General features: G+C 39.8%; 5 protein-coding genes across 9 annotated transcripts; 3 read left to right on the forward strand and 2 right to left on the reverse strand.

Annotated features, from left to right (window-relative positions):
* Positions 1–4643: 4643 nt before the first annotated feature.
* On the reverse strand, positions 4644–14584 carry LOC138617819 (NLR family CARD domain-containing protein 3-like). 2 transcript variants are annotated; one of them, XM_069693122.1, is made up of 9 exons: positions 14521–14584; positions 13368–13842; positions 12622–12791; positions 10720–12517; positions 10007–10180; positions 9002–9169; positions 8163–8336; positions 7218–7391; positions 4644–5788 (listed from the first exon to the last, which is right to left on the reverse strand). In XM_069693122.1, the coding sequence occupies exons 2-9, from the start codon at positions 13829–13831 to the stop codon at positions 5779–5781; spliced, it is 3132 nt and encodes a 1043-aa protein (XP_069549223.1). In that variant the 5' UTR covers positions 13832–13842; positions 14521–14584; the 3' UTR covers positions 4644–5778. The 2 variants fall into 2 exon arrangements, with proteins under 2 accessions (XP_069549223.1, XP_069549222.1); XM_069693121.1 differs by lacking the exon at positions 4644–5788 and having other exon boundaries at positions 7202–7391.
* A 13179-nt stretch (positions 14585–27763) lies between these two features.
* ncoa7a (nuclear receptor coactivator 7a) lies at positions 27764–32073 on the forward strand. Of its 2 annotated transcripts, XM_069693123.1 has the most exons (7): positions 27764–27858; positions 28727–28919; positions 29763–29915; positions 30056–30208; positions 30314–30409; positions 30664–30737; positions 30957–32073. In XM_069693123.1, the coding sequence occupies exons 1-7, from the start codon at positions 27833–27835 to the stop codon at positions 31120–31122; spliced, it is 861 nt and encodes a 286-aa protein (XP_069549224.1). In that variant the 5' UTR covers positions 27764–27832; the 3' UTR covers positions 31123–32073. The 2 variants fall into 2 exon arrangements, with proteins under 2 accessions (XP_069549224.1, XP_069549225.1); XM_069693124.1 differs by lacking the exons at positions 27764–27858; positions 28727–28919 and adding an exon at positions 29137–29442.
* Positions 32074–33557: 1484 nt separating this feature from the next.
* hint3 (histidine triad nucleotide binding protein 3) lies at positions 33558–36547 on the forward strand. 2 transcript variants are annotated; one of them, XM_069693125.1, is made up of 6 exons: positions 33558–33717; positions 34097–34214; positions 34478–34547; positions 34851–34977; positions 35189–35215; positions 35536–36547. In XM_069693125.1, the coding sequence occupies exons 1-6, from the start codon at positions 33589–33591 to the stop codon at positions 35581–35583; spliced, it is 519 nt and encodes a 172-aa protein (XP_069549226.1). In that variant the 5' UTR covers positions 33558–33588; the 3' UTR covers positions 35584–36547. The 2 variants fall into 2 exon arrangements, with proteins under 2 accessions (XP_069549226.1, XP_069549227.1); XM_069693126.1 differs by lacking the exon at positions 35189–35215.
* Positions 36548–36786: 239 nt separating this feature from the next.
* Positions 36787–38706, reverse strand: LOC138617756 (actin-binding Rho-activating protein). The gene is made up of 2 exons (XM_069693009.1): positions 38655–38706; positions 36787–38270 (listed from the first exon to the last, which is right to left on the reverse strand). Exon 2 carries the CDS (start codon positions 38260–38262, stop codon positions 37738–37740), a length of 525 nt encoding a protein of 174 aa, XP_069549110.1. The 5' UTR covers positions 38263–38270; positions 38655–38706; the 3' UTR covers positions 36787–37737.
* Positions 38707–39309: 603 nt separating this feature from the next.
* On the forward strand, positions 39310–49671 carry trmt11 (tRNA methyltransferase 11 homolog). Of its 2 annotated transcripts, none has more exons than XM_069693127.1 (13): positions 39310–39403; positions 39886–39951; positions 40101–40174; positions 40625–40706; positions 40842–40934; positions 41012–41146; positions 41229–41385; positions 41588–41668; positions 41845–42009; positions 42892–42964; positions 43257–43391; positions 47077–47197; positions 49228–49671. In XM_069693127.1, the coding sequence occupies exons 1-13, from the start codon at positions 39326–39328 to the stop codon at positions 49375–49377; spliced, it is 1410 nt and encodes a 469-aa protein (XP_069549228.1). In that variant the 5' UTR covers positions 39310–39325; the 3' UTR covers positions 49378–49671. The 2 variants fall into 2 exon arrangements, with proteins under 2 accessions (XP_069549228.1, XP_069549230.1); XM_069693129.1 differs by having other exon boundaries at positions 39327–39396.
* Positions 49672–70793: the final 21122 nt, after the last annotated feature.

Genomic DNA, 70793 nt, shown 5'->3' on the forward strand with positions numbered 1-70793 from the left:
TTTTTTTAAATTGCTTTGACTTGGAGTACATGAGTTCATTTTTCAGTGTAGGTTAAAGTATGATTTAAAGATAGGCTATTAAAATGTAACAACACTTCATATGATTGCTTTCATGTTTTTCTCATCTCTTCTCTGAGTTCTTTGTATTTCTGACCACACTGTGTTATGCAGCAATCAGTTCCCCAAGGTATTGGGTCTGGGAAACCACAGAAGAAGAACAGTAGTGTCATTGCCTCCTCTTTTATTACAACATCGTTCAGATTTTATGTGTCAAAAGAAGTGCAGCCAGTGGTCAACTCCTTTGTGCTAAGTTTCAGTGCATCTTTCTGCTAATGTGGAAAAATAAAATAACACTGAATTGGACATTAAGTATAAATAATCTTTGTATGGTGTAGTTTTTCTTCTTGTCTTCTTTGTGCTTTTTATAGTTTGGCAACGGCGACAGCCAGAGGGATTATGTTTATGTGTTGTTTGTCTGAATGCACACCCATCCCATTATTGTGAATGCGATATCTCAAAAACGCCTTGAAGGAATTTCTTCAGACTTACTATAAACGTTCAATTGGTCCAATGTGTAAACTGATTCAATTTTAGGGGTCAAAAGTCACTGTCACAAGTTATCCAAGTCTGTTAAGCAAGATATCTCACAAATACCTCAAGGGAATTTCTTCGAATTTGTCACAAACGCTCACGTGGACTAAAGAATGAACTGATTGGATTTTGGTGGTCAACCATCAGAGATCACTGTGAACTAGCAAAACACGTTTATAGCCATAACTCAAGAATTGATGCACTAATGACAACATTTCATACAAAATGTTGCAGAATAACGTGAAGTGTCGACATTTGACTTTCAAAAGGTAAAAGGTCAACTTCATGTGGCATCCACATGTTCAGCAAAAATACCTTTCTGTCCGTTATTCAACACCATGAGTCAAAAAATGTGGAGGGGAATTTGACCATATTTTACATTTGGTTATCAGTGACACCAGTCTTGGGTGTCCACCTTAAAAAAGTTGGGATTGTATACATTTTCTGTGCTGTTGGGTCGAAGATGTGTGTGAAGCATCCATGTTTTAGAAACTGTAGCTTCCTTGCAGTAATATCCATATTTAAATAATTGTTTACTGTCATTTAGCTTCATTGACCAAATATGTCAACACATACAAGGATTCCTTCAAAGTCTTCACTACATACAGTACATGATATGAGTCAGGACAGATATGGATGTAAATTGCAACTTGACCTGTTGGTGGAGGCATACAACTGCAAGGTGGTAATTATAGTTCTTCATTACCTCCAACCAATTTGCTTTTATTTTTCGTTATATCAGTCTCGCATATTTGCCAAAAGATCTAAAGGTCAAAAACCACAGTAGTATGTTGCATGCTGAAAATCTTTACATGGCTCACACTGAACATTATACACATTTCTCCTTCGACCATAAAGTAATGTACAACATATGAATAAAAATGTGATCATTTGTGTAATCTGTTGTTATTCTTGCAGGTAGCATTCCTGCAAACAAGTGAATTCTTAAAAAGAGTAATACATCACTGCTTTTGCTCCTTCACTGTTACAAAATGGTTTTAATTGAGGCCTCTTAATTTGATACATAACACTAACCGAGTTACAAACAGAATTTATCTTAGACAATCACTATAAAGTCTTTTCATTTGGAATAAACTAGAGTATTGATTACACGCTAACATCCGTACTGTTGCTTTGCTCCTGGTAGACCATTCCCCAGTGAGCTGCCAGTGAAGTAATCCCATTGCCATTGTGGCGGCCGCTCAATCGTCTGAGCTCTGTGTCCGTGTACTTCGGGTAGAAGTTAAAGGAGCGCTGTGACACAGAAGCAAAAGTTAATACATAAACATCAGTGCTAGAATTTTTAACCACAAAAAAATATTAAAAAAAATAAAAAAGGTAAAGACCTGCATGGGCTGGCCGGCAAAGAGAGACCGCCCTTTAGAGGTCACAATTATTATCTGATCGATGTAGTTGCTGTGGTATTTACCAGAAACCTGAAACATGCATGGCAACATGAGCAAACAAATCACTGACAAATTATGTATCATATATATGATGATGTACTGAATACATTATATAATTAATTACAGTATATAATTTTTGGGATTTTTTTTTTTTTTAATGATGCTTCTTATTTTACTGGATCTAGTAAGAAATCCACTAATCATGAAAGAAAATCAGTTAAAAAAAAAAAAAATCAATAAATGTCAATAACCACTTGGTATATTAAAACAACGGTATATTATAAGTGAAATAAATCATATTATTATTATTTTTTTAAAACACAAACACTTATCAGATGGGGATAATATCATAGTAATATTTTCTTCAACCTGAATAATGACCTCTCCGTCTTGTGGGTTCAGTTCCTGTGTTATTCCATGTGAGCGACCACGCTTTGAAGATCAAATACTTTCATAGCGCACCTGAATGCTGGAATAGACAGAGAACACATAAATTAAACACAGCGTTGTTCACCAAATATAACCAAAACATGAAGAAAGGAGTATAATTATTAGAAAAAAAACATTAGGTAAAGTCACAATGGGGCTTGATCTTGTCATGAATCATGCAAGAATAGGCATTACAGAAAATGCATTGAGAGCAATGATAAACAATAATCAATATAAAAGCAATACATTTAAATTATTGGCACAGGGAAAGCAAAGCAAAGCAAAGCAAAGCCCTCCCCAACATTCAGTAGATCTTCTCTATGCCTCAGAAGAAAAACTGCACCACTTTCTGCACTAATTTCAAAAGATTGTATAATCTTGATAGAGATTTTAACAGCCCCAAATGAGTACAAATAATTGAGTAATTTAAATGATTTATTTTTTCTAAATTTACTATACTTTTTAAACTGTCCTTTCCCCATACTCACTGCGACAGTGCTTGTAAATCACCAGAAATATGAAATCGCTCACAGTTCAATTAAATATTTCTTAAAAAAATGTTATATGGTCGAAAAAATATATATATAGTAGTTTTGTAAAAACAACACATCTTCATGATATCAACAGTAAATGAATCAACATTACTGTAAATTAAACATGGCCAGTGTAGTCACCCACATATAGACAGACTGCAGAACTATTAGAAAATATGATGAATAATCCAAACATTTTTATTGATTACCAAACAGCCACTCAACTATACCCAAAGAGTTATCACCACTGTCAGTGCCTAAAGGCACTACAGAAGGCAGCTCAATGGAAGGCTGCACGCAGTTGAAGTAATCATAAATCTGAGGTGAGAAAAGCATTCATGATCTTGTTCAACAATGTCATACCTCTGTCTCTAACACATGTAGGCAAGAAAGAGAGGGAGACTGACCCTGTGATGTAACTTGGTATTCGCCCACATCCTGATGGCCGTGATCTTTCCCTCTCCTTCAGAGGAGAAGGAAGTGCCACTTCCACCTCCAACAGCACAAGAGTAGGAGTAGTGCACCAAGCCAGCTGGAGACATTCAAACAAATGATTATGTGAAGGACAGAAAGAAGCTACTGCATCTGGACTCAACTTAAATCAACTGACTATACAAAGACCTTATTAGAAACCAGATGTTATCTTTCAAAGTATAAATTGATGCACAAACAACTTAATATATGGATTAACTCCTTACGTTTAGCCAGGCAGCTGGCACAAAGTGCAGCAAAGACCAGAAGGGAAAACATTCTGGAGAGTGAAGGCGCCCAGAGACAACTGGGAAAACAGATTCAATATAGAGCATCATCATCATCATCATAGAAATGTTCTTACACATCGAAACAACTTCCATTCAGGTAACAATCTATATCTAAAGGAAATGTAAATAATAGTTAAGTAGTACACTAAAATGTTTAACTCTCTTTTCTTTTTTGGGGGGTTGTTGGTCCATTTTTATATGTTTATGACCAGACAGATCCCGAGACCAGCTTGAGTCTCGAAGAAAGGATGATCTGATACTGTGACAACGGCACTGATATGTATAAAACCACACACACACCCTCACATTGTTGACAGGTGAACCACTGCACACCTGTTCACTGACACCAGATTTAACACTCCATACATTTTTATATATTTCTTTTAATTTAGGCGTTTACCATTCAATTTTTGACTGTCTCCAATCTAAGTGTAAATAATGCAGATCTTGTACAGTCAGTTCATAAGGTCGGGGTGCCCGTCCAGGGACCTTTACCGCACCTGCCTCAGGGAATTAGAGGAGTCTCAGAGTGGGTCAGGCCGGAACAATAACATTTCTCTGAAAAAACATCAAGACAGATGAGCTTCATGTCAGCAGTTCATTTGTTTAAGTATGTCTCTTCAACTGGCATAAATTTCATTGACACAATGATGCAGTCAAGACTTGTTTAATGCTTGTGGTATGAGACTTTGTTTTCTCTGCCAACTCAACATCCCTGTAACATGTTCCAGTCAGAGCCCGTCAACACCAGACCTACCTACAACTCTTGAGTAGTGACAAGGAAACAATACCTGAAACTAAAACCAGATAGTGTGCATCCAGTCATTCTCCTTAGGAGGAACTATTGGTGATTTTAATACACAAATGAAGCCTTTAGAGTGCTTTGAGATTAGACTACAACAAAAACACAGCATCTTGTTTTGATAAACACATACGTTTTATTGAATTTTTATTATTTTAGTAACGAAAAAATGCTTTCAGATATTATAAAAACAAGTTGTAAAAAAAAAACCCATTGTAAAAACACAAAGTTAAAAAAAAACAATATCAAAGTACATTTTTTTTTAGGTTTACTGAATTCACGCTCATTAAGATTAACTGATATGAACAAGTCTGCACTTAATATTGTATCGTACGACCGTCTTTAAATTCAGTTTTTCAAAAAACACTATCTCAAAATGAAATTATAATGTAATAATAACACATAAATGGCAGTCTTTGCACCAGCTGAAACATTTCAGTTTTAATACATTTCATCAAAAACATTATAGTTGTTTACCTGCACACTTCACTTTTTGATCAAATTACTGAAATTAAAATTAATTACTCAGTCTTAAAATGGACGGCATTCTCTGAAAATTATCCAAACTCACTCAGTTTGGACAAACAAGACAAGTATTATGATAAATATGAAAATATTTTAAAACAATTGCAAAATTTTATATTCTCTTCATTCAGTCAGATGATGTCAATTTACTGCAAGATAATTCATTACTAGCGTTTGAAAAACTGGCAACCTAGAAACGTGTTAAAACTGGTCAGATGACACAATAATGGCAGTAAATCTACTTGCTGGGAACTGTCATGGATATATTTGAACTCCAGTAGCAATACAAAATGCAACAAAAATTAAGTATTTACAGTCAAATGCAGGGCTTGTGATATCTCATTGTCACAGGGCCAATTTAAATCAATTTGTGGAGGCTGCAAATAAAAAACATTTTTGGCCGCCTGGTCCTAACAATACAACCTCTGTGTTACAGTGAAAGCTCTGTGTCTAACAGGTAAAGCACCGAGCAGATGGTCCAACTAGATCCACACTTAATGGCTAGCTTAATGGTTAGGCATGCAGAGCAAACAACAGCTCTCTTCTCAATGTGATAACCAAAGACAGCCTTCCCAGGAGCTTCGTCCAGGGCGATGGAGGGTGACTGATGAAAGGCAGCAAGTTTGTAGATATGATACACGCAAGCTGCTGCTTCAACCTCTCTGGATCATCAGGACAAAGCTAATTCTCTCTCTGCACACAAACTGTCACCCTCACCTTTACAAAGATCATCACTTCCAGCTGCAGAGAGAAGAAGAAACAACAGAGGTGTTAATGAGTGTTTGCAGACTCACTTCACCAGCCGTCAGCCAGTGATGCAACACATCCCGTATAAAGTCCATCAGTGGAGCAGCTTTGTAGTGTAGCCAGCTTCCTTTTGGCTCTGAACATAATGTGTTGGAGTGAACCCACTGAGCTTAAAGCTAACAGACCAGCAGAGACTTAGACCATCAAGTTTGTTACCTCTGCAGATTTCACTTAAATTCACAGTGGAAATAAACTGCTGAGTCATGAACACTTCTGTGATGCATTTACTGCTTTGACATTTAAACAACTTTTGTTACATTTTAACAAATTTTTCTTAAATATTACCTGACAAATAAATATGGAGGCTGACATTGAAGATATTTGGATGAAACAAATGACAGAAGAACAGATAGACAAATGTGATTACTTGACTTCGTCAGAGATTTTGGTCTCTATAAAGACCACATGGTTACTTAATACATGGTTCATGGTTCTCTGAAATAAGAGACAGTGATTTGCAGGCTTCAGTCAGACTGATCTCAGAGCTGTGGTGACAGTATGACCATTTAAAAATGAGAACCACTGTCTCTGTACATCTTGTAAGGCTGTCAGCTGTAAACCAGCTTTATTTACAACATCAGTCATCTCATCAACTTCAAATCAAGATCACAACAGGCCTCTGGCTGATCTGATTGACTGTGTCAGGAGTTCAGTTTTGTCCTCCATTTTGCCCCCGATCACCTCTCCTCCTGTGTCCCCTATCTTTGTCTGTGGCCACGCCCCTCACCAGTCCCAGCAGATGCAGCCACTCATCCCTGATCACCACCTGCAGGTGTGCTGCATCTCCCTGATCACCTCCCCAGACTATATGTAACCTGCCCCTGCACAACTCTGGTTGTCGGTTCATTGTTTTGTTAGCCACCCGTCCGTCTTCCGTCTGCTCCCCGTCAGCTCTCTGTCAGTCCTGTTCCTGTTCCCGTTCCTCCGGCCTCTGTGTCCCCTGCGGATATCCCGGTCAAAATCACCAGTCGGTGGAGTTGCCCTCCCGGCTTGGAGGATTGTTGACGCCGTCCCTTCCGCTGGTCTGCCGGCTGCCCTGTTACCCGTGTCCCCCTGGAGCTGTCGGTTGAGTTGCCCTCCCGACTGGACGTAAAGTGGACACGCTCGGTGCCACCTTTTGGTTTGTAGTTTTTGTTTGTTTATTTTTTGGACAATAAAGACAGTATTTTTGGAACTGATACCTCGAGTCTGTGTGCTTGCATTTGGGTCCTGGAAAAATACTCCACCTCATAACAGACTGACTCTTGTCTCCTTCTCTGATGAAAGCAGACACTGGGAAGGCTGAGGGTTTACGAGAAACACTGCTTTACTAACTGTGTGTGGCACTGAGAGCAACGTGGGCTAAATCTAATCCTCTACTGACCTCAGAGTCTCCAGTCGACAGTGTGGACTCTTGAGAAAATCACACAGCAGCTTCACTCCTGAATCCCGCAGGTTGTTGTCGCTCAGGTCCACATCTCTCAGATGGGACGGATTGGACTTCAGAGCTGAGGCCAGAGAAGCACAGCTGGTCTTTGACAAACTGCAGCCACTCAATCTGCAGGAAGAATACAAGTGGAAGTTTAGAAGACAAAATTCGTCCTTCAAATCATTCAGTGTTTCATAATCTGGAAAGAGCTGAAGAAGTTTTAGAAGTTTAGAAAATGGGAACTCCATAGAGCTGATCACAACACGATGCAGGTTAAAACAGTCAAAAAGGAAAAAGTTCAAAAAGCTCTCATTAATACTAATGACAACAAGCTGCAGCTTTAATGAAGACGTCGTGACTTCAGCTCTTTAACGCTGCCAGTGGCTCCATCTCTACAAACACAAGCAAAAACCAACTGACATTTTTTCACATTCTACTCAAAGATTGTAAAAACTCATCGGGATGAATTTTGGGGAAAAGTAAACAAAAGACATAAACAATACTTTCTCTAGAATACAGTAGTCATTAAAGCAAAAACATCTTCAAGTTTTAACAGTTCAGCAGTTTAAGCTTCAAAGAGCTCCTTAAAAGTGTTGGCCAAGCAAATACTGAAAATACTTGTTATTGTTTGATATTTGAAATGCGTTTACTTATTCAGCGTATTTAAATGTTAAATTGTAATTTGTTTAAAAGAAAAAAGGGTGAAACTAAGATGACACTCTAGTCTATCAGAGTTTCAGAGCGAGTTTTCCAGTGTAGCATGTTCTTCTTTGTTAAGGTTTTAATCTGTAACTGAAGAAAGAAGAAAACAGCGGAAGATTATCAGTATGGATCAATATTATATCAGCCTTATGTCTGCAGTTTAGTGTCACCACAACTTTTACATCATAGCATTCTGACCTCAGAGTCTCCAGTCGACAGGGTGGACTACGAAGAAAATCACACAGCTGCTTCACTCCTGAATCCTGCAGCTTGTTTCCACTCAGGTCCAAATGTCTCATATGGGACGGATTGGACCTCAGAGCTGAGATCAGATGAGCACAGCTGGTCTTTGACAGATCGCAGCGATACAATCTAAATGATAAAAACACGAGATAAAATCATTTATGATCCAATCGAATGTGTTCCAAGTTTTAAATGTGCAGCTCGGCACATGAGTTTTTCTTAGTCATTCAAATGTTATTGTCGTGGATCATCATACCAACGTCATCCTAATGTCAGCACAACATTAAGATGAACACAGATTAAGAACGTGCTGCTGACATCCATCAAATCTGTCATTACAGGATCAATACTGGATTGATACTTGGGACACCTACATCTGTAAATATGATAGTGTTTCTGTGTGTGTGTTCTGAAGGATAAATATTAGTGACCAGACATTATAGATCAAACATTAGAGATTTTATATATAAGTAAACTTTATTAGAAATGAGTTTTCGAGGATCTTCTGTTTAAGTCTAGCTGGTCTAGCTTTTCCAAATGTTTGGACAAGTCTACACAGATACGGAAATAATAATGGTAAAAAATTTGGAGAAATTGCATATTCTTCGATGAGAAACTAAATTTTTTCTTGAGGAAAGACCCACAAAACTCCCACCAGACAGATGCACCTACAGAAAACTCTCGATTTAGGACGGGAAAACCAAATATACGAAGAAAAGCACATTTAGATGGAAGCTCGGTTGGTAATCAAATACATAAAATCTACAATAGTTACAGACAGATAGTGGGCTGACCTCAGAGTCTCCAGTCTACATTGTGAAATCTCCAAAAAACCACACAGTTTTTCCACTCCTGAGTCCTTCACGCTGTTGTAGCTCAGATCCAGATCTCTCAGACAGGAAGGATTGGACTTCAGAGCAGAGACCAGAGAATCACAGCAGATAAACCTGCAGCCCTTCAAACTGAAAACAGAAAAAAAAAACATGCAAGTTAAGAAGAGAGAAGTTTGAAAAAAATGGAAGCTCCAAAAAGCTGAACCCAACACAACGCAGGCTGAAACTGGCAAACTAAATTTTTTCAAAAAACTTCTCAGAATTAAGCAACAGCTCATTTTTTCAAAGTAAGCGATGTAGTGTAACCAACAGGAGAACACTTATAAATGAAGGGATTTTTGTGACACTAAACTGTCTAAGAAATTAAGTTATGGAATACCCCCCCATGGGTGGTTGTTGATATGTATATATGTATTTGTTCAATAAATGTCAATAGTTGTTTTAAAGATAGATTTATTATGTTCTTTAAAAGTTTATTTTTCTAAATCTTTAGACACCATTTATTTTAGCTAGACAGGCTTTTCCCTGCTCATTACTCTGCACACATGTAGTATACTGTTTGTACATGTGCTTCAAGAGCCCCTCTGGTGCTGACAGCTACATACAAACTTTCCAGTAGGGAATTTTTTGCATGTACAAAACCTTTTTTGCACGTGATTGAATTTCTTTTTTCCACACAAAATTGCTGCACTTTGTACTGACTTGATCTACTGCTTGATCTGTGGTTAGTTTAAGATACACAAGTACAAAAAAAGACTCAACAACGAATGATTGTTTTTTTTTTAATCTGTTGATATCAAGATAAAAAATATCAAGGAAAATTATGATAGTCAGCGTGACATTGCTCCAACACCAGCTGTTTGCGATCTCGTTTCTTATCTGCACAGAAATAAAACTGTATCTCCATTCTTCATAACCTTGCTATTTAAGAAACAAACAAATGACAGCTTCAATCAGTGACCTGACCTCAGAGTCTCCAGTATGCAGTTTGGACTCTCCAGTCCAGCAGAGAGTTGCTCCACTCCTGAGTCCTTCAGGTTGTTGGAACTCATGTCCAGCTCTATCAGAAAAGAGGGTTTGGACTTCAGAGCTGAGGCCACGATTTCACAGTGAGTCGGTCTGAGTCCAGAGCTCGAGAGTCTGTCATGACACACATATTACAAAATGTTATGAAAAAAAAAGGACATTTTATATTCGCTTAATGCATTTGATGAAAAATATTATGCAGCACGCCACAAGGACTCAAGCCAGGTGCTGATTACGCCCGGCTGGGTCACCTGGTGTCTGATGATCTCCGACCTGAAACACCTGACCTCAGGTTTATCACTGATGGCGTGTCGCACCATCTGGTGATGTCTGACATTTTTTTTCTTCACGAGTGGTTCAGATAATCGTATCTGACTGAATTTGTATAATATTAATGTCGCCTTCATAACCCAAAGGAAGACAAGGAGACAAAAAACAGAATAACTGTTCTTTTTTTCTTTTTTTTACAGCTGTAAACATAGCTAACTAAAATACATCTATGTTTTCACAGCGTTTGAAACACCTCAAGAACATATGCAACAAGAATAGTGTTTGCAGCGGTACACTGTTTAAAGACTCATGAGAAAGTTATAGTGTGAATATCTAAAAAAAATAAAACAACCTTTCTGTCGTATAATCAGATCTGGACTCACCGAGCCTTTCTGCAGTTCCTCACAGCTGGGATCAGTCTCTGTCGTCCCTCCGATGTTGAGCTGTACTTCTCCAGGTCCAACTCATGCTGAACTTCCTCTGACATCTGCATGATGTAGGCCAGAGCCGAGCAGTGGATCTCAGAGAGTTTGGATTTGCTCTTCGACCTCAGGAACTCTTGGATTTCCTGATGTACTGAGAGGTAGTTCATCTCCATCAGACAGTGGAGGATATTAATGCTTCTGTCAGGAGAAAAGTAACACACATTCATGTTCTGCAGGTTGTTTATGGCGCTCTGGATCATTTCTGGACTGTTCTCTATCTGACCCAGCAGGCCTCCTATGAGCCTCTGGTTGGACTCAAGAGAGAGGCCATGAAGGAATCGCAGGAACAGGTCCAGGTGGCCATTTTTACTTTCCAGGCATTTCTCTGTGGCTCTCTTCAGGAAGTCATCCAGAAATATCTTACAGCTTGTGTTTTCAAAGGAATTTCCCCAAAAAGTCTGCAGCACCTCTGTGTTTGTGCTGGTGTAACAGTGGAGCATGTAGACTGCAGCCAGAAACTCCTGTATGCTCAGATGAACAAAGCAGTAGACTGTTTTCTGGAAGATCACACACTCTCTTTTGAAAATCTCTGTACAAACTCCTGAGTAGACCGAGGCCTCTGTGACATCCAGACCACACTGCTCCAGGTCTTCTTGGTAGAACATGATGTTTCCCTTCTCCAGATGTTCGAACGCCAGCCTCGCCAGCTTCAGGAGAACGTCCCTGTTGGCCTCCATCAGCTCCAGCGGACTCGTCTGGTGTCCCTCGTCATACTTGTGCTTCCTCCTCTTTGTCTGAACCAGCAGGAAGTGTGAGTACATGTCGGTCAGGGTCACGGGCAGCTCTCCTCCCTGCTGTGCAGTCAACATGTGCTCCAGAACTGTAGCAGTGATCCAACAGAAGACGGGGATTCCACACATGATGTGGAGGCTCTTTGATGTCTTGATGTGTGAGATGATTCTGCCATACAGCTCCTCATCACTGAACCTTCTCCTGAAGTACTCTTTCTTCTGGGCGTCAGTGAAGCCTCGTACCTCCGTTACCCTGTCGACACATGTAGGAGGGATCTGATTGGCTGCTGCAGGTCGGGAAGTTATCCAGACGAGAGCCGAGGGAAGCAGATTACCCTTGATGAGATTTGTCAGCAGCACGTTGACTGGACACATCTGTGTGACATCAGACACAACCTCACCGTTGTTGAAATCCAATGAGAGTCTGCTTTCATCCAGGCCGTCAAAGATGAACAGAAGTTTACAGAGAGCGAGCTGCTCTGCTGTGACCTTCTGTAATGTTGGATGGAAAACATGGAGCAGCTTGAGAACACTGTACTGCTCAGCCCTAATCAAGTTCAGCTCTCTGAACGAAAGCAGAATCACCACACTGACGTCTTGGTTTTCTAAGCCTGCTGCCCAGTCCAGAGTGAACTTCTGCACCGAGAAGGTTTTTCCAATGCCAGCGACGCCGTTTGTCAGAACAACTCTGATGTGCTGCTGCTGGTGGGGTAAAGCTTTGAAGATGCCGTGGCACCTGATAGGAGTGTCGTTGAGGGTTTTCATCCTGGAAGCAGCTTCAAGCTGCCCCACCTCATGTTGGGTATTAACCTCGTCACTCTGTCCCTCTGTGATGTAGAGCTCAGTGTAGATCCTGGTGAGGTGGGTTCTGCTTCCTGGTTCATCAGTTCCTTCAGTCACACATTCACATCTCCCCCTGAGACTGAGCTTGTGCTGATCTAAAACCTTCTGCAGATCAGCATCAGCTAGAACCAAGAAAAAAAAAGGTAGAGAGACTGACTAGTTTTCAATACCCAAACAAAAAATATAGGGATGAAAATATGGATTTGTTTAATGCAGCTAAACTTACCAGGACTTGTTCTGGACCTTTTCCCACAATGTGGACAGGGGTAGCCTCCCGATGAGGCAGACTGGTCCGAGTATGACGTGATGCATTGTTTACAGAACCAGTGTCCACAGCTGGTAGACACTAGATCCTTCCTGACATCCTGACACAAAGCACAGAGGGACCGCTGCTCTCTATAAACATAAAAGGAAACATTATTTTGACCAGTAAAAAACATAGTAAAAATCATACATTCAAAAGTTTAATACCAGCACTGTTTTTGAGAACATTTCTTAACAGGTCATAGTGTGAAAACAACAGCTTTGTTGTATGTTTGTAGTTTTGAGCACTTTGCAGTATCTTGCATTTTCAATTTCTTTGAGCACCAGTGTGTACATTTACTTTGTTGTATTTTACTTTCTGGAAATATTTTGTTGCACCAAAGACTACTTGGAGGATATTAGGTGAAAATGAAATGTGCAAGAGGCATCATTATACTTTTGATGATGACTCAATTTCTCATTCTGCCACATCTGAAAGGGATTCTACTGGGTTCAGATTTGGTTTCAGAAATTTTGGACAACATGCAGACATCCGTGGAAAAGTCTCCACTTGGTCAAGTGACAAAATTCACATCACATGGACACGTCAAGCCTTGCGGACACGCAGACGTGGAAAGCATGAACTGGCATTAACAGACAGAAAAGCATTTTTTCTTCCTGCGAAATTAATCACCCACGGGTCAATCTACAGCAGAAACAGTTTCTTACTTTGTTTCTGAGGCTGCTGGTTTATTACTGAAGAAAGGAGGATCATCCTTGGACCTGTTACTCTTCAGGGACTCACATGTGGATCCTGGAGACTTGGCTGCTGGTTTATTACTGAAGAAAGGAGGATCATCCTTGGACCTGTTACTCTTCAGGGACTCACAAGTGGATCCTGAAGACTTGGCTCCTGGTTTATTACTGAAGAAAGGAGGATCATCCTTGGACCTGTTACTCTTCAGGGACTCACAAGTGGATCCTGAAGACTTGGCTCCTGGTTTATTACTGAAGAAAGGAGGATCATCCTTGGACCTGTTACTCTTCAGGGACTCACATGTGGATCCTGAAGACTTGGCTGCTGGTTTATTACTGAAGAAAGGAGGATCATCCCTGGACCTGTTACTCTTCAGGGACTCACATGTGGATCCTGGAGACTGGGGTCTGTCCTTCACCTCCTCCAAATCATTCATCTTTACACAGGCTATGATCAAAAAGCACAGGAATCATGAATCATGGCAGAAAAGGAAGTACAACACACAGACATGTTTTTTTTTTCTCATGGTGACCCCTCAGATTCTGCAACGCTAACATGCTATCTAAGATCACATACAGGGCCCACATGATGCCGGCTTTAATACAACAAAAAACAATATCTTAGTTTGATAAACAGCAGTTATCATTTTTATTTTATGACTTTAATATCTGCCTGTATAATTACCTCATTAGACAAAAAGAAAAGAAAATTACAAATCAAAATTCTCTTTAAATAAAGTTAAAGACCGCATTTACCTTCATTAAAGTGGATATACATTCTGCAAGTAGCGGACATGTCAAAATACTACAGTAGTAATAAGGGTTAATGTTACAGCATCGAATTGGGATAGATAAAGTTAGAATAAGGGGTTAGGGAATATTATCTGGCAATGAACATTAATAAAAGTTTGTGTGTGTGCGTGACACAGAGCAGATGTTAGTAACATGCAGCTCAACAGGAGCGAATCCGTAAATAGCTCGCTGTTTGCTGGGCCTCTGACAACCACCACGAACAACCATAGTCGTGTGCTTTACTTTACGACAAATCGCCGCACTGCAGCCACCAAACATGATAAATCCGGCTATGACAAGAGCAACATAACACACTTTGAAGAAAGGAGCTTACCTCTACGTTTGATATCACCAAATGTGTGGATTTCCTCAAGCGTAAATCCCGTAACTGGAAGACAGAAACTGAAACTTGACTGCTGATTAGACAATTCAAAAAGGCGTGACGCAAGCAGCTGTAATACAATTCGTCCTGGTGAAAAAGACAAATGACGTCACCTTGGCCATTCATGTGTACGGGGCTCTCTCATACGATATCAACAATTGAATTTCAGATATTCGCAATGTGGATTATGTGTAGTAGATTATACAGAGCAATGTGTTTACTCCATAACATTACTGACAGATCGTTGGTGACATTGTGTCGGAAAATTTAACAGGTCGGATGTCAGACCAATCTTATATGGCTGGAAATGTACTCAGCTTTTACATGATTGTTACAGCAAAACTAGTTTTTAGTAAACTTTGAAGTCTTGTGTGACTCAGTTGATAGGCCTATTTGTGTATTGTAGGGCACTATAGAGTTCAAAGTTGTGACAGGACATTGTCCTTTGTTGGAGTTTTCCGGCATCTTTACTCCAAAGAAAACAATAAAAATCACTGATGTGTCTTTCATACAATTTATTTTCAAACCACTAGATGTCACTTTGCTGTGAAGTTTATAGACCACAGATCTTTTTTTCAGCACACAGAAAAAAAGCCCCAAAGCTTCATGATTACTTATCCACCCATTACCACAAGGGGAATAAAAAAATGTCCCCTTGTGGGATTAATAAAGTATCTATCTATCTATCTATCTATCTATCTATCTATCTATCTATCTATCTATCTATCTATCTATCTATCTATCTATCTATCTATCTATCTATCTATCTATCTATCTATCTATCTATCTATCTATCTATCTATCTATCTATCTATCTATCTATCTATCTATCTATCTATCTATCTATCTATCTATCTATCTATCTATCTATCTATCTATCTATCTATCTATCTATCTATCTATCTATCTATCTATCTATCTATCTATCTATCTATCTATCTATCTATCTATCTATCTATCTATCTATCTATCTATCTATCTATCTATCTATCTATCTATCTATCTATCTATCTATCTATCTATCTATCTATCTATCTATCTATCTATCTATCTATCTATGTCATGTCTTACGTTCTGTGAAATCTTTATTTAAAGTGTGACAGTTAATTTAGCATTTTGGAAACACGGCATAACACCAAATTTGCACTTGGACTGATCCCCCTGCACATTATTATTGATGATTATCTTTGTTATTACAGATTTTATTAGAGACCTTGTGTTAAATACATGGCTGCAACCAGTTGGGGTGTTTCACTTGAAATGAACAAAAAAAAAATTGGTGCTCTGTGTCACTTTCTCCAGCAGATGCCCTCATTGAGCTTCTGAAAATCTGTGTGCAAAGCTGTTCAGCTACTGGTGAGCCATGTGGTATATTTTAGTAAAGACAGAGACATTTCCATCTGTAGTTTGTGAAATCATTGAAGACAACTCAGTATTTTGTGCTGTTGTTGCTGATGTTTTGCTGCACTTGATTGCATTGCACAGGCTTTAAGCTGGTTTAAATTATAAAAGTAAATGTCTTTTTTCTTTATGCGCTTTGTGATCTGAATCTAGGCTATCACAACTGTCACAGGAAGTGAGCTCTTTCTGCACCTTCCATCACAACTGTTTTACTTTTTGAATGTGACCCTTGTGGCTCACGTCTTTCATGTTTTGTGCTCATTAGATTTCCAGGATTTAGAAAATGATTTTACCTCCTAAATTATAGCTGAAGAGCAGAGAGCAAAGCTGAAAAATACTAAGAATACTTAAAATACAAAGAGACAAGAAGAATAGAGAATAGTTTAGTGCAGCCTTTAAACTGTGCAAACTATATTTACCAGTCCCATAAATTATGAAACAAAGAGCAATCTTAATCATCATCTTTTTCATTATAAATGATAATATTTTCAGATGAAAACTTTAACCAAAGATTTATACATTTTGGCAGTTTGACGATGAAAGCATGACCATATATAAAGGTTGATGTAGCTCCCGGCTCCAAAAAATGAGGCCAATGCAGAAGTGTCTTAAATTGCAATACCACCAAGTGCAGCTAGAGGTTGACTCCAAAAAGTGTCTCATGAAATTCTCAGGCAATACAATTTGTATTATAATTATAATAATTATTATTAATTATATTTTTCATAAATATGTTTCCTGTATGTCATTTGCTAAATTAAATCTTCCAGATTAGTGTTCTGGCCATCCATCTGAAAACAATTCCTTCATTGATTATAAAATAATCAATGGGTGGGGGGGGGGCGTGTCTGTTTGATTGACAGGGCTGTGGTGCAGTCAGGTTGCAGCTATTGGTGGGCAGGACGTAGTATCGCCAGAGTTCCAATCAGATCAAGTCAGATCCACCGCTTGCTCCCTCCAAATTTTGCCCAAATATGGTCACTATGGGCTCCAAACCGCTTGGGACAAGTAAAATGGCGCTGGCCAAATTCCGAACTCGAGGCTTCATAACGGCCATTCACAAATCAATGGGTGATGTCACTGCTGGTTGTCGCTTTGGTGAAAGGCCGCTTCATTGAGTGATGTCCCAAAAGGATGTAGGATAGGACCGTCACATCAGTTATTAAAATATCTCAGGGAACTTAACACAACAACCCAACAAGCCAACAATTCCCACATGAGCGGGGGCTGGAAGAAAAACTCCCTTTTAACAGGAACAAAACATCCAACACTGGGAAAGAAAAAGTCCCCTTTAACAAGAACAAACCTCTGATGGAACCAGGCTCAAAGGTCAGGGTTCATCTGAAAATTTCGGGTCAGGTGTGGAGGGGAAGGAGGAGGATTACACATCAGAAGGTCTGAAATCACAGAATTACAATGATATTTGAAGAACAAAGATGAGAAACTAGCCCAAAAGCATGGGCAGAAACGATGGGCAACGGTAACGGGAATGGTAACGACAAGATTATGAATGAGTGATTTGACAGCATGGGAGTGCGGATTTGACAAAAGAAGCAGCAGGAAAAACTTACTCACAGATGAATGAAGATTAAACGTGAGAACACATCGTCCTTACTGAATTCCTATTTGAGTCATTTAGTATCTTTGGAAACTTGTGTTTGACTGTTAAGATTAATGTTGATAACATCCACTTTTAATGAGTGACACATGTAAAATCTACATTGCTACATCTAACATTTGTGTTACATCTTACCATATTCATCAAGTAAAGACATTTCTCTTCCTCAGTCTAGTCAATATTTTATTTTTAATAATATTCAGTAATACTCTCATTAATTATAACGTCCTTTGTCTCACAGCAGACTTGTAATACCAGGTAAATCACAGGTGTTACTGAGTACATTAATGGTTCTGTTCTGTTTATACTGTATGTCCCAGTGTGTCAGTGAGCCAGCATGCACAATACCAGAACCCTGAAACGGAAGCAGCTTACTGTAATTCAGCCGTCTTTCATTTGATTAATTACTTGTGCTGTTTTCAATGTTTTCAGTGACAAGCTTACTGGCTTTGAGACTTTTTTATTTTTTTATTTATTTATTTTGTATCATTATGGCTGTTGCTCATATGATCTTTTTTCAAACTGGGGAAACAGATTGAGTAACTTCCTGAAGATATATCTTAAACATAAAAACCTGATATCTTCAAGTGACATTTCACATGATAAAACAAGACCAAACAAGCTTTTGTAACTTCTCACTGTGATGTAAATGTGTGTGCAGCACTGCCAAGAAAACCACCTACACAAAATAGTTTATATTTTACTGAACACATTAGATTACTTGTGACAATACAGTTGGTTGGAGACCGTTTTAAAGTCCCTCAACCTGAAAAACAGCAGTCATAGTTCAGAATTTTTCAAGTAATTTCTCAACATTTAGACACCCTACAGCACTAGAGCCACAGGACAGTTTGGAACATAAACTGATAGACAGTTAGGAATGTAAGTAATATGATTTCATATGTGTGGCTGGGTAAAATGAGCAATGACAGTTTACAACCACACAAAGAGACTTGCAGTGCTGGGAGATTCATTCCAAATGTTTCTTTAGCTATGGGTCAGCATTAAAATGGTCTTGGTCCTGCCAAGATCATTGACCATAAGATCTTCTGAAGTATATATATGATGCATATTTTAGTCTATGTTTATATCATTTATGTATAAACAACCCCCCCCCCAAAAAAAATTCTAAATTGCATTATTTTACTGATTTTTGTACCTATAAGCTTCAGCTGCATCAAAAGAGCAAGTTATACGAAGAGAGTAGTTTACATTAACTTCAGAAATATAAATGATGCAGCACTGTACTGCTTGGCAATTTACTCATAGAAGACAGACCAACTTTTATGGCAGATTTACTTTTAGAAACACACGTCCAGTTATATGTCAGTCCATAAAAGGCAGGAGTGACAGCAAAAAAGACAGGGAGCACAATGCTGGCCTTGGCTTTTTTAAAGTCCAGTCTGGTCTAAAGTTCAGAAGTTGTTCAGTTGGCTGAGACTCAGGTTGATTTTGGCAGGCCAGCAGACTCTGTTGATCTAGCATGATGACAAAGATACAACATTAAACTCAAATTACAGCCTAGTAGCTGTATGCCTTTGCCAACCAGTCATGTTAGAGTTTCACAGCTATCCGTGCTCATTACATAAATATAGTAAAAACTTTGAAGAAATCCTTATGTGTTCACATGCTTGGTAATTGAGGCTACGTCAGATGAGCTGGGGCTGATATTCCATTAATTTCGCAGGCATGTCATAACAAACCAAAGTATTAACGATTTAAACTGCTTGTGGAACGAGATGGAAAGTTCACTGAGGCCGTTATGATTTATCTTCTAGGGACCATGAATATTAGCAAAGAAATTCATGGCAATCCGTCTAGAGATATTGAGATATTTGAGTCAGGATCAAAGTGGTGCACTGACCAACAAACTGACTAAAATAATTACTGAAAGGATTAAAAAGGGGCTTCCTGGTTGTTTTAATCGATTGTTAATATAAAATATTGATCATTAAAAAAAAAACAAGTAAAAAGATATATTATAACAGGTCTTATGTTTAATTTTAAACAGAAATGTTTTTTTCCCCCTTAGTATGTAGGTTGAAGTAAGAGATGATGCACATTTCCTCAGTTAAACTGTCCTTTTAAGATGCACGCACCAAAAATGTCCATGAAACGAAGGCCCCAACCACATTTTGCTTTCTTCTTCTATCCACTGTTCTCACGAGCTCATTGTAACCTCTGTGCTGAACAGTGCATGCGGTTCGATATGTGGGTCAATGAAAAGCTTACTCTCTCAGAAACATCACTGATTAACCCTAAATGACATAGTGGAGCCAGAGCTATACACTGTCATCAGGCCTAAAACTGCCCTTTACCACCTGCTGCTACACTCATTGCATCAGACTGTCATTAAAGTTAACTTAAATGTTACTTAAAGTTAAGTGTCTCAGTTAGTTCAAAGTGCTAAGTAAGCAGTTTACAGGAGGGAAGGGGGGTTGAAAATGAGTGAGAGACAAGGAATAGAGAGTAAAGAGGGAGACAGAATTTTGATGCCATAAATAGTCATATAGGTTTACAATCCCTATAAGTACAGCATGTCCTGAATGCTGTGACTTTATATTGCCTTTGCATTTTCTTGTTCTAAACCGTAGCTGACAGAAACCCACACTGGACACACAGAGTAGCAGGTCCCTGATCCAGTACAAACCAGGTTTTGTGAACTCTGAGATTTGCTGTAGCAGGCAGCCAAAAAAAGAACAGAAGCACAATTACATTAACCCGATTTTGTGCAGTAAAACGTTCCAGCAAACAGCCATTGGTAAAAACTCTCTGACTATGCTAGGGAAGGAAGAGGTGCTTGGAACTAAATGAAGGGAACAAAACTATGGAAACACAAATGTACACACAATTTGAATAAAATCCACCTGTTTTCTCAATAAAGGTGAAAGATACTTTTCTTTGCGCTTGACAGCTTCGGCTGAACATTGTTTTATTTTAGCATTATGTACTGTTGTTCTAGCTGTAGCTCTCTAATCACATTAACATAATTTCCAGTTGTAATCACGTTAACATCATTTCTAGTTGAGATAACTGGTTTTTTTGTGTAATATAGATCTCATTTAAAAGTGACCCAGGACACCCAAGCTGATACACTTTCACCTGTAACCTCTGATTGAACTGTGGCTATGCTCTCTGAATTGATTGACAAATGTTCAGTCCTGTTTTATTATAATTTAGACACATACACTGTTGACTTGCATGCGTGTACACCCACACACTTGATCTATGTATAAATTCATACTCATAACACAAAATGTAGGGAGACAACCGCCACACAAACAAACCCACACGTCCCATATCTACGGCACACACTTGCATGCACTTGGTAAGTATTAGCACGAACCCCTAACTGACTTTTGGATATTTGAAAAGAGGTCAACTTGTGGTCATGTCACTTTACTGATATGATAAAATATGATCAAAACACAGCCTCATAAATAATTTGATTTTACAGTTTTGTGTGATGGTTCACACGAAAAGAAACTAAGCCTATTTATTGTGATTATAATTATAATATATTTTTTGTAAAAAAATATCCTAAAATGTTACAGTGATAAATTGTTGACTATTTATTTGGTGACAAATAACGGAATATAATTTTATATGGTTCTAACAAAGCTGATGTGATTGTGTTTGAATTACTATGACATGTTTGATGATGAACTGAGAAGAGTTGTACACTTTGTCACAACAGGATGACAGAAAAGTTATAGTCTTTGCCTGTCCATATACAGACCCAAAACCTTTCAGCCTGTTTTATGGTCACAAATTAATACAGCAAACATGTGTGCAAAATATGACTAATGTACACATCCAGTAGTTCCAACATTGAGGTAAAATGTACTGTAAAGAGCTATAAAGCTGAGGAGAGATGCATATTCAAGTGGTAATTCTGTGTAGCTTCATCACTGCCAGCAACCACTTTCATTGTTTTAATGTTGTCATTTTATTAAATTTGTTGTTGTAAATAATCAGTTACAATGGCTCCAGGGGTTTCATGTGGACCTTTCTTGTAAACAAACAAAAGTTAGAATTCAGTGTTTGTCTCCAAAACGTATTGTGTGACAGTCATCATGGTGATTGTTTTTTTGTTTTTTTTTACATATTTTAAGGAAATTGATATTTTAAAAGAATGACAGATTGTCTTGCAAGAATATACACACTTCCCATAATGTTGCACTAGCTAAATTAATGAGTCATTCTTTGTCACTGTAACACTGTTATGAGGTGGGTGTTTTTCCAGGACCCAAATGCAAGCTCACAGACTCAAGGTTTCAAGTTCCAAAAATACTGTCTTTATTGTCCAAAAAAACCAAACAAAAAACTACAAACCAAAAGGTGGCACCGAGTGTGTCCACTTTACGTCCAGTCGGGAGGGCAACTCAACCGACAGCTCCAGGGGGACACGGGTAACAGGGCAGCCGGCAGACCAGCGGAAGGGACGGCGTCAACAATCTTCCAAGCCGGGAGGGCAACTCCACCGACTGGTGATTTTGACGGGGATATCCGCAGGAGACACAGAGGCCGGAGGAACGGGAACAGGAACAGGAACAGGAACAGGACTGACAGGGAGCTGACGGGGAGCAGGCGGAAGATGGACGGGTGGCTAACAAAAATGCACCGACAACCAGAGTTGTGCAGGGGCAGGGTACATATAGTCCGGGGAGGTGATCAGGGGCAAAACGGAGGACAAAACTGAACTCCTGACAAACACTCAATTAAAGTAAGTGTTAACCACAGATGAACGGTGATGGGCTGGATGGTTTCTGAGCATCTGTGAATAGCTATAGCTGTGCAACCAAACTACAAAGGTGGTAATCTTTACATTAAAAAGACCAGCAGACATGAATTTAACTTCTTGTAGGCATAATTGTCCACCAATCTCTGACATTTGACTCTTCCAGGAAAAAGTCTGTTAAATGCAAGATGTTTGATGGCTTTCTCGGATGTACTGCCTGTTTCAAATCCTGCCACATTTTAATGGGATTCAAATCTGGGCTTTTGTTTACTGACTATAGGCCATTCACATCATTTCCACTTTTTCAGTAATTCCTTGGGGGATTTGCTCGTGTGCCTAGGATCTAGGTTAAAGATCCACTTTCAGTTCAACTTTTAGATAGATTACATCACATTATCTTCAAGCACTCTTTGATGCAGGCTTCATAGTTGACTCAGTGACTTCACAGTTTGTATTGGGTTCTTCTCTTGAAAAGCTGGTTAGCGCCAAACCTGCCTACTGTTATTGTTACTGTTCCTGTGTACAACTTTTCCTTTAATCCCTCTGTCCCAACAAGAAAGAGTGGTCCTTGCTGATACTGGGAAACTATCGTTTTCTTCTGAAGTTCTTGTTGGACAGCAGAGGCTTTTTCCTGGCACATTTCTCATACATGTCAAATGTATGTAGCTAATCTCTATCTGATAGCAGATGCACACCCTTTGACACCAGCAGTTGCAAGAGTTACCTGTAGATTATTTGAAGTTGTTGGGGCAGCCAGTCCTGAACAAACTGACTGTCGCTTGAACTCTACACCATTTGTAGATGATATTTCTTCAGTGAAATGATTAAATCAGATAATTTGGAGATCTTTTTACATGTTTTGCCAGACTCACAGGCATCAACAACCTTTTTTCTGAATGCCTTAGAGAATTCTTTATATCTTATCATGATGAAACCAAACACTTCATTAGCAAAGAGAGCCCCAGAAACTGGATCCTATATATTTGAATAAGAGGTTCCACCTGTTGCTCTCTGAGGAGATTCTGATCTTTAACACCTGGAACCACAGATTATATTTTTGTGGATTTGAAGGTGTGAAATAGGAGTGAATACCTACTTTTTCCATTTGACCGATCTGTATTTTTAATATTTATTTATATTACAAAGGTGACAACAAAATATCAGTTTTAAATGTCGTTGGTTTAAGTCTATCACGGTTATCTGCCAGCACTGTTGCAAATACGACCTGATGTTTTTGTTTTGTTTTTTTCCTGACTGTATTTGCTTGTGCTTGTTATTTCCTTTCATTCTATATCACAGTCAAACTACTTATTTATCGCTCATATTCAGGTGAGTAACAATGGCAGCAACAAACAGCAAAAAAAAATGCATTTAACAAAGCCAAACTACATCAAAGACTTATTAAAAGTACCAAATTTGAAAAAAAAAAAAAAATTGTACAGCAATAAAGCTATAGGCTACACATTTCAGAATAAGATACTGACATGTACTGCTCCATATTAGGGACGATTATGTCATTTTCAGACACAGGAGTGAATTGCACTGTATGACAAATTTATATTTAAATAGGTTATAAAGAATGAGTTTAAATTTTGAACCGCAGTAAAATATTGACAGCCCACTAGCCCAGGTAGCAGGGCCAAGACGTGCCAAGTCGTGATGGAATACTTCCTATTACAGCTTCCCAGCAGGGCCAACCACAGCCAACCCATGCCGGTCCTAAATTCACACAAGACAAATAAGTCTGTACATGATCATCTTTCAGCACATTTTTTTTTTTGCCTCTTCCGAAACCTCTGTGGCTTTACGGTTATTTTCACTCCCTGTTTGTTGACTCACTGCAGCCTCCACGTACCTACTACCAATCAGCCGCATCAGAGCTGCTTCACACTAAAATCATTCCACTGGGGAACCGGTGGGATGCTTTCATTGTAAAAACACTTATTAGAAATGCAGTGTGTTCATCAGAGCAGACAGGCGCTTCATAACGGCTCAGGCGCTTTACCTAGTACAGTGAAGTGGAAAAACACAGCCAGCGCAGCTATTTATAGCAAAAACTTGTTAGTTCACAATCGTGGCTGATCTTAGATCCCTATCACAGAAAACGTCAAACCTTGGTTTTATCTATCAGTAGGCGATGTGATATGCTACATATCCAACTCTTGTGCTCCAAAGTTATATTTAGTGGCAACTCTAGATCCCGTCCATCAGATAGTTGACAAATCATTAAATGCATTTACATTCCAGACTCAAATAAAAATGAAATGCATGCAAGGAATCATACGTGAACCTGCAGAGTGACGCTGGTTTGTGTGCGTGTGTGCATGCCTGCACAAGTGTTTGTGTCCCAGTCTGTGTGTGTGACAGACGCATGCTTTCCCATGTCTGGTTGGAAGCGTGCATCTGGGGCAGAGAGTATTTACAGGAATTGGAGGAGAGTGAAGCAACACCAGCTGTACAACCTACTGCCAAGAAAATGATGAAGACATGTGCAAGTGTGTGTCTGTGTGTGTTTGTGTGTGTACATGCTCCATTTACACATATCCTTCACCCACAAGGCCCAAGCAGTATCTGATTGGGTGTTGTGAATTTCTGTGCACATTAGTACTGAAGCACAGCTGTTTTTAGTTACAATGAAGTGAACCATACAGTATATTCTGTCTGCTTTGTCTCACTAAACTGCATTTAAAAGATAATTTCCCAAACATCACATGTGTTAATGTATATACAAATACACATTGCCCACCATGATTTATATTGTACCGTGTGATGACAAACAAGAAAAGTGGATGATTTATCTGACATTTTAAATGGACAGGAGAGACACTCTGTAAAATATTAAGACCTGCCTTTTGCTCAATAATATCTTAACCCTTGTGTTGTCCTTGGGTCAAAATGACCCACAGCTGTGTTCAACCAAGTTCTATTTTATTTTCATATTTTTTTGGGATCATTGGTGACAAGGAGGCTACGAGGGTTTCTTTAAAGAATGATGACCAACGATCCCAAAAAAATATAAAAATATAGAAATAAAATAGAACTTGGTTGAACACAGTTGCGGGTCATTTTGACCCGAGGACAACACGAGGGTTAAACATTTCACTCATATACGAGTTGAGCTTTTCCTAAATTGTCAAAAATTTCTCACTTTTTCTTTTTTAGTTAGGTTTTAGGTTTGAGGACCAAGATATTTTCATGCTAGTTTTCTCTCAAATGCCACGGTTATTAAAAAAAATCATCAATGAGATAAGATAGAAATCTTAAATTTCACCACTACACTTGCTCTCTTGGTGCTCATACCGTCTCACTTGAGCAGTTAATTTACCCATGCATGACTGCTATTAGAACATGGCCCACATCCTTCCAAATGTGATGCATTGGACAGACTCAAAACTACTGATAAAACACTCACAGAGCAGCAGTACAGAGGGACTGAAAACATCAATAAACAAGGGGAAAAAAATATGAACTGTTTCTTTTCCCAGCCAACTAAGGTCCTTCCTTAAGAGTGGAGATTTTTTTGACATACTTGTGTGCACATGCTGGAGAGACACGTATGTATGCACCAAGTGTGCGTGTATGAGTACATGCGTGTCTGCTTGTGTTTGCATAGACATCTGTATATCTTTTTAAGTGTGGATATAGGTCTTTTGTGTTATTGATCTCGCCTGTGTGTCAGAGCGGACACTGTCTCCAATTGATCTCTTCCATCCTATTTCTCTTGTGTAAGAAAATCAAGTCAGATTGTTGACCCTTGAATCTCCCTATTGTAATCTCCTGGTCTGATATCTAAACATGAACAAACCTGTGTTTGAGCACTGGGATCATTATCATAACTTATCATTTTGTAATTCAGCTGAATACAGTGCTGGCACTGTAGCTCAGTAGAAGTTTGCTTATTTGTGTTTACACAGTCATCCCAATGACCACAAAAAACTGAAAACTATGTGAATCTGTTTGAGCATAAGTGTAGAGATAATAGTCAGCACTGAAAACTGATCAAGTCCGAATAGCTAATATTGAACACTGATCATTTTGACATAGTCAACACTGCAATCAAGGTTTGCTGTATTGACTAAAACTAATCCTGACTGGGTGAGATAAAGGCCTCAAATGACAGATATAGCATTAGATTACAAAGTTTGTATATGCATCACTGTGTCTACACAAACCCCCAATCTGAGAAACAAACTACATGACATTACATTTCATTTAGCTGACACGTTTATCCAAAGCGACTTACAATAAGTGCATTTCAACCATGAGGGTACAAAACCCAGAACAACAGGAATCAAGAAAATACAATTTCTTCAGAAAGCCAAACTACAAAGTGCTATCAGTAAGTTCCATTAGCACTTGACTTGACTTGATACATTAGCATGAATACTAGACCATATCCTGCCCTTATGCACTCGTCGTCCAAATGCAACAAACGGCCTTTTTTAAACATGCATTAATCAGCTTCCCTTTTACACTGTTGAAGAGGAACCTGAGAGAAAGCACAGGCTGTAAGAGGAAAACCAAGTGTGAGAGAGAAAGTAAAAGAGAGAAATGAATGTAATAGGATGCAGTGGTTTTAGCAACTTCAACCACAATAATGAAATAATCTGTACCTGGTACCATGCTGCATTAGAAATTGTACCATGAATAGCAAAAGTGTACAAAGAACCAAGATCTGTGTGCATGTATGTATTATCAAGAAAATGTGGCTAACTAAACTAAACACACTCATGATTAATAAGGCCCTCTTTCACTGTCATTTTTTGAATATTTTTACTGGTGTATTTACATAAGAGCAGCATGCCAGTGCTGTGTCTGGTTGAAGTGGAACTATGTTTACTTTATACACACGGTTACTTTCCTGCAGCCTACACTATATTAATGCATCATATTTTATATGCTCATTATAGATCCAAAAAAACATTTGTATGGAAAGTAGTCAGCAAATGATGAATGTAGTGGCATGAAACGTGCCCTGAAATGTAGTGAGGTTGCAGAAAATTATACCCAAACAGAGTAGCTACAAGAGAAGAAATGAATTTACTCTTCACTGCTGATGGGATGAGAAGACAGATCACACATCCAGGAAGGCAGCAAGGCACAATAAAACGACAATCAGACACACACTCGCACAGGCCTTTGTCTTTCTGCCAGGCCACCTCATACTGTCACTGAGACACTACTTTGACACAGTAACTGCCTGCACTCCTGCCAAACTTAAGGACAGCGACCCAGAGCAGTTCAAGTTAATATGTCACCAGCTTCAGCTTTCAAGCCCCGTTGTGAAATCCCTGTGCGAATATGTGCAAGTCATGTAGAGCTGTCAAGGGAGAAAGGGAGGGTTAATGGTCAAAGGGCTTATCTCAGCAATTGATCCGCTTGTATAAAATGTGGGAATGGCAGAGACTCAGAGTGGAAATGCTTCTTCAGCACTGACTCTCCATACTATCAACTCTCTCCTTCTCCTTGCAATTTACCATCAACACCTTCGTCTTCAGCCAGTCATGGGAATTGCCTACAGCGTTGGAGAGTAAGTGAAGCAAATTTTCAAGGCAGTAGTGAATGTCATGCTGGATCCTGAATATGGTGGTCTTATCTAGTGTTGAATCAGGTTTGCTTGTTCAAACTAATTCAAGGAAAAAAGAAATGTACATTTAGAATTGCAAAGACGATGCAGCAGTGAATAGGCAACGTTTCTGAATCCAATCTTCTCGAGGTCAAATCAAAATGAAATGCATGTAAAGTCATATGGAAATGCTTAGTGTTCATGTGTTGGGTCAAGTCATTATGACAGATGTGCAAAGTAAGCAGGTGGTACTTATTTTAGTTGTTTAATGGTGAGGTTGTTGCAGTGCAGCTCTGGCGGCCGAAGAGTTTGAACCTTTGTGCATGTGACAGGAAGAGAGTGAGAAAAAGAGAAGCTTGATTTCAGCTCTTAATTACCCAGAACTGCTTTTTTATGGAAAACTGTAGAGAGCAGGGCACTCCAAAATGGATAGTTAAAAAGGGCTCCTAATTCTCTCTTACATCCTCAGCTAACTTCAGCCCAGCATGATTAATGCCTAAAATATGTGACGTATGCCACAGTTTCCTCCTATTCATGTCCAGTCACATCCCATCAGATCAGGCATTTGTTCAACATTTTAATTTCAGTGTTGTGGGAAATAGAGCTGAGGCTGTCATTAATGCTTCACACATGCAGCTTACATGGATCTACAGTTTAATTAATTATTTTATTTTATTTCCAGATACATTTATGTCTTTTGCATTTTACATTAAAATCAATTTTTAAGTCATAGAAAGTCAAATGAATGAATCCATATGTGCAGCAGGTACGATATTCAGTGGGATACTTATTCATGAATCATAAAATTCACTTTGTCCCTTTGCCTACACAGGGTTGACCACCTCTACACCTTCTTTGTGCAGTGGACACCAGATATCTACACTAAAGGCAGCAAGAAGCACTGCCAACCTCACTACCTCATCAAGGAGAAACATCAGAAGCATTATCTGGTAGTGGAGAAGAACATGACTGTGATCAACAAGCTCCTCAGCAACCCTGCCGACCCCGCTGCTAAAAACTGGGAGGTAAGTGTTTGCACAAACACATTTATATTACAAAAGATTTAATAATATATATATATATATATATATATATTTTTTTTTTTTAAAACACTGCATTTTTTTTTGTTAGGCCAAAGCACTGAGCTTCCTGGTGTGTAAATACAAAGCTGTCTTTAGTAATTTACAGTAACCCAAGAGGATGGCAGTTATCCCTGAGGTTTGTGGGAAATCCCACTGTCCAAATATGGACATCCTTTCTCCCTCCCTGTCTGCATCCTAGACCGTGCTTCACTTTCCTGTTTAGAGAGAAAAGAAACTATCCAGTATCTGAGATAACCAATGAGCAGACACCTACTCAAGTTTCCAACCAATGACATTTCCAGCTCTCTGAGTGAAAGTAGTATATGGGGCACAAGAGGGATGGTTATCAGACATGTGGTGCAACAGAGTGCATGGCTTGACAGAGAAATCAAGAGCTATGAAGCTGCTTCCGGAAAATACTAAGGTGCTTTATTTTGCCAGTGACCATGTGGAGCCGTATGTTGTGGTAAGAACAAAATATTGTAGAAATGTTAGAAGCTGCATTTATGAGGTTAAAGATACAACACTGTGGGGATTCAAAGCTTTGGTTTTCATGATCCATTCATTCATGCTTTCTGGCCAGGTTGTTATAGTTCAGGTATGAATCAGCTTGTGATTCGACTGTGTTGAACTAGCATCATAAAAAACAAATGTTGTACTGTGCGCTGTCTATAAATGAGTCAGTTATCCATATGATTCTGTATGCAATGTGGGGGAGATTTTAAGGAAATCAAAATAGAGCATGAGAATGTTTGTGTTTTCTCACCATCTTTTGCCTTCCTGCAGATTATCACAGTGAAGGACTCTAAGCGCCGCCGGAGTCTGTGTAACTCTGAGAACTCTGAGGCAGAGGAGCATGAGTACCATGGGGAAGCTGAATATGTTGTCCCTGTCCTAAGTGACCACAGCCAGCTGCTAGAAGACCACCACCTCAAGCGAGTAAGTTATAATCAGCAGTTAATCAGATTATTGGTCAATTTTGCATTGATTGCTGCCATCGACTAAAGTTTTCCCAAAAAGAATTGTGATGATTTTTTTCTCTCAGGACATTGTTTAATTAGCATCTCCTTCTTCAACAGCTTGCTGCTCACATGCCAGCAAGGACCCAAGGCTACCAATGGCAGCTAGTCTACAGCACAGCCGTCCATGGGAGCAGCCTGAAGACACTGTACAGGAATATGGCTGGTCTGGACAGCCCAGTGCTGCTGGTCATCAAAGACATGCACAAAAAGGTTTGCATCTTGGTTTTCAGTCATCAATAATTTTCAGTACAAAAACATAGTTAGCTTGATCAACTTTATTTCTCCTTTAATGGACTCTTGTCTTCGTATTTTCAGGTGTTTGGAGCTTTTTCATCTGATCCATTTAGAGTCAGTAAATACTGCTACGGCACAGGAGAAACTTTCCTGTTCAGCTTCAGCCCTGACTTCAGGGTAAGAGCAGAAATATTTTTGGTTTAAATCTATTAGCAAGTCTCAGAACTGGTGTATTTTTAATACAAGAAAACACCTGTGCCCTGGTTTTCAAGAGAAATAACTAAACATAATCTAGACACAATCTAGGGAAAATTATACCTTTAAAAATGATAATAATATGGTTTTCATATGTAAGAATTTAATATATTTTCATATATTCGCTATGGACTTGAGTATTAGTTTCTAATGTCTTGCATATGAATTTTATCTAGGCATACAGGTGGACCGGGGAGAACTCCTACTTCATGAGTGGGAACTTCGAATCTCTTCAGATTGGTGGAGGAGGGTAAGTTGTGTGGTTATTGACTTCCCCTGTGAGATAAAGACATGCTCAACAAAGGCAAAAAAAAAAAAATCATAAAGTCATGAAAAATAGGACCATGAACAAATCGCTAAAATGGCTACCTGTGAGATATGTGAGTTTACAGTAGGCAACTTATCATAAAACATTACACAACTTTTAAAGGATTCGACATTAATGTGCTGCAATTTTCTTGTTCTTTAGGGGTAGATTCGCCTTGTGGCTGGATGCTGATCTGTACCATGGTGCAAGCTTTTCCTGTCCTACCTTCCACAATGCGCCTCTCTCCACACAAGAAGACTTTATAGTGCAAGACCTAGAGGTCTGGACTGTGCAGAACTGCCTGGAAACATTTCAAAAAACAAGATGAAAACAAAGTTAAACCACCTGTCCTGTTTGGAGTCACAAAAGTTCAAGACTTAAGGGAGTATGTGTGGTTTAGCCACTACTGTATGTATCCTGATAGAGCAGGTGCTATCATATGTGCGCCATGCTCAGGTTACTCCACATACAGAAGCCTGTGGAGGCTTTCAGGCTGGACTTGAGGTGTGGTTGATCTGAGCCTCTTAAAGACAAGTGTCCAGATTAAATCCTGTGATTCAGGGTCCTGCTGTTTTAAACTGCTGGCTGTTCACCAACAGCTCAGTAACTAACTGGCATCTGAAGCTTTAAGCCCTCCATGCCTTTGATTATGGAAAGCATTACGATACAAAGTTCACAAATATGCCGACGGATGAAAAGTTTGCAGCCACTGTAAGCACATTCAGAACTTAAGAAAAAAAAAAATTATATAAAGAGACATAAATAGTTTTAAAACAAAAAGGATTTCTGTGTGTTTACAATTTGCAAGTGGGAATTGTTTTCAAGTTTAATTAATTATTTTATGGTAAAAACACTGTAACGTGATAAGAGCCTATCTAAACACGACATTTGATTTTAAAGTTATCCTTTTGTCCACAGCAGCATGTCAGGTTCACAAATAAAAGTACTGAGTTGCACTACAAACAACATATTAACTGTGAACTGTCCTGTTTATGGAGGAAGAGAACTCAACTGTTAACTGTCACTTCTGTTTTTGTAAGTGGGACACCTGTCTATTTGGAATGGACACAACTTTAAGTAAATATTTCTTATCTTTTTTACGACATATTTAAATATATTTGTAAGAAAATGTAAACAGGGAAACAAAGCAAAATTCCATTCATGTCTGTTTGTTTTTCTTGTGTGTATTTCTACAAATGTTTGAGTATGCTGAGCAGTGCTGGCGCTGCCATTGTTGTTTCTCTGAAACTACATTAAAACTTGATATTTCCTGTTGAAACTGAGTGCATCAGTCATTTTGTTTAAATTAACCCTCACTGCCTACACCTGCATATCACCTTCTCCACTGAGGTAGATTTTTACAAGTAACAAAATAAAAGTAGACTATGAATACCAAATATCATATTTGGTTGACTGAAGCCTGGAGTTATGTAATGAATTAATGCTATAATAAGACAAAATTTTAGAAAGACAAACACACTGAAACATTCCTATTAAATCTTCATGTGAAACAGTGTGAACTACAGAGGAGAAGCAGAAGTAAATGAAACAGTTTTAATTGTGTAAACTTGCAGTTTCCCAGGTAATAAGAACATTTGGTAAGAGTCTCACTCATTTTGAGACAATCGTTACTTCAAATCTATGGTTTCTCTATGATTTATACCGTGTCATTTCCAGTGAAACACAAAATACTTTCATGCAGCAACAAGACGTTGGAGAGCTTTGAAGTTGAGATGCAAAACCCACTGTGCAGTGGGTGCGCTAATTTGCAGACGTTTAAAAAAAAAAAAAAAAAAAAAATTTAAGTCTGTGGGCCACAGCTAACTGTATTTCCCCATCCATGATCTCACGGAACATGGAAAGTCCAAAGAAGGTGTGTCTAAATTATTTTCCTGGAACATTAGCTCAATTCAATAAAATGTTATTTACAGTAGTTTACTCTTACTCTTTACTAATACTTTGTTTTTGAAGGCACATAGTTAACCACAGAGTCAGAGATGTAACTCGGTCTGAGCCCATTAAGAGCTTTGTATGTCAGGAGGAGGACCTTAAGGTCACCCCTGTGTCTTGTCTTACAGGCAGCCAGAACTGGACTGATGTTCTCTCCTCTTGGTTCGGGTTGATACTCGAGCTGCAGAGTTTTGGATGAGCTGAAGTCTCTGTTGTTTTCTTTGGTCGGCCAATAAAAAGTGCATAACAGTAGTGCAGTCGGCTAGAAATGAAGGTATGAATCAACTTTTCAGCATCTGTCTGATTTATAAACGGTTGAGCCTTGGCTTTGTTTCTCAGGTGGAACAAAATAAGTTTTGGTCACCCTGTTAATGTGGGCCTTAAAACTTAGATCTGAGTCTAAGATTACACCCAGACTAGTTACCTCTGACCGTACCCACGGAGTTAGTTGCCCCAGATCTTTTTCCACGATTTCTCTTTTGTTTTTGGTGCCGACGAGCAGGATTTCTGTTTTATCCTCGTTTAATTTTAGGAAATTATTGCTCATCCATTTATTTATTACTAAAAGACATTCGGTGACGGATCGCATGGCTGCGTCATCGTTTGGTTCCACGGCGATGTACAGTTGTGTGTCATCTGCATAACTATGAAAACAGACTTTGTGCTCTCTAATGAAAACGCTGGTCACCAGGAAGGATTTGTGTTAAACCACATCGCTCTCTGGTGGCGATTGTCTTCCTAACTCGCTCTGCAGATCGAGAATCGTTTAGTTTCCCCTGGTGAGCTCGACGGCGCCTTGGATCGACGTGACAGGTCTGGCTCTTTGACAGGTCACAGGACAACAATGGCTGAAGTCCAGGCTGCCCAGGTTGACATTTCCAAAACAAGCAGCGTACCAAACGAAGGATACGACAAGAAATGTATTTTCTGCCGGATTGTGAACAATGAATTGGACACAGAGCTTCTTCACTGTGTGAGAATATTGTAATAATTAAGCGACGAGTGGGTTGCATAGTGACCTAGCAGAGACAGCAGCGTGTAGAAATAAATACAAAATTAAAAAAAACTGGTTTTATGAAGATGTAGCTGACGTTTAATTTCGTTAAAGTCAACTGTATCGTTTAACTTACATTTCATGTAATGCTGTGGTTGTAAAGGTGCTGGTCTGCTAAGATATAAGGTGTGTCTCATACATATTCAAACATACATTAGGGGTTTTACATGTATGTGGACGTACTGTGTTAGTGTGATTAATACATGTAAACTCCGTGCAGTTAAGATAAACCTAGAAAATCTTGGTTCACCAACAAACAGATCTTTTAAACGAAACGTGTGTTTTGTTGCTGTTGCAGGATGAAGAGATCTCATGTTTCAGAGACATCAAACCTGGAGCTCCGCACCATTACCTGGTCGTCCCAACCAAACATGTTGGCAACTGCAAATCTCTCAGCAAAGAGCATGTGCCTTTGGGTGCGCTTTAAACTAAATGTCCTTTTAACTGATGCTCGTGAGAAAAGGTGTATTGTCAAAGTCAATTCAGACAATATGATTGACCGTGCATTAGTATCTAAACCCTGTGGACGGGGACTTGTACCGTGTAAAACACCCTGCATCTGAATTAAGCACACAGTAGTTGCAAAGTAAAAAAAAACAACCAATAAACAATAAAAATGATTATTTATTTTAGCAGCAAATGTTTTAAGAGGATGACGTGTTCTTGTTGTCATGTCTAGTGAAGCGGATGGTGGAGACTGGGAAGGAGATCCTGCACAAAAACAACGTGACAGACCTCAGTGATGTCAGGTGAGAACATTTAGTGGTACATTTAATACGGCACAGCTCTTAATGCTACTTTGTAGTTTTTGCTCATGAATGTACGAGCTGCAAAGTGACTACAGACAGCTTTTGTCCCTTTCAGTTCAGTTTTTGTGTTACCAAGTGAACAATACTATTTAATGGAGCTGCTTTGTGATATATAATCTTGTAATAGTATTTAACTGTTACGGACAAACTGATTATTTACTTTGGTAACATAATTTTCTTTGTTGACAGAACTTGTGAGCTTCTGGCATTTAAACTGGCTCACGTCCTCTCCTTTGTCTGCAGGTTTGGTTTCCATTGGCCTCCATTCTGTTCTGTCACACACCTACACCTGCATATCCTGGCACCAGCCAGTCAAATGGGCTTCATGGCCCGCCTCTTCTACAGACTCAACTCCTATTGGTTTATCACAGTAAGCCACATGCTTCTTTAATAAACATGCGATTTTGTAAGACTTGACTGACATGTTAACAGAATCATACTTAAATTCACTGTTGACTTGCAATGTAAAAATGGCAAACGTGAAAAGTAATCTTATAAAATATTTCTTGCAGGTAGAGTGTTTTAAGATTTTAGAGACCACTGACATAATTCAAATGTATTTGTCGTTCTGAAAACTGTAGCTCTCCTCAGCCACTCAGAAGTACACAGTAAGTGTTGAGTTTCAACATTTGACAGATTCCTGAGTTTATGAAAAGCATGGTGATAATTTCCTTTTGCTCTTCATTAAACATAAAAGCCAGTCCCTGCTCTGCTGTGCTGCATAAATAATTTGCAGAATAAAAACTGGTACTATAGAAGTAACTGACTAGACAACAGTTTCTTTTAGGTCTGCACTGTCAACACATGAATGTTATATTCAGTTGCTGTTAGTGACACTGACTGCGTTCATCCGGGTGGAGTTTAAAGGTCAAGACATCTTGCTATCAGTCTGATTTCTATTCTGTTCGCTTCTGTTAATGTGTTACAGTCTGACCAGCTGATTGAGCTTCTCAACTCTAAAGGAGAGACCAACTGATCACTTCCTGTCACCGGGTGACTGAGATGAGGAGACTCCACCTTCTTACACGTTATGTTGGATGGGTGACACGTTACTTTACTGTCTGTTTGGTCACAGCTAATTACAGTATTTAAACTGGTGACATAACTGCAACAGGAGACAACTTGATTTTTAATTTTGGTATGAAAATGTTTGGGACTTGAAGCCAAGGGAAAGCCTGATTTTTTTGCTGCTTGAAACACACCACACAGATTTTGTAGGGACATTTTAGTTTTTAATGTTTTTACAGAAAAGGGAATCTGCTGTGAAAAAAACTACTATTACTACTTATTTTATGGACCAAAGATTATATACAATGTGATTCAGATCCTTCTCATATTTAATTTCTACTAAATGGGAAAGTGAGTGCAGTCAAACAACAAATTTCCTGAGATGGTCATTTTCATCATCAGTATTTTACACGGAAACACCAACAAGCCGTTTCATTTCCCATTATGTACGACTACTCTCACATCTTTTAGGTCAGATTTTCTGCATGTAAACTCTGAACTATATTTAAAACTGCAAGAAAAGTTTGTATAATTCATATTGGGACATACTAATGTGTGTCAACTGTGTATACATTGCTCATTTCAGCGGTGTTGTTTCTGCAGAATAGCTGACAAGTGTCAAAGCATGGACTAACATCTTCATGAAGTATTTACATGATTTACATGGCTCCTTTAAAGTGGAAGCCACTAACTAATTCTCTGAAAGTACATACACTTCATGATCTGAACAAATACTGAGGTACAATGATGTATTCGTTGATACATGCTCACCCTCATGTTTGAGTTGATGTCGTGTAAACGTCAGATAAGATATGTGATATGCTGGACAATATTTACAGAATGTAAAAACAAAAACACTTTGTTCTGTTCAAACAGGTATGCACTTTAAGAATCACTTTCATTCAGAATAAATAATATATTGTTGCTTCTCAGTGCCTTTGTAATACCTCAGTGTTGGTTTACACACACACACACACACACACACACACACACACACACACACACACACACACACACACACACACACACACACACACACACACACACACACACACACACTCCCAGTTTAACTCCACCAGTCAGTGCTTACAGTCCTCAAAGCACCTGCAGTAACACAATAACAGACAGGATACAGTTTCTTTTCTTTATTATGATTACCCAAGCAGTCCTTGCTAGTTGATTAATCCACTATTATCTTATGTTAAAAAAACTTGTCCATTACGTTTAATAGCAGCTGGTATCATAGCATGTATCAGTCAGTTCTGGACTATGGAGTTCTCATTAAAACAGCATGTATTTATTTTGTATCTGTCTCAGTGTGATTCAGCTCGACTGAGTTTCAAACTTTAACAAGACTGCCTCATTACAAAGCCCACTTGTAATAAATACATGACCTGAAGCTCCCGGGCCAAGTCGGATCGAGGTCATCCTATAACACCCATATTATCTGTCACAGGCAGCCTCGTGTTCTACGTTGGTTTTGTCTCATTCACCAGTCGGACTTTGTTTCAGCTGCTCGCTCCTCCACTTTCACCAGGTTACAATACTGGTGGAGGAAATGGAACAAAAGGGACTCAGGTGTGGCTGGTTCTCTTTCACCAAAGTTATGTAGAGTGAGTGTAGCTGAGCAACAACGAGTGAAATCTAGATGACATCATGTACCATTGTACATTTCTCGACCAAGAAATTTACCCCGGCCAACACTGCTACAAAGATGTGAAATATCAGGGTCAACTTCTCCTAAACAGGTTTACAGTATGTCTGACATATTGTTATGTTTTGACTGATGCACCTCCAGTGAAGGTTCAAGTAATTTGGTTTTACTTGAGTGCTGTTGCTTTGAAAACTCACATATATTATTGCATATATTAAGTTTTTATCAATAAGAGAAAATGCACTTGTATGCCTTGAATGTAAAAGAAAGGAGTATTTAGCATCAAAGCTTTTTCAGTACCGATCACTGATCATCTATGTCATTTTTTTTTTCCTTCAAGCAAATCATATACATTTAGTTCAGTCCCGACCTGTCTATCACAGTGAGCCCTTCCATGAAGCAGCTGTGTACTTGCATGTTCTGCATGCGGCATGAGTCATGGCATCAACACTAATCTCAAGTTTCTGGTCACTGCAGCAGAGTGATAACTACATGATCATCCTTCCCCTGCCACAGCATCTCTCCCTCAAACTCCACCAGTCTCTGTTTCCTCGCTCGGAGGAGAGTCCCCACCAGTTTATTGGAGATAGTCACATAATGCTCAAACAGCTTCGCGAATTCTACTGTGATCACTTTCCGGTCTCCATCTTTGTCTCTGGGCTCTCCAATGTTTTTTATCACCTCGCACAGCTCCTGAACCTCTCTGCTGATGTGTGAGTGAGCGTCTTTCCCGCGTTGCTCTGTCATGGACCCCTGCAGGGGTCTTCCATAGTCATCCCGCCCTCTCTGAGGGACCACCACGCTTGCTCTGGTGTCGTGACTGAAGGGGTTGTGCTTCTGGTACTCCTGGTGCTCATTGGACCACTTCTGCCAGTTCTCCTTCAGGCCTTTCACAGAGACAATGCACGCTGCGGCGTCATCATTTAACTGAGCAGAAGTTCGGGCATCATCCTCTGTTTCCATGATAGTGGCGTTCTGGCTGTTTGTCCCCATCGTTGGCTCTGTTCAGGATGAGATTATATAGCTTTGACCATTTGTACACACAGGAATACCATTTTTATTGTTTTAATGTTTGTACAGGTTTATTCATGACAAAAAAAATGCTACCAAAAATCATCAAAATAATCAACTGTTGTGATCCAGCTGTAAATAGTAACAGATGACTAAGAGCCCAATGACGATTGACAGTGTTGACCACTGTTTGATCAGCAAATTCAGCTGAAAATTCATAAAACTAAAGAAATGAGAACATATCTAAAAGAATAAACATCAATTCATCATAGAAACCAAAAGAAGTGAACATCGTGCTTTGTAAAGTGCCTCAAAGTTCATGTAAGATCTCAGAAATTTGGAGTAAACAGTGAATCAAACATGATCCAACTTACATGTGACACACTGACTCGATCCTCCTTTCACCTGCAGGAACTCTTCATCGCAGCCAAAGTGCACAAAATCCTGTTTACACTGTAACTATGTGACACAATTTAACAACACTGCAGCAATGCTGACAGTAGCAAGAGTGCGGATGCCTTTCTGTCAGCGGGCAAAACCACTGTGATGGACATGTATCTCGGCCAGTGGACTGGTAGGGACAACCCGGACAGCCAATCGCCGCCTGGAGGGAGCGTGACAAAGCGTCTGAAGTAAAGCAGATTACACCGTGGACAGGGGCGAGGTTATCCACGCACGCATGCCAATTATAGCTAGCCATTGATGACCAAAAAGTTGCATACATAACATGAAATAGATTTGGTTAAATAAAACATAGAAAATACCCAACATTATGAAAGTTATTTGGGCAGTGGGCATTTTAATTGAGATAAAGTCACCAAATTATACTAAAAGTCTCAAATAACAGCTTTTATGATCCTGAAGATATTCATACCAATGTGGATATAAAACAAACTCATTACAAAAATTAATTTCAGGCAGTGTGTACCATTGAAATAATATGATACCACATTTTTCTTCCGTTTATGGTAACGTTGTCCCTAACCGGTACCATGTGCCTGAGCCCTGTTTCAAGCCGGACGTATTTTGAACCCACAACATAAAAATGGCCACCTCTGGCGGTCGATCATGCCTCCAGTATTTGTTACATCTGGCTCAAGATAACCTGGACTTCAGGTTACCGGTAACTTTCTTCTTATCCCCTCTGTTTCTAGCTTTCAGTGTGCATGTTTAACTTTCCCTGAGACGATCAGGTTGTGTCCGACCAGAATCCGTCCTCTCACGCTGCTGTGTTTGATACCTGCTACTTCAAACTGTGAACTCATCTGTATGTGGAGCTCGATAATACCACGTCAGCACATGTCGCTGCCTAAACTCCCTCTGTGAAGTAGCTTACGTTTGCACTATTTTTCTATTTGTAAATCTTACTATGGGATCAGAACCAATCTGCATGTTGGGTAACATGAATCTGCTGGCAGGGAAAGATCCCATTGCATGATGTACATTTTATGATCCAGTATTTTCAAAGCTTCCCCTTCCATCTGCCTGTTGTGAATTTGCAGTCCTTGTAAAGTGCATCATACATCCACTAATCTTCCTTTGACATGTGATGTTGTCCAATAGAAAGTAAAGCCGTACTCATTGTTTATGTGCTGATTCTTGTAGGAAATAAAGGCTCTGCTGGCTCTCAGAGCAAAACGATTCCACCCCTGTGAAAACTTCAAAGAAAAGGTTTGAAAGTCAAATGATTCACTCCTGTCTTTCCCGTTTTGTTTGCCATGCTGTTTCTAACTCATTGATTGGCAGCTGAATGTTTCTGTTCGGTAGACCCATATTTCCAACCACACTCAGTCACTGCACATCTTCCCTCTTCTCTGTAGACTCCCTTCTGGTGTCTGAATGATTTGTCTGAGGAGGATGTCCGCAGTATCATGGCCCGATCCGTTTGTGCAAAGTAAGTGTTTTATCTCTGCGGGAGGGGAAGTGATGGCTCAGCATCTGTGGTCCTGGAATGACTTTGTAATTCCTATTTGATGGACAGAACATGCTGCACATGCTGCCATCCTGCTGGGTCTGTGACTTCATTACCCAGCTAGAAATGATCCTGTGTCCTAGTCATTTTTTCAATTGGAAGGTTTTTTTTGTTTGTTCCCAGAGTGTTCATCTTTAAAAGTAGAACAACGTTCTCTAAAAACATTTTAAGAATGTTATCACAAAATAGTTTTATATTTTTTAGAAAATCCTTTTCTTTAAAAGGTTCTGGGAACAAACAGAAATCCTGCTGATGACATTACTAGAACATTGTATCATATTCTCATTGTGTTTTTAGTACAAAAGTATTTGAGTACCTTGGTATTTCAGTGTCAGAGATAACGCTCTGGTTCATGTTGCATTGTCCCACCAGGTCTGCTTTTGAACTGTGGGGCCACGGACAAACACACAGTGAACTCAGAACATCCCTCATGAAGTACCCGTCAGAGAACATGGTTTGTGACGCCACAGCTTCAAGTCCTGTTGTTCTGGACAGATTAATCCCTGCAGACATGCTGACACGTATAGCGTTAGTATACTTTAAAATGCTTCATTTCTGTTTGTACTCTTCCTCTAATTTTCCCCGACAGAGACCGTTCATGCACAAAGACTCCACATACAGAATCAACGTCTACACTTTCAACAAGACTTTGCTGTTTGCAGAGAGAATCAAAAGGATCGACGTGAGTATTTACATGCATGTGTGTCATCATCTTTGAATATGTGTGCAGACTGTCATGTTTTGTATTTTTTTCACCAGGCCTTGGAGTATCTTCCCTTAGAGGGCTCAGTGAGCCTGACGAGCCCTCATCACATCTTCTGTCTGTTGGAGGATTACGGCACAGACCCAAACGACATCCCCGAGCATCCCAACTACATCTACTTCGGCAGATGGGTGAGAAACATGTGACTCTTTCCTTACAGGAAACTGATGAGAAGTGATCTGGAGCTGAACACTTGTTATCCTTCCACACCAGATAGCGGACGGTCAGCGTGAACTGATTCGCTCCCACAGTGTCAAGAACAGACACTTCATAGGAAACACCAGCATGGACGCCGGCCTCTCGTTCATCATGGCCAACCACGCCAAGGCCAAAGAGAACGACCTCATTTTTGACCCATTTGTGGGCACAGGTAGGTTTATAGTGTCACAGCCCCCCCGCCTCCCTCTCTCTCACACACACGCACGCACGCACACACACACACACACACACACACACACACACACACACACACACACACACACACACACACACACACACACACACACACACACACACACACACACACACTTTATTAGTCAGTGATCTCCGTTCTTTGTCCTGATCTGTTGCAGGGAGCTTGTTGGTAGCATGCTCTCATTTCGGAGCATATGTTTGTGGAACAGATATCGATTACAACACTATTCATGGCAAAGGTAAGTATTGTCCATCAAAGCTTACATGTCACACCAACTGTAGTCTCTTATATTTTAGGATTGTGCCTTTATTTTATACTTTTGAATGTAGATTTGAATTGAAGCTTCCAAATGCTACTTCTGATCATCTGTGTACAGAAACCCAGTGATCTGAGTTGATTACTATTGTCCTGTAGGTCGGTCGAGCCGTAAAAACCAGGAGTGGCGAGGACCAGATGAGAATATCAGAGCCAACCTGCGACAGTACGGGAAAGAAAAGATGTATTTGGACGTGATGGTGTCTGATGCGTCCAAGCCTGTGTGGAGGGAGGCTGCTCTGTTTGATGCCATCATCACTGACCGTATGTTCCCAACATAAACCACTGAGTATCAAAACGTGTACCACAGGTTCACAGCTTTTGTGTTACTCCGTCTGTTTTTCTTTTAGATTGGTTTGACTGCATTTTGAGTTGGTGGGGGAAACGATTGTGTTGTTGAGGGCAAGAGAGTTGCGTGTTTTCAATTTGCCGTGAGCCAGAGAGTTGTCATGTTGGAGAACCAAAGTGCCATCATGCCACAGATCAGGTTGTTTGCATCAATGTTTTCCCTCAGAAACTTCAAACCATCACAGTACAACTCTGTGTTGACAGTCTGACCTTGAGGGAAGAATTCACGGTGTACAACCAAACTAATGTAAAAGAAACCAACCCATTTGCAATCCTGACCTGATGTGCCTTCTTGTGTCTTGGACAGTGACATTCTGCCCCTCTTGAAATGTTAATGTCCTTCAAAACACCTCACCGGGCTTATTGCTTTATTGCTGTAGACTTTCTGAAGCATTTCTAGGGTCGATGTTGCTGATTTCCTCAGTTTGATAAAAAAAAATGTCTGTGCACTCTCAGCTCATGTTGATGGTGAAATTGCAAATGCGCACATCAGTGGTCTCAAAAATACCTGTAACTCAGGTGCTGATGTTGATAAAGCAATGGAAATGTGAGTACTTACTCCATAGGTTTAAGCGTCCTCCTGCTATGTGTGCTGCACGGTGCTGTACTTCCTTCCCATGGAACAAAACCAGTCTTGCAACTTTTTGATTGCTTTCATTCATACATTTCCCCCCAAAAAATGTTTGGGGTTTGACACTCTGCATTTACCCCCATTATCATGACAGGATTTTTAATGTCTTCTTATGATGGGATGACCTTCTCTTGCTTTTTGATTTTATGTGATCTTTGTGTTGTCAGCTCCATATGGTATCCGTGAGTCTACGAGGAGAACTGGCTCCCACAAGGACATCACCAAACCTCCTGACGGCACGTAAGTTCCCCTGTTATTCCACCAACGTATATTGGCTTATTATCTTGGCCTGCATCTCTGACATCAATTAACTAGGCACAGTTTTTAAAGGCTTAAAACATGAACATAAAAGTAACTAAAGAAAAATCTAGATTAAGTTCCTGTTAAATCCAACAGCAACTTTTTAACTTTGGCATTAGTTTCAAATCAAAAAAGAACAAATTATCAACAGTTTCATCCCGTTAGACAATTATATATATATATATAAAACTTCTAAAAATCAACCTTGTATTTCATTTAATCTCCTGCACAGCTATGTGGATTCTCACGTCCCCGTCTCACAGGCGTACCACCTGAGCGACATCTTCACAGATCTGTTGAACTTCTCTGCTCACCACATGGTCATGGGCGGGAGGCTCGTCTACTGGCTGCCTGTCTACAGGCCGGAGTGAGTAAACTGACATCTGGTATCATCAGCTAATATGAATAATATGATAATAATTATAATATGAATGTTTTTCAGTGATAACGCAGCTACAGTCAGGTTCTGTCATAGCCTCTCAAAGTAACATCCAGCCTCAGTAAAGTGGGCTGATTTGTGATGCTGTCCTTTGATGAATTATTATTTTAGCTGTTTAAAAATATGCCTTTGCACATCAATATTTATACTTTAAAATGAGATTGAAAGAGAACTTTCTCCTCATACACAGTTTTTGTCTTAAATTCTGTTTTGTTTGTACCACTAGGTGGCAGGTTTGTACCATAAAACACAACTGCACAATCTAGGTTTATTGTGAGCACAAATTACAACATGTAAATCTACTGTTGGGCTAATTAGGAACCAAACAATGTGAAGCAAAGAGAGATTACCATTACCTGATTTCATTTTATAAAATCTAACAACTGCACATAATTAAACTTTGTGACTTCATTGAGGGGAAATGTAAACCTGATGCTGACAGTTTTAGATGACTGCTCATTAATCAGTTTCACGAGCTGCTAAAAGCTTTAAAAATCCTGCAGTGTGTCTGTAGCACTTTCAGTTGGACTCCAGTCGACTGGCTCACAAAGGACTTTTCCACTTTGGTTTTCTATCTTTCGGCATTTCCCTTTAGCACTGCAGCATTCCCACTCCTATAAAACACCCTCCTCTTTGTCTAATCACCTGTGTGAACGACAGTCAGAGCAGTACACAGGTGTGTTGAGGCTTTTCCTCCCAAACAGCTGGGACATGGTAAACCACAACTGACAGTGGTGAGCTCTTTTATAAAGTGGCTGTAATATGATGGCTCTGTTGAAGACAAAGTTGTGTATTGTTAAATGTTCTGTGCATTAGCAGAAAGTGAAGTGCTGACTGTGAGTGCAGGTGTTTGTCTGTAAAGGTATGAACCACAACAGGCCGGTGCAGCAACGGGGCGTCGGGGGAAAAAACAGCCTGCAGGGCTGGAACTCTTTCTGGTCACTGATTACAAGACCGAGGAGGAGATGAGATAATCCTGCATCTTCTGGTGTTTAGTTTGAGTGTACGGGAGACAAACACAAAGCTTTGTCTTTGGTTTCATGGCAATTTCTGTATGCATTAGTACATTTGCATGAATGTGTGTGGTCTTGTGTATGAGCACATGCATACATTTGTGTCATCATGTTCGCACATTTGTTTTTGCTACTCATCTCGTCGGTGTGCTTGACTCCGTGCTTGACAGAGCGCCGTGCCAAAATAAACGTTTGAGGCCAGGCAAGTCTGATATATGAAGTATCTGTCTCTATGGTCTGCAGGCTGACCCGCGTGTGTGTTTTTTGGATATGTGTGTCCGTGTGTGTGTGTGTGTGTGTGTGTAAGCCCAGACGTAGCCTGTCTCCTGGGCCTAATCTGGGGCTCTACAGGGGAGATATCAAGTTTCTGTTGCCCCCACACGTGTGTGTGTGTGTGTGTGTGTGTGTGTGTGTGTGTGTGTGTGTGTGTGTGTGTGTGTGTGTGTGTGTGTGTGTGTGTGTGTGTATTTGTGTGTATCTGCAGCAATGGCTGTGATAGAAACAGTGGGGACTGTGTGTGTCAGCCTGCCTCATGAGAATGGGGGGCTGTGTGTGCGTGCGTGTGTGTGCGTGTGTGTGCGTGTGTGTGTGTGTGTGTGTGTGTGTGTGTGTGTGTGTGTGTTTGATAACAGGTGACGCAAAGTCCTGTCAGCAGAAGACAGCGTCTAGACCAGGTCAGACTGCTTAAACTCTCTTCCCTTTCTCCCCTTGAAAAATAAATGAAGGAAAAAAAGTATCAAGACGGATGATGCAGTTTCAGTCATCGCAGCCATAAAGTGACCTAATTACAACATAAACAAGTGAAGCAAAGATATGTAGTGGCTGTATTGTCAGAAGGAAGGCAATACTTGTGATATTGTTAGAGTAAATGAGTGTTCATGTCATTTTCAGGTCATAATTTCTTACTAGAGTATATGTTTCTGGACTTTGACAAATCACTGGGCAACAAATCACCAGGGACACTGGCCATTTTCACTGTGTAAGATTTAGCTTGTCATGACATTAAGAATGAGCTTATACGCTCAGTTACTCGTACCTCCTGCTGAAACTAATGCAACAGTCTTGAAATAATTCCTCCGATTATTAATGTCAGAGAGGTGTTGATTCTACTATGTGATTATTTTGGAGACTGAAGTTTGTGGCACTGCTGAACTTATACAGTGAGATTCTCTGTTATTTAGCATATCTTTATGTGCTAATACCTCATATCTAAACATGAGGTATATCATAGAAACACCTGTCAGTATAACATTATACAGTTCAACAAAAATACAAATGACATCTCCAAAATAATTTGTACAAAATATAAACACTATAACCTTTATGAAGGTGGGACGTACTGCAGCACTGCTCTATTAGTTGTTTAAACTGCATTGTGTCAATACTTCAAACTGTAAATCAGCCAGCTGTCTTTACATGTGACTTTTTAATTAAAAGGATGCCTTTTGTGGTTGCCATATGATAAATTGCCACTGACACAGTGAGATCACTTGAGTCAGCATCAGTTGGAGTTGAAACAAGTTGGAAAAAAATAAAAAATAATAACTCTGAGGGTGTGGAGTCCCCCCTCGTTGTCTCTACTTGAGGCTAGCAACTCCTGGTTATATTAGCCGTTGCTGGCAAAGCACATCAGAATGGTCAATGATACTTTTGGAGAGTTGTTCTGTGGATAATTTAGGTGCAAAGAAGATGAATGTGTGAATGTTAAATTAGGTTGGTAATGTTGGGCCTAATAAAATAAAAGATTTTCAAATTTTAAAAACCAGTCTTCCTCCAAATCTAAAACAAAAACACTTTTTAAATGAATGTGAAACAGAGCTTGTGAGCGGTAGCATTTTTTGGTGAAAGTGCCCTTTTAAAAAGTCACAGCGTCTCCTGGAGAAGGTGAAAGGCAACCCCCTGCACCCAGGCCCGGTTCTCCTCTAACCACTCCTGATTGGCAGCACAAAATGATCGCCCGTCTGCATCACCACTAGTCACCATGGCGACCAAACATCCCGTCGCCGCAGAGGCCCACATGTGGCCATGACAACAAGGCAAAACAGTGATGCACAAATCTAGCTTTGAGTCGGGACTGCTGCTACTGTGACGGCGGTGGTTTGCAGAAAGTGCTACTGACACAAATACGCATACACATACATCAGCTGCTGTTAATAGGCCCTAACCTGGCCTGGCTAGTGATGACAGAGCCGGCAGTCAACCTGTTGGGTCACATTCACTTTTTCCACCATCATCTCTGCACAAAGTGAGCCACCTCGGCTCTGCCAGGAGAAGTCACACTGCACTGCTCGAGTGTTTCGTGTTTATTTGAGAGGCAGAAAGAGGCATTCTCTGAGAAAAGAAATATAGAGTAGGTAAAAGTTAGGTATTCATTTTTACCGAATGCTGTGTAAAAGGCCGCCTTTTAATGGCTTCGAGACTAAATCTGTAGTTCGTTGGTCTCACAAGAGACAGACGGATTCCCCTTAGAGGTTTTTAGATGTGTACAAAATCATGTATGAGGTGTTAATGAAGTAAATTGGTTTACCTTTGTTTCTCTGCTGTTTTCTTTGTAGGGACTGTTCGGTAACTGGGTTTGTGTGCGTGTGTCCTCTTTCCAGGTACTGTGAGGAGATGGTTCCTCTTCATCCATGTCTCCACATCATCAGCAACTGTGAGCAGACACTCTCCAGCCACACCTCACGACGCCTTATCACCATGGAGAAGATCAAAGAGCCCGAGGTGTGTGAATAGGATTTTGTGTGTGTTTGTATTTGAGCTGCATCAAACATTTATCAATTAGTTAAATGACAGAAAATCAATCAGCACCGGACCGTCAGTCATTCTTTTTCTCAGAAGTTCAAGGTTTTCCAGTTCCAGTGTGAGGACTTACTGCTTTTTTGTCATATGTTAATAACATTAAACATCTCTGTGTTGGAGTGGTGGTTTGTTAAAACAAATAATAAAATAGAATTGACATTTTGTTGGTAAATCAAATAACTTGGGGAAAAATATCTGCAGATTTATCAATAAGGAAAATAGTCTTGGCCCCAGCTTGCATGATCACATTTGACCTTGCATGACTTTGAGTATGTATGGACACTCATGGACTCTAGATGTTTGATTTAAGTTGTATTACTACTGAACTTTATTTTCCACGGCCATCGTCATTCGTCTGGTTACTGAACAGATAAAACCAAAGCCTTTTAAAGCTTACATCTTTCTCTGATGTGTGTATGTAGAGTTGACCATATAATTAAATTTGTATTCATCCTTTGATTGGAAACACAACTTCCTAAATATTCTTTCAGCTTATGCATTGTGGTTCCACAGTTATAATTGACCACATGTTTGCGCAGTACCAACTTGTTTGTGTTTACTGTGTTTGTGTGTGAGCATGAGCAACAACACAGATATGACTGTGACTATGAAAAACCACAGTATGTGTGTGCCTGCCTGCTCCTTCATGCATCTAATGTTTTTTTCACAGAGCAGTTTTGTAAATGTGGCCACGTAAGTATGTGTCACGAGCACGTATGCATGTGTGTATGTTTTTACATGTCATCCCACTGGAAGTGATGGTGTCTCACTGTCTGTCTGGGCTAAATCCTCAATCCTCAACATCTGGCTATGATTGGCTCATTTCTTTTATACTGGGACCCCTAAATGGCTTAATCACACATCGAATGGAAAACAATCCATCTTTGGATCTGACATCCATTCCAATTCAAAAACCCCAAATTGCTCCCATAATAGGCACTGTATGACACGCACACGCAAACACACATTTGTTTGATTTTATCTGACTGGTATCCGTCTCAGGTCGGAGAGTTTTTATGTTCCAAATAGGCCTCAGTCAACACCTATCTGCGCTTGTTCGTCAGGGTTCACAGCTTGATGGGTGTCACCACTTATGTGTTTCTATGCTGTGTATCCGAACCGATTCTGTGTCTTGACGATGGAGGAACTGGCCTAATTGCTGCAAACTTTTGAACTAGTGAAGAAAAAACTTGAAACCTCTCATTTTCTTATTTATGGGGTGTGACAATATGTGTTTAGTGTCCATAATATAGCAAATAGCAAGTAATTACTTGCTATTTGCCTAAATAAACACTGCGTATATATAATCCTCCACTTGTATGGTTGTTGGTAAAGACTGAGTGGTAATTACCACCGTTTTTCATATCCTTTTATCATCATTAATCTGGGGTTATGGTTAGGTTGTCCGTCTTGTTGCCCAAAGTTTCCCCCCAGAACGGTCATGGAAACTGTTTCCAGGTTGCTTGGCAGCATCGTCAAGCAAAAGAGAGGTGTTGCTGACAAATTACAGGGCCGGCATTGGAGTCAACGCTTCCAGCTCAACTCACCTCATTATTCCTCTTCCCAGCATCTCTCTTTCTCCTTCCATGCCTCTGTTGACCAGCAACTACCTCACAGCCAAGACAAACTGTTTAGCTGTAGGGATTCATAACAGTTGATATTAATATGCGCGAGGACGGGTCTGTTCATAGTATGTAAACTTGGGAAGAGTATGCAGACCTTGTGACACCCCGTTAAATACTGACCTTTAGTGGGGATTAGGCCTTTTCTCCAGGTTAATTTTAGTTTTGTTTATTTATCGAATACATTTCGTTCCAAGCTGTAATATAAATTCACATGTAATGTGGCTAAATGCTGTGAGTTGTCTAACTTCAGGAAAACAGGTAGCACCTCAAGGTAGTCAGGTAGAGCATGTTCAGCCGAGTAACCTTTATATATTTGTTTCTCTGCAGGAACATGACAGCCTGTCTCATCTGGCAGACACTCACTTCAGCCCCTATCAGGGACACAACGCCTTCAGAGAGAAGTATTTCAGTGGAATAAACAAAAGGTGTGGCAAGGAGGACAACAAAGCCGATGTCAATGGAGAAATAGCCAATTAATGAGGGTTTTAATAGAGGAGAAAACATGTTAGTTAGTACATTTTTGTCAGTGCACTCAGATGGAAAACAAACAAATTTTTAATCTTTCTATTATTTTTATTTCTTTGCAAATAAATGGATAAATTACAAGTGTCCTTTCCGGATTGCCTCTATTTGAATCATCAGTTTGAAATTAGACAATGACTGAATGAGAAATGCAGGTTATGTTAATATTTTATTGAATACATTTTATATAGTGTAAAATATTAAAACGGTATTCTAGTGACATACGCTCACAAGATTGGTTTGGGAAATGTAAGAAAGACATTTAAAAGAAGCAATGGTCAGATTGATACTTGTAGACTTCTAGTCTCTAATAGAAATCAGGCTTCAAAAACTCTGGATTCTAAATGTCCCATAATGTATGTTCGATAATGTCCCTTCTTGCGTTCTACATGTTGGGTAAACTTCAAGCCCAATTCAAGCCACTTTTCCACTGCCACTACCAGCTCAGCTTTCCACTGACTTTCTCTTCTTGCTTTTTTGTTTTTTAATGGGCAAAAGTTGTCATTAGTACCTGGTACAATTGTGGTATCACTATTGAGGTGACATGAAATCAGTGCAGACAGATTGGGCAAAGAGAATTGTGACAATTTTTGTGTTATTGTGTGCGTGACGCCGCACAAACTGACCATTGTTCACCAACCAAGCTACTATAGTGGCCGCAATTTGTTTTGAACTCATTGGACTCCTTGATTAACAGCAACCTGAAAAAACACACTATTGTCAATGGAGGAGGTGCAGACGTTCCTCTGGTTGGTTGCCAACGAAAGGATTTGACAAGATATGTGTCACGTTGAAGATGATGTCACAGCAGGCGCATTGAGGGGGCACTATCTGCAGTGAAAAATAAAATCCAGAAAAGTAGCTGGTACCAAAAGCGAGTAGGGTCGAGTAGATTAGAGCCAGTACTGGGTGTGGAAAAATGACTTAAGATCAATAACTGTCCCTGATGATGACATCATCACACAGCTCTGCCAAAACCATATAGGGCATTACAAAACTATTTTTTACACTTTCCATGACTAAAACTGATCTCTGTGTGAAATTGGAAACAGTCTACTTCCTCCTATGTACTATAATTTAACCACCATTCATTATCAGTGCCTTTAATGTACCTCAAATACAGAACTGCAACTTTCATGAACTGACTTGTATATTGCTTCCTTTTTTTTTTTCTTCTTTTTTTTTTATATAATTATTTTAAGGGTGCTACTGTAGTCTATACTCTAATAACAGCCACAGTTCTGCTCCGGCTATGATAAAGGGAGCATGTTTAGGCGAGGGAGGCCTCCCTGTGCAGGCAGGAGCCCAAATGACAGGGCGTCCCCACCTCTCCACACACCACTACAGTTAGTCAGCAGCTTTTGTTGTTTTCCGACCACAGTTTACATGCAGCCTGGCTCATTATTCATCTCCTGAGAGCAACTTAGCGGGCCCTCATGTACATTACCCCTTTGCTCTGTTTATCAGTTGGGCCTTTGCCCTTCCACCACACTTCCCCCTCCTCCCCTTCGCCATGCTTCACAGGGAGAGTTCCAGGCACCATCACATGATACCCGGCTCGCCATCGTTTGCGGCGTGCGTTGTTTACAGTTCCCACAGTGCCCTTTTGTTGCCCATCATCATCAAGCAAAATCAAATGGTTCCACAAGACAGAGACCTCGTCTTTCCCTACTTATCACTTCCCTCCTCTTGTTCTCTGTATTTTCTTGCTCATGGCAATGAGTGCCACAACAGAAGAACCCTATACGCTGAAGATGGGAGCTTTAATGCAGCTGCTGTCTGTTACACTGTTTGAGAAGTACTGTGTGTTTGTGCTGCCAAAATACAGTGATAAAATGTGTTTTCAAGAGCGCTCAGTCTCCAATGATGCAGACTGTAATTAGGGAGAGGGGAAGGGGTGTGTGTGGGGGTGAGGGGTGGAGGGGTTCCTCTCGACACACCACGTAATGCTGTCCAGACGTTAAGGAAACTCTGTTTGTGCGTGTGTTTATACATGCGTGTACTTATGAGATCTGGTTTTGTTTTATGTTGGATGCTAGCTGCAGCACAGCAGTTTCCTGATGTCATTTAGTGATAATCAAATGATTTGAGACCTAACTTGTAAATAATAGTCCCATAACAACCATCGGTTAGCTTGATAATTACAGAGATGGCTCTTCTTTACTTACTTTAATACACAATGGGCCTGATTTACCAAAGGTTTGTGTGTGTAAAATCACGTGCAAACTTCACATCACCTGCAAAAAAAGGTCCAAGGAGATTTACTAACGACGTGCAGTGAGGATTGCATCTTTCAAATGTGCAATTTAACACGCGTTGTCCATTTTGCATGTTTGCCTACATGCATATGTAATATTGGGCGTTTCTACTCGAACGCGGAAAATACTGTGAGAGGACATGCAAATAGAACAATTTAGCACCCGCAACGATATTTACTAAACCTGAAAGTAGAAATAAGAGAAGTGATTGCGTCAGTATTTGAGTACGACTGAAAGGAACGTATTAATCGGATGCGCAAATCTGGAGAGACAGCTGTTCTTATTGTGGTGAGAAGGAGACGCAGGAAACTAAAGAATACGTAGAGAACGTGGTTTTACAACCGTGGAAACATTTCTGAGATGTCGGAGGCAAAAAAAATATTTAGACATATCGTTTGTCCAGCGATGACATTTATTATTGTTATGGCGATTTACAGCCAACAACAAGGAGGAGCAACGAAATATCAGCAATTTAATTTTTTTTTTATTGCGACTCAGCATTTTCCTGTCTCTGGGGTTAAACGGGTCTATGTCTCCAAAACATGTCATACTTGCACTGGTGGTGCTTACCTCTCTGAAGTGCTGCAGAGTTAGCCTGCTAGCTGAAGTGAGACATCTAAGCTCAGAAAGTGAACACTCATAGCCAAAAAAATGTAAGATATTCACAGCGGTCCGTAGTCGGTGCGTAAGAAACATCGCTGCCACCAATGTAACCGAGCGTCCTGGGTTCGCTTAACGGGGCACTTATAACAATGTAATAAGCGGAGGCGGGAGACAAGACTTCTCTCTTTATTCTTTCTCCTGCTGTAGACTAGAGGCGGGAGTTCATCTGCCTCTACGGCAACCCTGAGGGGACACGTCATCTCTCATGCAAACTACACAGTTGACATGAGACTTCAATGGGATCAGATTTCCTTTTGCAGTCGCTCTGTTTCCCATTGCAGAAATCACTTTAACACACGCAAACCCCTCATTTAAATACAGCGATTTGCACCTGATATCAGTGACGCAAATACTCTTAGTAAATCACCCGCAAAACGGTTGCAAAATAAATGTGCAAACTTTTGAAAAAAACCCGCAATTTAGTGCCCTTTATTTGAGATCTTAGTAAATCAGGCCCATCGTGTAATGATATCTAATTTATTCCGTGGGATTTTGTAATCGTGGCTCTCTTCCTCTTCCACTCTTCCCTTTCTCCTGAATCCTTTATCCCTCACTTCACCTCCACCAGCTCTCCTCTTCACCTCCCCATGTGCTTCACCTCTGGCCTTTCCTCCTCTCCTTTTCTCAAAGGGGAACTCCCTGTAGGAGGAAAGGACCACTGTTTTGGAACAGTGACTCCTGATTAAACACCCCTCAGTCTGAAAGTGACCTTCAACCTGCTGAATCAGCTGGTACACCAAAAGACTGAGCACACATGCACAAAAAAGTTGAACCTAATTATAAGCTTTAGATAAAAGCAACTTAAAGTGTCTGGAGAAAAGTCAGTATCTTCTCACTGATCAAGAAAGCACAAGAACATGCACAAGATTGGTTCAGTTAGAAGCCAAAGGAGTTTAAGAATATAACTAACAACAATGAAAAAACGTGTTTGATTTTTTGGGGGGGAATCTGCGGGCCCCTGGAAGATCAGCGTGTGCTATAGCAGAAGCTACTGAGGATTCAGTAAAAGATGAAAATATCTGTACACCGACTCCTTGGACACACTGCTTCTGTGACGTGTGTGCAGATCGTACTGATTTTCATTTTACTTTTTCATTTCAGTGCTCATGTTGACAGATTAGAGCTGCTGCGGCGTGTCATCTAGAGAATAGGTGTATTGCCTATTTCTTTTACATTACACGCACATTTCCCAGCAAAAATAGACAGGTAAAATGTCTGTGATCACATCCTGTATAGTCAAAGCAGAAACCCATTGTATAAGGACAATAATTTAACAGGTAGTGTTTTTTTCAGCGTGCTGTCTCTTTCGCCGTCTCTCTCTGTTTGTATGTGTCTTGCGCTGAACGAAAGTAAACAAAAATGTTTTTTGCTGACAACTCTGCACTTGTTAGACCTCAAACATGTGATTACTTTTGTATGTTATTCATGGTAAACTCGGTTTAGAAAGATGGGGCTGGCAGTAGCAACGCTGCAGCAGACACGCTGGGGGTACTGCAGGGAGGTAGCCGTCACACGCCGGTCAGACGGTGTGTCACAGGCCTTAGTGTGACGCAATAGTCAGCAGTCAGTTTGTTTAGCTTGCTGGCCTGGCCTGGCTCCGTCCAAAGGTTGCTAATCAACGCATTTCTTTGGTATCTTTTACTCTACAATTACCTCAGTGTAAAAGTGTCACCCTGTCATTGCAGTGACTTACTGCCCATGACCACAGAAAAGTCCTGCACATAACCCCATGAAACCAAGACACGTTTTTACTCTGTGTTCTTAACCCAGATTTAACATCAAGTTGTAACATGTTAATTATGGACATGTTTAGGTGTTGGTAGCCAGATTTAGCTGTTTGGACCAGCTGTTTCCCCTCGTCTCCAGTCTTTATGATCCCTGCGATCTGAGGTTCAAGTGTATTTATCGTGATGTCCTTGTCGAATCTCATGGGAAGATGCACCACACGTTTGTTTGCTAATAGCAAGTGATCAGACATCTTTTGACCTCCAACACTAGCTATCACATTGTGGCCCATTTTCACAGAGGTGTGTGCAGCACCTGGTAGAATGTGTATGGAAGTGTGTGTTGCCGGGGGATTGTAAGTAAAGGCAGCGTGGGTGTGTGTTCTTTTGGAGGCAGGGGTGTTAAGTGTGTGAAGGCGCGAGGGAGAAACTTCATAGCGCACAGCTGGTATTCAGGAGGGTCCCAAGTTTCACATACACACACGTGTATGAACATATGTGGCACAGGTGCTGTGCACCTGTCCGTAGCCAGGGGAGTTTGGACATCTGCAAGTCCTCCACCCCTTCTCACCTTGCCTCCCCCGCCCTCAGGTCAACTCTGTGCCCTCATCCACCCCGGGAAGCCCTACTCAGCCCCTTCAGCTGATGATTGAGGTAAGGTGAGAACTGTTATCTCAATATCTGGGAGGAGAAGTGCAGCAGAGGAAGAGCCATTATAGTGCTACAAATCACCACAGGAGTCCCATCTCACACAGCTGTGTGAAACTCAAACCATGCTCAGAAGAAAGCAGAAGAAAGCAAGGAGCAAAGAGGGAGAAGTCAGAGAGGAGAGGTGAGTACAAAATACCTTGTAATTATAGGTTTTATAATTATTTTACAGTGATACAGCAAATCCAGTGCCTCTTTTTCTAGCACCATCAAATTCAGTGCCACTAGATGACAGCCTTGAGCAGAGAAAGCATTATAATGTTCCCTAAAGTGGTAGCCACAGTCCCTGTGTGTGCTGTACATACTGTGCTCCAGCATACAGACTGTTTGCCATACAATCAATGCTGCGCAGCTTGTAAACAAACAGTTCAGAGGCTAAGCTTTTGAAGTGATAGAGCTGTGGCTGAGAAAGCACAGAGCAGCTCTGAGCACACAACATCCTCTTTAAGACACTCGCCTGGAAGTGGTGAGGGTTGTTGGCCCAGGAAGTAAAGGGGGTGACTGAACGTCTTGTCACACAAGTTCCTCATCCTTCCTTCACCTATCCACAGCCCTTTGTCAACATTTATTAAATCATGATAATGCAAGGCTGTGCCGCATAGTAAAGCTCTTTGACGTAAACCTTCCACAACTGCTCATGCTTTTACCTTCAATAAACCAAAAAAAGTTCCACTTTGTGGCTTGCGCACTTCCTTGTTTTCCTGCTAAATTCTTCAGAGCACTTCACACATACATTGTTGTTTTTGTAAAGTTACATGTTTGTCTGTGTGCTTGTACGCTTCTGTGTGTTTACTCGGGTCATCCCACTTATTATGACCGGAAAGAAGTGAAGAAAGTGTTTGTGGTAGAGAGCAGCAGGGAGCAAAGAGCCAAAGACAAACAGTCAACGAGTGTATTAGGATGTCCTTCATTTTGTGTTTATACTGTTTGTGTGTATGTGGGGCTTCTTGCGGTTGTCAATGCTGTTCTTCATTAATGACAAGAAACCACTCGATGGCTCCCTCACGCCCTTTTTTAATGACTCTTAACTGCCAAGTGGGTACACGCACACACACTCACAGCCAAGATGGCAAACACAGTGGCTGTGACACATTTCCTCTTCTACTCTTTCAAGGATAATAAAGCACTAATGTCTCCAAGTGAGCCTAAAATAAGACACCAGTGAGGATGTATTATGAGAGCATTTTTCATCCATTCATAAATTTTCCATTGATATCTAGGGATATTGAGAGCCAATCCCAGCGTGCACTGGGCTCAAAGCATGGAAACAACCTGGACAGGAAACGAAGCTGCCGTAGAACAAACACAGACACACACCCTCACACTGACATTCACACTAATGAGCAAATTTGCGTCTCCAGTCTCAGCAGACTTTCCTGCATTTACAAAGTGAGAGGAGAGTGGAGTTGCCAAAGGAAATAACTGTGAACATGGGAAGAACACCACAGAAAGGAAATATTAATATTCTCTGCTCTACAGGACATAAATTTTAAATTTACTTTTTCATGCACTTCCTGGCTCTTTTAAAAAAAAATTTTTTTATCTGTGTTTAAGGCAGTATTACTGCATTTTAAGACCAAATCCTTGATGCTCTAAGATGCAAAAGTACCAGCAGATGTCCATAACTCAATTTATTTTTCCTAAAGTCCCTTCTTTATCTCCTCTACCTCCAGCCCACTTTGCATGGTCCCTGCATCCCCTACATCATCCCTCTCCCTGTGAAATTACATCTTTCAGCTGCTCTTCCTCTCAGCAGTGAAGAGTGCTGTCTGTGCAGGGTTTGGATTTCAACGATGCACCTCAGTGCCTCTCGGGAGGGTCTGGTTGAGGTGTAGGGGTGCTGTGTGTGTTTGTGTGCGTGTTTAAAGCAGGCAGTTGTGTGTCTGCGAGCATCCCTATGTACTTTTCCAACCACACCAACAGCTCCCATGGCTGTTTAGCTGAGTGGAATGTGTTATCCATGGTGGTGTGTGTTAGTCAGGGCCAGGATACACGCATGACCCTCAAATGTTTTCTCCTGTGGGACCTGCGAAGACTATTACACCCCTATCACTGCAGAGTGAATTTGCGAGGTGCCTTCTGGCTGCCAGCACCCTCACACCTGTCCTTTCTGCACAGGTGAGCCTGCTTAGGACTTGCTGAGCTCAACTGCATGCATGCTGGTCTACCTGCATTTTATCTGAGTCAATGAATCTCTGTTTGTGTGCCTGTGTTACTTTGTGTAGCTGCATTCTCTGTCACTTTGCATTTGTCCTCCCGCATTGTTCTGTATGAGTCTTGAGCTCTATTTTAACCCCTGACCATTTCCATTGAGGCACAAACAGAAAAGATGTTAGCAATCGGAGTCTAAAGATGTGAAGCGTTTTCATTAAAGATGCATTATGTCAGATTTAAGTCCCGTCTTTTAATACTACTTTGTACAGTAAGAGGGAGTAGTGAGTCACTGTAGCACCCTGCCCTCAGTCCAGCTCTTATTCTCAGAAGTTTGGTCAAGTTTTGCGTTTTTGTTTCCCGATGTTAGTTAGTAGTTGTTTTGTTTTTTTCTGTTTTTAGGAAGAAGTACCGACAAGAAAGCAGCCACTGCAAAACCATATATCAACGTAATTTGTAATAGTTTTCAGTAGTTTGTGTTATCATTAGCTGCACTAAAGATCTGTTTTAAATTGTTATAATGTCAACCTAATTGATAAACAGCTAATCGAACTGGTCTGAACCGTGTACAAACAAACGGCTAACTTATAACTTTTTAGTAATGTTATACAGTAAGTTAGCTTTATAAGCTGTAATTTGCTGACGTTAGCATTAACAGCTGTTTACTTCCCAGTCAAGAGGAATTGTTGCGAGTTCAGCATCAAACAGATGCTAACAGCTGTCTCCGGCGGTAAAAAGCAGTGCCAATTTTAACTCTTGTTTTGCTTGTCTTTTTCCAAGAGTTTCGTCCATCGTTGTGTTTATTGTTCCATTCGGTTCAACAAAAGGTGAGGATTTATTTCTTCTTTTATGTCTTATGTTGAACTGTAGGCAGGTTGGATGCTGCAGTGACTCACTATCACCTCTTGAGATGTGGGGTGGTATTACAAGAGGGGGTGTGTTCGCATGCTAACTTCTATAGATATCTCTGCAACACAATATATAGACATCTTTGACCAAATGTCAAAAGTGTTATGTTGTACTTAATTTTTTTTACTGTTTTGAATAAAATATCTGACAAATTGTACCTTTAACTGCAGGCCCAGATGAAGATAGTAGATAGGATCCCCTGGACTCTAAACACGGGTGCTGTTGGAACAGACTCAGCAGATGGCTGACGGGAACCTTTGGCTGCAACTCTCTGGACATCCTGGAAGTAAGGTGGGTTGTGCAATAGCAGATCTGAAAGACAGAACTGCAGTAGCCTTTAAAAAAAATAGCAAACAGGGCCTGATTGGCTCCAGGAATACAGACAGAAAGACCAGTGGTCGAGGATGGTGATGTTGTAATTGTAAATGTTAGGATTTGGCAAGGTGGGGACGCGGAAATGACAGAGAAGTAGAGCAGCAGGAAATAGCCTCATTCAAAGGAATGAAGGGTGTACATGAGGAAACAGAACCTCCTTAGCGACCTTAAGCTTTATTTACATTGAAATATGCAGTGATACTTGAAATGTCACACAAAATGCATGTAATTTGATCTATTTTGACATTAAAGCTAAAAGATTGACATTGTGTCAAATTTGACTTCATGCTTTCTTGCAGAGCTAGATGAGAAGATCAAAACCACTCATATTTGTTTTAATATTTGTTTAAAGTTAAGAGAGCGAAACACAAAGCTGGCTTTGTATAAAGGACAGCCTAGACCAGCTTCAACAATTGTAACTAATTATCATGTTATATACTGTATTGCTGTTGTTTGTATTTCTTCTTGTGGTTTGGAAATGCAAGAGCACCAGTTAGTGGCATTACAGACAGTTATGTGCTTGAAAATGAAGATAAAAAAATGTCTTAGTCTCTGCTGGCTTCCTGGTAACCTCGCCAGCTGTTAAAGGAGAATTTCTTTACCATTGGACAGAGGTAGGCTGGCTCCCCTTTGTTTCCAGTCTTCATGCTAAGCTAAGCTAAATGGCTGCTGGCTGTAGCGTTATACTATTTCATATGCAGAAAATAGAATGTACTATCATAAAATATCACCCTATTCTGTCAATAAACAACATTCAGAAAGAATAAAGTAGTTACATCAGGAATCAATCAATTTAATGCTTTCAAAATACAACAAATATTTAGTAATGGTCACAACCAATATATTATGTAATCACCTCTCCTCAAATGTGGTTAAAATAAAACCTTGTCTTCAGTATTTTCAACAACTTAATCATAATTTTTCCATTTAACTTTCCTGATCTGACAAATCAGTACATATAAAAGTGCTTGGATGAAGTACTTTTGTAACTTAATTTTCCTCTCTGCTGTGCTGAGTGGCCAAATCTTCCTCGCCAGTATCTGACAGCGTAGGACTCAAACCAAATAAACCCTGTAGATTTGAGTTAGTGCTTGTTCTTGTTGTTACAGCTTTTTGGTTTGGCAAAACCCAGGACCAACACTGACTCTCATCCATGTAGCATTCAGAGCTGCCCAGAGCTGTAAGAACTTAGTTTTACATTGCAATGCAGCAAGAAACTATAATATCTCAAAATGTCTGCATGTTGACTTGTAGAATTCTAATGATATAAATAGATGAAAAGGGCACCTCGAGCTTCAGCTGTCTGTGAAAGTTTCTATCTTTGAAATGCGTTTAGGTTTGTTAGTTTCCTGTCTCAGCAATAACTGGCGCAGTGCCGTAGTTTTGAATAGTTAATATAGGATTAAGTGTTATGGGCAGATTAACACAAAAACACATCATTCTCAAACAAACAACAAGACAAGCTGTTTATTTTTTTTCCTTTCTTATGATTTTTAAACAATGTTGCTATGCTACCTCCTCTTGCCATTACACCATAAACAATTTACAAGACCGCACAAGACCCTGCTGGTGGCTCAGGGCTGGCTTGTTCAGCTGCCAGATTGCTGGGATATCCAGTTCATGTAAAATGCATCAGTTTTGTTTTTTTCTGACTACACGCTGTGGAGGGAGACATCGAAGAGCCAGAGAACTACAGAACTTACACGTTCATGTGGAAAGAAAAAAAAAAAAAAAAAGGCCTTTCATGTGAATGTATAGGTTGCATATTACAATCTATAGTGTATCTGATTGTAGCGGGCAGTTGGTTCCATTTGTTCACTTTGTGTGTTTGGATATTGCACGATGAAACGTTTGTTGTTTTATTTCATTCTTGCATAGCTTTTGTTGAACATTTTGAGGTTTTATGAATATAAATAAATAAAATGTGTGTTTGTGTAAGCTTCTGCGTATGCATGCGGGAGCATGTTAGTGTGTGTAGGTGTCTGCACACCCATGGCAGTGTTTGCATGCCTGTGTGTGTGTGTGTGTGTGTGTGTGTGTGTGTGTGTGATTTTGACTGTCTGTACAGTTTGTTTCATGGGGGCTTTCCAGAACATCTTTCTGTTTGCTTGCAAATTTTCCTTCCACTTTGCCTCCATTGAAATCTGCACTCCCGTCCTCCTGTTTACCTCCCGTCAGATTCAGCATCTGCCATAAAACAACAACCAGCACCAGTAGTCTCAAACCATCACTTTGCTTTTTTTTTTTTTTTTTTTATTTGATTGGAATCAAGGTGTAACATGGTCATTCTTCGAGTTCCTGGGTTTTTCCACATGCAAAGCTCAAATCTTTTCAAACTGATTTTTAAACAATATCTCTCCACAATACATCATGCATGGCAAGAATGGATACCCCTACAGAAAAGACCTACACATTCACCTCTTGCTCCTATACCTGCTGTGAATATTGATCAAAAAGTTTTTTTTCTGCAAGCTAATGCACCACTGTCTGATGTTCCTATATGACTAAATGTAAAACTTTTTAGGCTGCTCCTTTTGTACCAACCAAATCAGTTTAGAATTTAGTTTTGTTTGATCTGTAAACTTGGATACAAACGACATTTATTTAGTTGATTTATTTAGTCATAGTGTCTGAAGGCGGGCGTCAGATGCTTGTTGTTGGTGGTGGTTCCTCTGAACCGAGCCAGATGGCTCTGGATTCCAGCAACACAGCAGGACGTTGAGAGAGACATCATGAAGTTTTAGAAGTTCTGCAAAGTAAGCAATTTGTGTTTAAGGTTTCTTTGTTGGTGTCCAAGGGTAAATTTATTGTACAGACAAGAGATTCAGCGTTTCAGAGCCAAAAACAAAACATCACACTGGTGCAGATTCAAGGACATCAAGTCAGAGTACATTAAAACAAGTGGAAATTGCATCAGATGACAGCACTTCATTGCAAAATGAGCTTGAAATGATCAAGAGAGGAAATAGATAGATAGATAGATAGATAGATAGATAGATAGATAGATAGATAGATAGATAGATAGATAGATAGATAGATAGATAGATAGATAGATAGATAGATAGATAGATAGATAGATAGATAGATAGATAGATAGATAGATAGATAGATAGATAGATAGATAGATAGATAGATAGATAGATAGATAGATAGATAGATAGATAGATGGTTACTTTATTAATCCCCAAGGGGACATTTTTTGTTAAATATTTTTTTCTGTAATTTATGTGCATTTGTGGGTTATAAGAGTGAATTAAGACTGCAAGTAACCGTGGAGTTACAAATTACGTCTCTTTGGCTGACAAAAATTTGCCACATTTTATGTGAATGTCCAATCAGTGTAATTTGAAGCAATACATTCCTCGATAACTTATCTATGCCACAGGGAAGCAGCTGCAAAATCTGTTGTTCTTCCTCCACCAGCTCTATCATCTAATGTGAACAATGGCGGGAACATCTTCATGCCAATAAAGGTGTCTGGGTAGCTTGGGGGTGCTCTAGATGTGCAAAACCAAACCTTGTTCTCTTCTCTTGTTGTACAACGAGCAATACTCGTTATCCCAGCATATGAGCGCAGACGATGATATGAACTAGGATGTTTTACAGTGTTTTGATTGGCAGCTGTATATTTTAGCCATAATTATTTGAATTCAAGTATATGGTCAGACAAATGCAGTGGCGAGAGGCTGCCAGTGGCTTTACCTAAATTGTTCTCCAATGACAACAAAGACAGAATCTTTTTGCCACAAAGAATTTCAGCGAGGACAGTTTTTGTTGTAAGCTGTCGCCAACCTCGAGAAAGTCATGTGTGTCCTGCAATGCATGAAAATTTTACTCCTAACTTGAACAGCGCCATTCTGCATACCTTCTTCAGGATACAAACAAGCCTGCAGGGCAGATAAAGCAAATGACCACTGAGTATTTTTGTCACCCAACGTTTTGGCCGACATGGTCAGCCAGGGTGATGATACATGGATAAGTGTTTTACTCAACACTTTCTGTTCTGCAATACAATGTTTACGAAAGCAACTAACATTACAACTTATGATCAGCACCTGTAGCTTCCTGATGAATAACCACTCTCTTTCCTGCCTTATCTTCTCTGCAAACTTATTTTTGTGTTGAATGGGTGCTACTAGGAGAGAGACTTGGCAAAGGGAATCAAATAATTTGGGGAATAAGCGTCAGACGCACACACGCAATGCATTGTGATGCATGTAGGCAATGTCAGCATTGCGTTTGCTAGCTTGCCCAGTACAGCACTGATGAATGTATTGCTTCAAATGACTACGTTTAACACCAACACTAAGTGGACATCTACAAACTAATTAGGAAATTTCCCCTTTAGGTCTTGAATTGGGCCATCACTGAGTTCTCCATTTTCTCATATTGTAGCACAAACATGTGATCCAACAGCACAAACAACTATCAGAGGTGAATGTCTTTGTCTTGGTTTTACTTGGCCAACCATTCTGGCAACACAGTTGACCATAGTCATGGGCTTTTAGATGTTTGGTTTAACACCCAGAAACTAAAGTGGGTCTATAGGCCATCTGCACTGGCACTTGGTTACGTTCCTTGAAGAGTTTGCTAAAGGAGTATGGAAGGAGTCATGTCCTGATTTAAGGAGTTTCATCTCACCCTTTATTAGACACTTAACACCTCATCAGAACTTTCCAGATAGGGTTGTTGTTCAAAAGGATGACTGGAGACTTGCCAACCTGCAGCCATGCTGAGCACGCCTGGCAGGTGTTGGCGGGTGTTTCCACAGGTGGCATTTCCCAGCATTGTCCACACTGTACTGGCAAGAGGCAGCATCTGTTCTAAAAGAAACTATATGAGGGGTTAGCACAAATACTTTCTGAAAGGTTCTTACATGAGCCATAATGGATTTTCATTGCTCCATTTTTGTATCCAAAGTTTTCTTGCACAGCAAAGCTAAATTAGTCTAAGTCTGCTCCATAGTGAGAGCCAACACATTTTGACCAACAACATATGCAAAGCACACTGTTGCATTAATAGGAGGGAGTTGGGTGAGAAATTCCGCTCTGACTTCATTGAAGTAATTTTTCTTTAAAGCTGTTCTCATTCAGTTAAATAAACTGACAAATTTACCATTCGATCTCTCGAGGGAACCTTTATTTTTAACTGAAAAAAAAGCTGACTTTGTCCCTCTTCCACCTTACCAGGCTCAGATCTATCTCCTTCTATTCTTCAACAATAGGTACATGTGCCCGCAGTGTAACACCATGCTTCCAACAGTCATTTATCATCATGTACTTATTTAAAAAAAAAAAAAAGATCCATTTGTGTTATGAAAGCTTGAAGGAAAAAAAAAGAAAAAAAAGAAAGAGGAAAAAAAACATCCAACCTGTAATAAAAAACAGACATGCCATGTAGGAGGCAAGAAGGTGACGTCTCATTTGCTGCCAGCACTCCCCGAAGAGGTGGTGGTGGGGGAAACGTTACATTATAAGGAATGAATTAAGGCTTGGATGCAAAGAGGGAGCTTTAGATGCTCTTTGCTTTTATGAGGCTGCAAACAGAACATAACCATTGTTAGGTTGGCTCTTAATAGTTGAATGCTCTTGCAAAAATGGCATCACCACCCAACTGCCATGTTCCCAGAACTGAGGCACATTTTTCCACTGTTAAGATGTCACCAAACAAATGTTGGGAATATATACACAGGTTAAGGCAGATGTCTCTGGAAAGAACATTAAGAAGCAGAAAAAAGTTGGTGATGAAACATCAGAAAGCAGAAAAATGTTTGTGCTAAGATTATAGTTAATAGTTATAAAACATTTTTGCATTTTTTTTACAACGTTTTTCTGGTACAACCCACTTCTGCAAAAGTTTGCAATCATTTTCTGCTCTTTGAGTCGCAGGAAAACCTGAAAACTTAACAGATACTTTCAAGACACATAACAAGAGGTGTGCTAGCAGCTTGCTGAGTAGGCTTATTTAAGCACATCAGCAACATGCTTGCGATGGCAGTGCTACAAATGCTAATGCAACTGCACCGTGTTTACTATTTTAGTGTAGCGTTTTAGCATGATAAAATTAATTAGAACTAAACTCAAAGTACAGCTAAGATACATGGTCTTTTTTGACTGATAAACTACGAAGATGAAAAGTTTAAAAACAGTTTTAAAAAAGTTACTGCAAGTCATGCTGCAAGGAACATGAACATCTGTATCAAATGTCATGGCAATCCAGTGGGCCTACTAGTCTAGTCATGGGTGCCGGAGGAAAAGTGGAGGGCTGACCCAAGTCGATATGACTTCATGCTCTGGGGACCATGAATGTCTGTATAACAGCTCATGGCAATCAAACCATAGTTGTTGAGATATTTTAGTCAGGACTGAGACAGTGGACCAACCCTGAGACAGCTCCAAACTGCTGCCATAATCACACTGATGTCTTAGAGAGAATTGTCTCAGTTAATAATCATCACTGGAATTTCATGCAAAATCTATACATTCTTCATTCTGCACTCATAATATCCATAATATCGCAAACATTGCATATAATCCTTGTTCATCCCTGAATCTTATTACATAAGATGCAGCAGTGTGAAGTACAGGTCATTCTCATAAAAGTGACTTACACTTAGTTAGGTCGATGCAAACAGATGTGCGGAACTGTCTTTGTCCTACATGGACTTTTAACTCTATTAGCTTGGATAACCCTGAACAGGTGAGCAGTGGGTTCTCTTTAAGTGTTGCAGAGTTTGAGCAGCAGCCATAGGGGATCATGATCCTGTTTATACAGGGACCCCCATGGTACACTACAGCATACTTTTTTTTAGAAAAGTATACTTTAAGATCAAACAGTTTCATAAAACCTGTTAAATCAAATCTTAGCACGTACAATAAATTCCTATAGTGATTTCTTATTTTCACCTGTTTCCATTCACTCTGGCAGCTAAACCAAGTTGGCATTATGAAATACCTGCACTAATTGACATAAAATACCCTCTAAAATCCACATTGTACCTATTATTATACAGCTAAAGCTTTGAAGCTGTGAGGTAATGGACTACTGTGCTGCATTTCTTAACACCCTCTTTAGCAGGGAATCAGATCCAGCACATGTGCTGACAATGGAGGCTGTGTGATTTAGCGTCCAGCTAACTGGCAGTAATGGCTTGTAATTGATCAGTCACGTTATTTATTGAGCATAATAAATTTATAGTTTGCAAATTCAGCCACACCAAGTTTGCTCACCTATTGTGTGTGCATGAGGAGAGGCAATGCTTATTAGTCTGAAACACGCATGCAATTGTGTAATGTACAGTATGTTCAGTATGCAACAGTCTAAAGTGAGGTGCGAAGAAAAGGTTTTAGAATTACAAGTAAAGAAGAAAAGAGAGCAATCTTTTGGTTGTTTTTCTACATGCGTCATAAGTGTAAGGTATACATTAAGCAATCTTTTATGGGTTTTCTTTCTTTCGGTTGTTAATGGAGCCTATCTTGAACATAAGCTTGTATATTTTGGATAAAAGCACAGGTATTACTTTGTTTATAGTCCATCCATAACTTCTAACCGTCCGTTGTGGAATTGTATGTCCTTACTTGCTGATGATAGTCACATTATTTTCTACTCACAGCCTCTTGTCAGAGTGTCACATTTTATGTCTCAATAATTTCCTTCTTCTTTCTTTTCTCACCACAAATTTCACTCCTGCTGTCACTATGGATAACCAGGGAGTTAAGAGAAAGTTACTGCTACTGTGCAGCCGACTAAGAGCTGGTTATAGTTCTTTTCAAGCGGCAGATCGTCTATCATTTAAGCAGTTGTCCCTAAGGGTTTAGTGTACAATATGTTCGGGAGTAAAGTAAGCTGATCTCAGTGCAGTGCAAGGCCGAGGCTGAGAGCAGCAGCAGTGCCAACATACCAACATTGGCATCGGCCACATTTCCCAATCATGTTTGTAGAAACAAACACACCATATCAAGTGTGTAGTGGACCTCTTCAGGGTTACACAATCTGAGATGACATCAGTTGTTGGACTGAGAAGAAGCAGTTGTGATGAAAGTGTCTGCGAAAAGAAACAATGAAAAAAATGTAGGCTTCCTCTGCATCTTTTTCTTCTCTATGCTATTGATGCAATAGTCATATGGCAAACATTATTATAATGTCTTCAGATTAAGGAATTCAATTACTTGAAAGAAAATGAATCTCAGGTCTCTCATTTTGTGTTTCAATATCTTGAATACATCTTTGAGATGGCTTCACATTTGAACCAAACACAGGAGTAAACACATGATAACGATCAGCACCGATCTAATGCAACGTCTGACACATCTGATATATTGAAGTCAGACTGCATTTGGCATGTTGAAACGTGTCTGTAGAGATTAATAAAAATACAATAACTGTCAGAAAATATTTCTGATGGATGGAAGAAACTGTTTTTCATAGATATTTGATATTCTCATTATATGTATTATTGTTTGATCTCGGGGTTAATCTTTTTCTCATGACAGAGTGCCTGTCATCAACATGGTATCAGCATGATACACTTAGATGTTATTACTGAAAGAACATATACATTTGTAAATGTTAGCAGGGTACAATACAATGTGTAGATGCATACAGTAGATATGTGTACACATGCACACAATTGTAAGTGGATAAAATAGGCCCTCAAGTCCTCAAAGGAGAGGACTGTTAGTATCTTTAAACAATACATGGCTGCTTGTTTGCTTTAATAAAATTTCCTGCGACAGGGATTAATCTACGGTTTGGAAATGGTTCATGTCATTCCAAATGGATATTTGAGAGCTGACGATGCCACAGATAGTGCCTCAGAAACCAAAGCAGACGTTGGAGCAGATGAGGATCTGACTTCAAAAGTTGTATAACATGCCAAACTCTCTCATGACCAACTTTTGCTCTCTGACCAAGTGGAAAACATTACCTCAGTTACTTTGAGACTTTCACAACAAAGCAAGCAGAGGTATCTATTAAAGAAAGACAAACCACAAAGAGCACATCAGGCTCTCGAGCAGCTCCACAGGTGCTCACACAGGATGAGCAGAAATAGTCTAAATGAGGAGACAATGCTTCTGGTTTCTAACAGTAGACAAATGCCTTCTAGGCTTATCGGTGTGTCTTTCATAAAAGGGGCAAACAATAAATAAAAACTGAGCTTCATATTCACCTGACCTAGCTACACTTCAGTCACAGATTAAAAAGAAAACTGATTTTATATTAGCCACACCTGCAAGAGTACGAAAAAAATTAACCCTCAAACAGCAAATAAGGTGTTTTTTGCATGTGCGTCATTTTTATTTTTGTGATTGAACACTAAGCTTTGGTATTTTGTCTATTTTAAAATGTTTATTTGATCAAAGGTTAGTTTTAAAATCTTCCATATGTGAGGAAGAGAGACTGTAACCTTTGGAACTTACTGTTTGAACTTAGGGTGTCATGCTTATTGACATTTGTAACCAAACAAAATTATCCAATGATGGAAGGATCCTCCTGACATTTTCAAAGAAGCACTATGTTAAACAAAATCATTGAATTCATGACCTTCATATTTATCATGTATTTCATATGCAAATGTCCATTTAAAACATAATATTATCTTTGATGTTGCAACTTGGAAAGGGCTGTTTACCTAAACATTTTTCTTTTTCAAATACATGAGACAGGTTTCTTTCGAAGAGCTATTTGAAAAGAAATTGAGCCAAATATGCTTAAAACCTCCCTAAAAATGGTCCAAGCTGAGCGGTATCCATAATGCAGGTGTTTTCTATAAGTGCAATTCCCCAAATGTATGTTTTTTTTTATTTTTTATACATTGCAGACTTTTTCCATCTGAATTTGTGCAGGTATAAGTAGCACTGGCTAACCTGCTGTGTGATATAAATGTGTTCCTTCAATCAATATACTTTACAAAGAATGTGAATGAGAAGGTAAAGAATTTGGGGTCAACAAGTTCTTTAGAAACCCGTTTAAAAAAAAACCAAGAACAACACACTTCTAATCATGAATATGGAGGACAGTTTTTGAGGTTGGAGCAAAATGTGGAAACTCACCACAGGAAAACTGATCTTGATAATACCAGTTAGTGTGTGTGTTCACAGCAGGTTTCAAATAACAGAAGGTTCATCAGGTTCAGCTTTATGTTACAATAATGATACTAAAATAGAACAAGCATGATAAACTGCACTGACGCTGCTGTTGGGCAAGTGGGTTGAGGCATGGTTTGTTTTCATTTGTACACTCAGAGGTACAGTGAGCACATAAGCACATCTGACCTGCATCATTCAATATGTCTGACATAGCTGATCTTTGTTAAGGCTTTTGGCCTTTTCAAGCCCATTACGCATTATTCTGTTCCTCTGTCTTCATCTTTCGGCCGGAGAAAACACATTTAAAAACTCCATCAACTTTGCTCTGTCAAAATGAAGTCAGGACATATTTTATTTTTATTTTATTTTTTGTCATTAAACCTTTATTTGTTAGGCCCCTGTGCCAACAACAGACATAGATGGCGACATAATTGGCCATAATTCGAGAATTCATGAATTAATTATGGTGACTCTTATCCTGTTGATTGTATAGCTATTCTGTGGTTGAAGTTGTGAATGAGGCATCCTTTGTTGATAATTGTAACTTCTTTGCAGCAGCATCCATTTTAGTCTCTGTGGAGGGGGGGCTTGGTCTTTGTGTCAGCTGTAGGATTGAGAGATAGTGGGAGTGGTTCTGGGAAGGGTGTCAGGGAGGGAGGTAATTAACACAGGTGTTTAGTGTTGTCTGATTAATTTCTCTGTGTATATTGGAAGTTGGAAGTTGTGCAAATAGTCTGGCAATGAGTGGACTGGTTGACATAGAGGATTCTCTGAAGCTGAGCAGATTCAGCATACAAGGCTCCTTGTGTTTTGTATTTTACGTTTCATGTTAGTCGAATGTGTTCGTGTTCGAGACGACACAGTGGTAGCTGTATATATTCCAAGAGTCTGGAAATGGAAAATGGATTTTATTTGCTATTGACTGAGGGTTAGGCATGCAGGGTTGTTAACAAGCTTTGGTATGTCTATTTGTGTGCGTGTCTTCTCTGTAACTGGTGTGTAATAATAATAATAATAATTATAACTTTATTTATATAGCACCTTTAAAAACAGAGTTTACAAAGTGCTCTACAGAGAAGCAAAGCATAGTCAAACATAACGTCAATACCGGTAAACATTTAGGAAAACAGGAGGCAAAAAAAAGACCATACCATTAAGGTAACGAATACAACAAAATCAAACAAATAACCAAAACGAGCAAATGGGATAGAAAACAAAAAATAAATACATTAATAAAATAAACAAACAAAAACAGGGGAACAAAAGAACTGCATAAAAGGACATAAAAGGACGACATCACTTAAAAGCAATTCTATAAAAATGTGTTTTAGGAAGTGATTTAAAAGAAGTTAATGATTCTGCAAGCCTTATCTCCTCAGGTAGGTCGTTCCAAAGTCGAGGGGCTCTAATGGCAAAAGCACGGTCACCCTTTGATTTAAGCCTCGACTTTGGAACGGCCAGAAGGGCCCCACCGGAGGATCTAAGGCTGCGAGTTGGCTCATATGGGGCTAACATTTCAATAATGTAGCTCGGGGCCAGACCCAGGCGGGCCTTAAAAGTGATCAACAAAATCTTAAAATCAATTCTAAAACCAACCGGGAGCCAGTAGAGAGAGGCCAGAACTGGAGTAATGTGATGTCGTCTGTTAAGACCAGTAAGAAGCAGAGCTGCTGCATTCTGGATTAGTTGGAGGCGGGAGATCGATTTTTGGTTTATGCTAGAAAGGAGGGAGTTGCAGTAGTCGAGTCGAGAGAAAATGAGTGCATGAATTACTTTTTCCAGGTCAGAGTGTGACAGTATGGGTTTGATTCTGGAGATGGTTCTTACTTGAAGGAAGCAGGACTGGACAATTTTTTTGATCTGTGTTTCAAAGCTTAACTGAGAGTCAAACATTACTCCCAGGTTTCTGGCAACAGGTTTTAAATAAGCAGACAGGGGACCAAGTTGACTCTTAATGAGACTGGTGTTATTGTTTGGGGAATTGAACAATATGACTTCTGATTTTGAGTTGTTGAGCTGAAGAAAGTTTTGTGCCATCCAACAGTTAATGTCAGAGAGACGATCTAAGACAGCATCCAGGCTCTTTGGGTCACCAGGTCTCAGCGGAAGGTATATCTGTGTGTGTCGTCTGCATAGCAATGAAAAGATACATCGTGTCGTTGGAGGATTTGGCCGAGTGGAAGCATGTAGATAGAAAATAAAATTGGACCTAAAATTGAACCTTGTGGTACACCACAGGTAATGTGTGTCGTGGAAGACGAGTAATTACCTACGGTGACCGAGTAGGTTCTTTCTAAAAAGTAAGAATAAAACCAGCTAAGTGCAGCATCCTTGATGCCAACCCAGGTTTTGAGGCGATCGATTCAAATGGTGTGATCTACGGTGTCAAAAGCTGCACTTAGGTCTAAAAGAATTAAAACTGCACTCTCCCCCCTGTCTGCTGCTAAAAGGAGGTCATTAGTTACCTTGAGGAGGGCAGTTTCTGTGCTATGTAG

This window comes from Brachyistius frenatus, unplaced genomic scaffold (genome assembly GCF_029030835.1).
Source record: "Brachyistius frenatus isolate BFR_SWC_R1_liver_20210118 unplaced genomic scaffold, ASM2903083v1 Contig_14, whole genome shotgun sequence".
NCBI classification, from domain to species: Eukaryota; Metazoa; Chordata; class Actinopteri; family Embiotocidae; genus Brachyistius; species Brachyistius frenatus.

What these genes read in the sequence shown, in the direction of transcription:
- LOC138617756 (XM_069693009.1), bottom strand. Translation starts at nt 38,262, where the DNA reads ATGGGGACAAACAGCCAGAACGCCACTATCATGGAAACAGAGGATGAT.
- ncoa7a (XM_069693123.1), top strand. Translation starts at nt 27,833, where the DNA reads ATGGGAATTGCCTACAGCGTTGGAGA. An exon ending in AAGACCACCACCTCAAGCGA is followed by an intron (nt 29,916 to 30,055) that starts GTAAGTTATAAT and finishes CTTCTTCAACAG; the next exon opens with CTTGCTGCTCACATGCCAGC. An exon ending in TCAAAGACATGCACAAAAAG is followed by an intron (nt 30,209 to 30,313) that starts GTTTGCATCTTG and finishes TCGTATTTTCAG; the next exon opens with GTGTTTGGAGCTTTTTCATC.
- hint3 (XM_069693125.1), top strand. Translation starts at nt 33,589, where the DNA reads ATGGCTGAAGTCCAGGCTGCCCAGGTTGACATTTCCAAAACAAGCAGC. An exon ending in ACACAGAGCTTCTTCACTGT is followed by an intron (nt 33,718 to 34,096) that starts GTGAGAATATTG and finishes TTGCTGTTGCAG; the next exon opens with GATGAAGAGATCTCATGTTT. An exon ending in ACAGACCTCAGTGATGTCAG is followed by an intron (nt 34,548 to 34,850) that starts GTGAGAACATTT and finishes CTTTGTCTGCAG; the next exon opens with GTTTGGTTTCCATTGGCCTC.
- trmt11 (XM_069693127.1), top strand. Translation starts at nt 39,326, where the DNA reads ATGGCCACCTCTGGCGGTCGATCATGCCTCCAGTATTTGTTACATCTG. An exon ending in ACCTGGACTTCAGGTTACCG is followed by an intron (nt 39,404 to 39,885) that starts GTAACTTTCTTC and finishes TGATTCTTGTAG; the next exon opens with GAAATAAAGGCTCTGCTGGC. An exon ending in GCCCGATCCGTTTGTGCAAA is followed by an intron (nt 40,175 to 40,624) that starts GTAAGTGTTTTA and finishes TTGTCCCACCAG; the next exon opens with GTCTGCTTTTGAACTGTGGG.
- LOC138617819 (XM_069693121.1), bottom strand. Translation starts at nt 13,831, where the DNA reads ATGAATGATTTGGAGGAGGTGAAGGACAGACCCCAGTCTCCAGGATCC. An exon ending in TGCATACTGGAGACTCTGAG is followed by an intron (nt 9,170 to 10,006) that starts GTCAGGTCACTG and finishes TTCTGTTTTCAG; the next exon opens with TTTGAAGGGCTGCAGGTTTA. An exon ending in TGTCGACTGGAGACTCTGAG is followed by an intron (nt 7,392 to 8,162) that starts GTCAGAATGCTA and finishes TTCTTCCTGCAG; the next exon opens with ATTGAGTGGCTGCAGTTTGT.